This window comes from Alosa pseudoharengus, unplaced genomic scaffold, assembly GCF_046254945.1.
Source record: "Alosa pseudoharengus isolate Yale_2024_CS ecotype anadromous, Long Island Sound unplaced genomic scaffold, YU_APseudo_1.1 YU_APseudo_1.1_scf_4, whole genome shotgun sequence".
Classification (NCBI taxonomy): domain Eukaryota; kingdom Metazoa; phylum Chordata; class Actinopteri; order Clupeiformes; family Clupeidae; genus Alosa; species Alosa pseudoharengus.
The window spans coordinates 18,429,991-18,500,139 of NW_027468774.1; the positions used below are offsets into that span (position 1 = coordinate 18,429,991).

Here is a 70,149-nt window from a genome sequence, read left to right on the forward strand (position 1 = left end):
ACGACCTGTCCTTAACCATATCCCAACCTCTTGTCAACCTTATACAATCTGTTGCTGAAGACAAAAGCGCCGTCTCCAGATTGTCGTTACAAATGCGCAGACCTCCTGCATGAGCACACACAGTATTGCTGCTCATTGGAAAACTGAGTTGTCTGTAAAACTCAAAATTACCATGTTTTCATTAAATGCGGATGAGGCAACAAATGGAAATATGAACAATATCTAGAATGTTCTGATTTGTTACTTTGATGAGGAAATGGGAAGTCTTGCAAACTTGATTTTATAGATTTTACTTGGTGTTGAATTGCATATTAACAAGAAAAAAATCTCCCCTTTAAACACTTTTGGCCTGAAGTAATTAAATAAGAGTGTGTTAAAGCCTTTCTACAATATTGCTGCAGTAGAAAAGAACAGCAATGGCTAATCAGCAATGGTCAGGGATGGTACTAAAATATATTTTTGTTCATCAGGAAAACTCAATCTCAATCAATTACACTCTCAATTCGCCTTATTCACATGGCGGCCATTGGCGGCTAAAACGAGGCTACAGGGTACAAACCATAGGATTGTTATGTTCTATGCATTCACCTGTAGGTGGCATTAATTATATAGTAAGTGTACCCTGTAGCCTCGTTTTGGTTTAAACAATGGCCGCTGTGTGAATAAGGCGAATACTCCCTTTACTTTGCTGTTTGCATCTTTTTGTACATTAAAAACCAATAGGTCGCGACCGCAAAAGGGGTGCTATCTCTATAGGTAGATATGAACAACGTATGACTTATGGCCTGAAAAAAGTTCAGTCAAACGATTTTTTTTCACTTTAATCCCTGCGCGAGGCAGTGGTTCTGTGGCTTTGTTCCAGTGCTCAATGGCGCAGAGGGGAAAATATTCTGATGAAACAGGCATGTCAAACATTACACAGGAAAGCTCCAAAGGACCCTGCGTGTCCTCTGTCTCTCTCTCTCTCTCTCTCTTTCTCTCTCTCTCTCTCTCTCGCCCTCTCTCTCTCTCTCTCATAGTTAGTGTGAAATCATGCTTTGTTAAAGTCCATGAACACTGTTCATTTTAAACATGCTTGACATTTCCAGGCCCTCCGTTAGAGAAGGTCAGGCAAGGAAACAGTGCCATGTATCAGTTTCAGTTGGACAGGTATTCAACAGCCACCTCAAATTACACAGGCCAGAGAGAGGACTTATCAGTGTCAATAACCCTCCCCACAAATATATATGTGCAAACACACACACTCACACACACACACACACACACACACACACACACACATAAACACACTAAAATTTGACTAGCGCCGTCTATCATTAATTATGGATGCAATCATAGCTACAACAGCAATTTGAATTGCAGAAATGCTCTTTTAGAAAAACGTACAGACTCCTCTGAAAACATGTCCTCATGCTTCTGACATCAAAAGCATGCCATTGGCTCTCTGTTTCCCTGCAGTCACTCCACTGATGATATCCTGGAGGAGTCAATGCCTGCCCATGAAAAGAATATGAAATAGCATCTTTACATATGTCAAGTCGAAACTCAGAATGCGAATGAACCATCCACTAACAGGAGCCATTTATCTAATTTGGCCAGCCAGAGTAATATTCTGACATTCACGGAAATGCAGCACTTAGTGTGCAGCCTACCACTCATCTAGTTTATTAGCACCATGTCTCTGTTGCCTTTATCAAGACTAATTATGCACTGCACACAAGTGCTGCATCACTATGAGTGTGAGTGTCCATATTTGACATCTCGCCTCGTGTCCACTCAGCAGTGATTTGTTTCTGCTGAGAGGAAGGAGATAATTGCGCATCGAAAGAGTGGATGCTTTTTCTGCGTGACGACGGGCAGCAAAGACCATTGGAGTGCGTGCTACGCTAAGAGCCCCCCCCCCCACACACACACACACTCTATAGAGGACGCGACATGGGTGCTAGTCAACAGCAGCCTTGCTCAGAACAACATGGTGAAGGTCAAAGCATAGCTGCAAATTGAATTAAATTTTGATGGATTTAGATCTTGATAGGAGTCAGTTTCATATCCATCTAGGGAGGGAGAACCATAACGGGCCTTTAATGTGAGTTTGTTCACTGATGCTCCTGGATATGGCACAGGCACACCTCAGCTACTCTCAGGCTGTAAGTTATTGTAATGTCCCTGTCATGACCTCAGAATGATGGCTATGGATGAGGGAACCCTAGAGGAGCTCTTGTCTCTGTAGCTCAACAGATAGCTACCAAGGCCATTCTCGCTGTAGTGAACATGTCCGGGTCCTATTTTCTGAAAACAATATTTCATTAATAGTAACTATGAGATTTTCTAAAAAGACATTAAAGAACACTTTAGTGACAGAAGTTTTTTTATTAGCATTTTAACACAATTTCATAGCATCGAAAAATCACAGTGAATTCTATTGTGCTACAACAAGTTCCTCATTACCGTAATGCGACTTTACCTGCCTACTGTATAAAAACTACACTGTTCCTTTAAATTAACTGATATGCTGCGGTATTTCGGTAATGAGAGTTAATTCATTCAAAATGGAATAAAAAATATATAAAACATTTATTTCGATGCACTGCATTGTTCATTTAAAAATTCTGCATTTGTTTTATTTGTTATTTCCCGTATCGGTAATGAGAATTATTCTGGATCATGCTACCATAACATTGAAATAAAGTTATATTAAATTATTTCACTGTAATACTTTTATCAGAAAATAAAAGTTCACATTCTATTTAGTCACAAAAATAAAATAAAAAATCTATTAAATGAGGTAGATAATATTTTGATGTCAGTTTGATTTTTGAGTACCTGTACTTTATTTGAGTATTAATATTTTTGAAACTTGTGACTTTTACTCCACTACATTTGAAGGACAAATACTGTACTTTTTGACTCCACAACATTTGAAATATGAGCATGAAGTACTCGTTACTTTTAACCACATTTGATTCTTTAAATGCATTATTGTGATAGACCATCTTGAAGTACATTTTTTCATTAGTTAAATTTGAACTTGGCTGAATTGGCTGTGGTAGCCTAATGATGGTGACAGCAGATTCTTCATCAGAACATCCTCCATGTAGCCTGGGAGAACCCAAATGAACCTGTTAGCAATTGAGATTTGAAAAGTGGTCTGGTGCTAACCAGGCTATCCTCTGATCATTGTGAAATTGGAATGAAATTATCACCTGATATTCACCACATAGCTAGATCTTTAGCCTACATCATTAAATGATAAATAATCTACTCATAATTGAGTTATCTGTTATTGTATTCGGCAGTGAACATGTTTTAGATTTGTGAACCGAGAATGAATAATGATTAAATGTTATCATTGCATCGATTTGAACAGTTGCAAAGTTATGCAAATAGGTAAAATGTTTTTGTTAGATGTAAAGAACTAAAGGTCTGTTCAAGTCCTATGACCGACCAAAGGATGTATACCCTATTGACCAAATAAACATTACATTACAATACATTAAAAAGGCAAAATACTTCTGAATACTTAAGTCTTAAGTATTTTTAAAAACAAGTAAGTAGGCTACTTCTTTACTACAATTTAAGTTAAAATCTGACTTAGCAACTTTCTCTTGAATTGGAGTAATATTTGACAAGGTGTATCTATACTTTTACTTAAGTAAAGGAATTGTGTACTTTGTCCACCTCTGCTGATACTGTGTGTCATTACGAGGGCAATTACTGTCCCACTGTCATTACGTTGTAATTATGCACTACCTGTTCTACAATTAGTTCTGCATAATGCTGTCATCACAGACAAGCCTCTGATAGCACAATACCTGCACTAACTATGTCCTACATGTATTAAATCATACTGCTTGACCAATGACCAAGTTGCATTAAGTCAAAACTAACTGCAAACTGCCTGTTATAATTACACTGTATTTACAGTAGACAATAAACCATACAAATACCTGTGGATAGGCACAGATCGGGCCGGTGTTTTCTCTCTACCAGTACAGTCATGGTTTTCTCTGCCTCTGCCTGAGCTACTTAAAACAAAACCAATGTCAACCCTATCTCTCTGAATGCGATAACCGCCCTTTATCTGTTGTGGAAAGGAAGAGTAGAGCTTACTCCTGAACACGTTTCACCATGCATTTACTGTGCACACCTACTGTATATAATCTATTCTTTATGTTCAGTTTAATACCAGCTCCATTTGAATACATATTTTTTAAGTACAGATTAATCTTTATTCATATTCTATGCATTGCAATGCTAATGCCATCTGTATTGTGTGGCTATTGGTCAGTGCATTCTGCAGTGGTAGAAATGAGTACAATTCTTTTGGAGTCCTCTTCCTATTGTCATTCATCAGTCTGTCTCAAAGAGAGAAACAACTGCAGAGAGGGAAAAAACACAGTCTTTCTCTATCTCCGTCTCGCTCATAAACTACACACACAGAAACATACACCATGCCTACGACGCACACACTCTTACTATTTCCTCACACACACCCCCACACACACACACACACACACACACACACACATGAGCGCACAGTCTCAGTGCACATCGGTAACAAAGTGACAGAGACGGAGTAAAAAGCCACTGCTCACGGCGGTGCCCTTTTAAACTGTCAGGCCGTGATTTAGGATTAGTCTGAGGTGCAGGTCGCCTCTCCTTAAAGCCCGGCAACATTAGTTCACTATGGTTCACTCCAGCGCAAGCCGGTGGCAGGCATAGCAGAGGGGTGGAGGGAGTGAGGGAGCGAAGGAGCCAGTCAGTGGTGAGGGCTGGAGGTAGAGAAATCCATAAGTGAACTTGAGCTCGCATCTGGTCCGTCAACCCGCATTCCTTCACGGCGCGAGGGGAAAATGTCACACTTTGATCCGGAGGTGCCGCTCAGGGACACCCAGGGTCCCCGGCCCCTGGAGTCAGGGCCAAAGGGGTGGGGGAGGCGTGGTGGTGGTGGTGGAGGTGGGGCTGTCTGGCTGGGAAGAGGGTGGCGCTTGCTTTGAGTTCAATGGAATTGATTAATCTCTCTAATGAATGCACTTGCACAGAGACCGTCATAGCGTGCTTAACACAAACCGAACATTGCCAGTTAGTATTGCCAGTGCCTCACTCTCTCCCTCACTTTTCTCAAGCAGACAAGCATATGGTTATATATAGAGTATAATGTAGGTTCTATGAAGGGGAACATGAGACATATGTCACAGATACTTTTTTCATAATTCTTGGTGACACACACATGGTATACGTGTTCCTGGTGGTGACACACACACACATGGTATACATTACTGTAGTTAACGTCAAATGAACTCAACTGAAAGAGAACGTATGGTCTTATGTATATAAGGACAGCATGATATATGTCTGAAAGAGGAGGAATATTTTCGCAAAGCAATCAAAAATACTACCCTAGACGGGTGATTGGAGAAAGGTTCAGTGGTGAAAGGTTCAGATCAGTGACGTCACCGGAATTGGACTTCGAATTGGTTTACATTGAGTGAACTTGACTGAAAGAGAACAAATGCAAAAGTGAACATGCACACCCATGGGCGCGTGCACATGTAACAGAGGTCGTAATTCGTCCGCCGCTCACAGCCCTCGAACCCGCCGCCTCGACACACACCGGCATGGGAGTCGAACGCTCTAACCACTGAGCTAAAAGCCCAGGCTTCCAATTCAGCGGTTAGAAGCGTTCTTAAGGTTAGGGGTGTGAGGATTTACACGCGCAACTAGCATGCTAGCTCAGTTCGCCTCCGTTACACACACACACACACACACACACACACACACACACACACACACACACACACACACATTTGCACATGCACATACTCAATCTCTCTCTCTCTCTGTCCACACACACACAGACTTGCCATACAGTACACAGATCTCAACATCCCCATCACTCTCTCCCAGAGTCTACCCAATCCTGGCTTTTCAGTTTCAGCCAGCATGGCTCTCTCTAGGGCCACTATTGAGCATGAGTCTGTTTACAGAAAAACACTTCCCATTGGATTCTAGATCAATACTCATTTTTCTCATGGGAATACAGGAAGGCTGCCACATGTCTCTGCACTGTGTGTGTGTGTGTGTGTTTGTATGTGTGTGTGTGGGCAGAGGTCTAGAGCATACAGAGCCAGGCAGACATCGGACAGTGGGGTAAGAGCAAATCGATTCTTGCTGTTGTACCCTTAGATGGACACATCTACTCATCACCCAAGGCACCGTGGCCATGTATGAGTGAGTGTGTGTGTGTTTGCCTGTGTGTGTGTGTGTGTGTGTGTGTGTGTGTGTGTGTGTGTGTGTGTGTGTGTGTGTGTGTGTGTATGCATGCATTAATGTGTGTTGTGTGCATGTATGTAGGTACATGTATGTGTGTGTGTGTGTGTAGCCGTGTGTGTATGTGTGTGTTTATGTGATTGACAGTTTCAGTTGTGTGTTGTTTGTGCGTATGTTTGTGCGGTGAAGTTCGAAGGATGTGGCAGATCTATCACAAACAAGATTACCATCAGCACATCCAGGCTGGGCAGACTGGCTACACGATGGAGCTGTCCAGGGGAGCCAGTGACAGGCCTACTGCAGAGGGAGGGATGACCAGGACCCAGAGAAGGATAACTGCCTCCATATGAAAGGAAGGACTTGTCTATTGTAGATGCTGCTGTAATTTCACAAGACACATAAACAGTCAACAGCTGGAGAGAAAGAGAGAGAAGAGACGAGAAGAGAAATGTGAGAAAAAACATGGATGCGAGATAAGAAAGTGTTGGTATGAGAGAGTATTGTGTGTGTGTGTGTGTGTGTGTGTGTGTGTGTGTGTGTGTGTGTGTGTGTGTGTGTGTGCGCGCGTGTGTGTGTGTGTGTGAGTGTGTGTGTGCTGTGTGTGTGTGTGTGTGTGTGTGTGTGTGTGTGTGTGTGTGTGTGCGCGCGTGTGTGTGTGTGTGAGTGTGTGTGTGCTGTGTGTGTGTGAGTGTGAGTGTGTGTGTGTGTGTGTGTGTGTGTGTGTGTGTGTGTGTGTGTGTGTGTGTGTGTGTGTGTGTGTGTGTGTGTGTGTGAGAGAGAATGGAGAGAGTAGTCCATAGGGATCAGGGAGTTGAATGGATGGCAAGACACACTAAAGAGCGGGGGAGAGCATGGTGGAGAGGAAAAGGGTTTGTCCTAAATATGACAACGCAACAACACAAGCCCACAAAGCAAACGCGGAATGCGAGAGGATGTTTCTGTCAGTCCCCTACCACTGGGCCCTCCCCATGGACTGTTTTGATGTGTTCTGGTGAGTGTAAGGATGGAGAAATAATATTTTTGTGCTCATGTGTAGCTACTTGCTATGGCTGCCCTACATTGCAGAGATACGTTGATTGTGTGATAATGATGGTGTGTTCAGTGATTATAATTTAGCTGAATCACATCCAACTGTGCATGGGTCCACTTAATAAAATATACACGTTTCTTCATTGAAGGAAATATGAAGCAAAAGAAAAGTAAGTATAGTCATGGTTTATTGGCACTGTTAGAGAAATACTTACTCTTATCACAACGGAAATGCATGTCTCCTGATTATTATTGCTCATCTGTAGAAGGGATGTGTAGACTTTCTTTCTTCTGCACCGGGACATAAATGTTACATCTTTATTTTTGGCGTGGCAAGAAGGGCACTGATTATTACACTGTAGGCCATCTAAAATCTTTCAAATGGTCAAGATGTTCTTTCACTGTTGTAGCTCTGCTCCCTCAGATCTCTTTACCTACCTACCAGGGGAGGAAGTAAGGGTGGACGAGGTGTGACCCGAGTGAAGGACTAGCGTGTAGGGCCAACATGATGGCTGCTCCTTAAGGTCACACAAAGAGAGAGCCTGGACCTTTTCTGCTTATGGATACATGGCCAATCAGAGAGGGCGTAGAGTTTATGGACACACAACCAAACACAGACGGCATGCAGCTGATAAATGGTGGTCTGCCAGTCACTCACCAGGGCTCCCCTCCGTGCCTTCCGATTAAAAACTAGCATCCTTTACTGCAGGTGTTTTTTGTTCATAAAGCAGCCAGGTAGTGTTTATTGGTAAGTACTGGTAACCAGGCTTAGCGGCGACTTAAGCTCAATTCTATTCTTATCTCACAATTGTGATAAGTGGTTGAGGTGATCATGAGAATCTCCCTTTGGAAATGAGTACTTTTTGAACTCATCTCTAAGTTAATCTCAAGAGAAGCATTACAACCGGGAACGTGACAACTCACAGTGAAGTAACAGAGCTAGGGGCCAACAGGTGGGCCACAGCTTCCATCTGAAACTGGCCTCCACTGACAAACACAAGGGTGGATTCTTACATCAAATCCATTGGAGAGTAGGCCTACACCCGCTATATATATCAGCGAACCATGGTGCTGTGAAGTACACAAAGATGATGATTCATCTGTTCTTTCTCAAATGCCTTTTGATTAATTTCCACCCAGTATACAGTAATTAAAGCACGCTGGCTACTGGATGATATGAAATGGCGTTGTGACAGCTCTGTGCCATATGTTCAGACTGAGTGCTTATGTGATAATAACCAGAGAGACTGGAGAAAGTTCACAACAGCTACATACTGTGTACTCTGCTGAGTGGGATGTGTAAGAGGCTGCTTTTCTTTCTGAATAGTCTAGAAGCTTCAAAAAAGGTTTCATGAACTCAGCTAGTCAAAAATCTCCCTCCCTCCCTCTCTCCCTCTCTTTTTCTCTCTCTCTCTCTCTCTCTCTCACACACACACACACACACACACACACACACACACACACACACACATACACATACACATGCACATACAGTATATACAAAAACCTGCTCAAGAATGTGATTAGTGTCAAGGATTTACATCATATGGGGAATAAATGAAAGGAAGAGAAAAATATTTCCAGTGGGAGACGCAAACTCAAAGAGCCTGCTTGCTTTTTTACACTCTCCTCTATTTCACTGTCCCCCTCCCCATCCCACCTGGCCCACTGAGGATAGCGATGGGTGTAATCCCCCATAATGGACGTTTAATATTTACACATACTGCGTAATCCTTCAGTTCTCTTGGGGAGATGGTACGGTTTTAAACGGTGTGTGTGTATGTGTGTGTGTGTGTGTGTGTGTGTGTGTGTGTGTGTGTGTGTGTGTGTATGTGCGTGCGCGTGTGAGTGTGTGTGGCTTATTTGGGTTGTTCGCTGGGTGGCTGACAGCCTATTCATCACAAAGTGAGAGTGTGGAACCTCGTACCAACCACGGCAATCAATCACCACCACCCTAGCACCACCAACATCCCCCTACCACCCCCCCCTCCCCACACACACACACACACCGCCACCACCATCACACACACCCAGTTGAAACCCCTCCTACCGTACGTGTGTCACTGTGGCTGGAAGGCCCATCTCGGTATTCAAAGTGTTCAGTTAGCTTCACCCTCCCCACCCCACTGTCCCACTCCATCCCCATCTCCACCCCCCATTCCAAATTCATCCTCCATTTTCACCTATTAGCCTATGAGACCAGCTCGTTGCCACAGGAGATTAATGATGACCCAGCCCAAACACATACTGCCTCTATGCATTTAGACAGAGTCCATTTCCCCAGCTAATAGGATAGGCAGGGGAGGTGAGTTTAAATATATCTAATGTTAATGTCCTATTTTCATTCAGGCTATTAGCATTCAGATGTTTGCTGCTTCACTTTTTTTCTCAAGCAGGACAGTATGTGACAGGTTAATGAAATGGCTCTCAGGGGAGTAAAAGAGCAATATTTCTCCTAACAGGGAAAGTTTCTTTTCTGCAACATGTGGTATACGTAGGCCCATGAAAAGTCTCAGAATTATAATGGAAATAATAATCCTTGTCAAGGTGAAATATGCCTGACCACTGTCACATGCCTTTGTGGAGCTCAGCATGTGCTGCCTGTGGCACATGTTCTTCAACACTTCCCTGTCAAGAACAGAGCACGCATTCACACGCATGAGAAACTAATCCAGGGACTGGAACATACAGTTGCTGTCACTCAAGATATAGGTCCTCCCAAGAGAACACTTTAGTGCTAGGAAAGTCCCTGTGCACCTAAACATTCCAGAAATGTCCATTTTGTAACATGATTTTTCTTGTAGCATCCTTTGATTAACTGTGAAATGTGAAAGAAATGTGAAAGGTGTGCAAGATTTTACCCACCCCAATACTATCTTATGTAGGGAATTTGAGATAATATACTGTGCAGATGAATGAGCTGTCTAAAATGAAATGTAATGTTTGTAGTGGATTTGAGTTTGGAGTTTTATTTCATGCAGTGCAAGTTATTTGGTCATGTGCATCCACATAAACTATGAGACATCATAGATGGCTGTAATCAAAGTAGGAGGCTCAGTGCAAACCTTATCACCATATAAACTGTCTGCTGAAATGCTGTAATCAGGCCACAAGAGGGTGAAATTAGGAATTTGTTTAGAATTTAGAAATGCGAAATTACTTTAGAATTTAGAAATTGTTCTAATGCTATTTGATGTTCCCGCAGTGTTTTGGCTGATCCTGTCCCCTACTGGTCATGTACAGCTGTGTTTGTGTGTAGCATTTTCTCTCTGTGTCCCAGGTGGTGTTGACTGCACTTTGTGTTCTCTCTCTCTCTCTCTCTCTCTCTCTCTCTCTCTCTCTCTCTCTCTCTCTCTCTCTCTCTAATTCTCTATTGACTTACAGTAACAGCCTTTCTTGCCTGCGTCCTCCCACTGCATTGGTAAGTGCCTTTGACTCACAGAATGAAGAAGACAGAAATATAGCTCCTGTAATAGTGTTAAGACATTTGCTTTTCAAGGCACTGGCATATGATTGTAGAAAATACTGTCAGGTACTCCCCAATCAACAGAACATCAAATCAATAGCAATAACTTCTAAATGTTTTCAAAATAGCTTAAATTACGTGCTGTTCTATGCAACCATTTTTGTCATGTTAAGATATTGATCTCAAAAGTTTTGATTTACAACATTCAGCACTTTTCTATTGTTCTTCACATCTTTTTGCACTTTTAAGTAATGTTTTGTTGTACACCCAATTGCCTTTAAATAACGTACTGTATATACAATACTGAGTCATTCTTGTCAAAAAAATAAATAGAAGTGAGGTCTCAATAAAGTGGGCATCTCTTCGTGTTCTGTGTTTTTTTTATTTTACTCCGCAGTTGATACTCTAGCCTGGTAAACACCGGTGGTTAGTGTCCAAGCACAAGTGGGACTTTCTGCAGTGCAGTGACACAGCAATTTCCAGAGACATTAGGAAGGCTGTCTTACAGTATTAGTGGACAGCTTTGACCTTTAAACCAGTGTTTCCTTCATCAATATCCAAATGTGCCTCTGCCTACAGTATATGCCACAGTAGAGTTCTCAGTCTGGTCATCTCCAAAGGTCGCTGAAGAGACTGCTTTGTTTGCAAGAGGTGGCTACAACAACAGTGTGTGAGTGTGCTTGCATGGGTGTGGCATATTCATGTTTGAGCATGATGAGTGTTTGTTTTATTGCTTTGAGTGTTTATAGCAGTTTGGCTGGCTGTGTATTTGTCCAGGAATGTGACTGTGACTGTGTCAGGGTGTGGGTGTATGATGTGCTGTGTGTCTGTGTGTGTCTGTGTGTGTGTGTGTGTGCGTGTGTGTGTGTGTGTGTGTGTGTGTATGATGTGCTATGTGTGTGTGTGTGCGTATGATGTGCTCTGTGTGTGTGTGTGTGTGTATGATGTGCTGTGTGTGTGTGTGTGTGTGTGTGTGTGTGTTTGTGTGTGTGCGTGCGTACGTGTGTGTATGCATGTGTGTGTGTGTGTGTGTATGATGTGCTATGTGTGTGTGTGTGTGTATGATGTGCTATGTGTGTGTGTGTGTGTGTGTGTGCGTGCGTGCGTGCATGTGTGTGTGTGTGTGTATGATGTGCTATGTGTGTGTGTGTGTGTGTGTGTGTGTGTGTGTGTGTGTGTGTGTGTGTGTGTATGATGTGCTATGTGTGTGTGTGTGTGTGTGTGTGTGTGTGTGTGTGTGCATGTGTGTGTGTGTGTGTGTGTGTGTGTGTGTGTGTGTGTGTGTGTATGTGTGTGTGCATTGTAAGAGGGTACAGAGCTGGGGTGGGGATCGGCAGGTTGGTTCTTGCAAAGCTGCAATGCTGCAGAGCTGAGCCCACTCTCTCTCTGTCTCTGCCTGTCTCTCGCTCTCTGTCTGCTGCCCCTCTGGAACCTGCTGTCACCAGTGTGGCGGCTGTCATGGCAGCGTAAGAAGTAAAGAATAAACTCCTGCTGAAACTCATCCCAGATCCACTATCCCTAGCCTCCCCCAACACACACACACACACACACACACCAGCACTGCAGTAAGATTTCTACTTATTTACTTTTCTATTTCATCACAAAACTCTTTTTGACCAAGGTACATCATGAATGCAAGTCCAAACAAAGTTAATGATAGATAAAGTTACTTCCATGTTTCAGGAAAAAGGCTACTGTACCATCCCATCCCATCAGGTTGGTTCTCTATTCCTATTCCAATCACATGTAGAAATATAAATGTATAGGTTTGTAGGCCAAATTTACTTGCGTATACAAGGAATTTGGTCTCTGCATTTATCTCATCTGTGAATTAGTGAGACATACAGAGCACACAGTGAACATGCAGTGAGGTGAAGCACACAATGAGCACACAGTGAGGTGAAGCACACACTAACCCAGAGCAGTGAGCTGCCTTGCAACAGTGGTGCTCGGGGAACAGTGAGGGGTTAGGTGCCTTGCTCATGGGCACTTCATGTTCATAGTTCATATTTTGTTCAACAACTAAGTCTTTCAAATACCTTAAGTGAAATATAAATCAGGTAAGTCAATTTTTCAAGCAATACCAAGTATGAGAAGGAAGGGACCCACCCATTTGTTGGATTTGGCACCTGCGAGCTGACAGGACGGAAAGAAGGGAGGGTCATATGGAGCGGGGAAGAGAGAAAGGAACTTTTATCCACCCCTCTCTTGTTGCAAACTGGATTCCTGTGGATTCCCTTCTCACAGCATTGAACACACTGAGGTACGTTTTTGACAGTGATTCTTTGACTTTACGTCAATATGAAATAATTACTTTTAAAAGAAGTGTCTTAAAAGAGTCTTTTTTTAACCAACATGTCAATTTACATATATATTTACAGTATATATCATTTTGTCTGGCACAAAAAAGTTGAATGCTTGCAGTTGCAGTTTCTTCATCTGTTGCTTTTAAAAGCTTTTGCAGCTTGCAGCTCTGCAGAATGTGTCGATATCTCAAGGTGTAAATTTGATATAAAAATTGTGTTTTTCTAAAATGGTGTTATCATATGCAGTTAGGAAAAAAATGTGTGCTAACTGAAAAGTTCAAGCTGTTAAAAACACATCTGTTCCAAGAACATATATTATCCCTCAATGTTGTGTGATGGTGTATGCAAGTGCTGGGAGTTAAATATTTCAGCTGCTACATAATGCTATTTATATACGTTCCCAGTCAGCTTCCAAAAAAACTGTACTCTGGACTGAATTTAATGCCTTTCCTCACTTAGGAAAGTTAAATTTCCACCCTCTCTTTTTCATATCCTATTTTCAAAAAATGCTTATCATTTAGTCCTTCAGCTATGTCCTGCTGCTATTTTTGGCCGCTGTTTAATTTGGTTCTGCTCCCCTGGTTAGTCCTTTTTTCGCAGCGGCCCTTGTCCTCGGAGACCCACCGCCAGCCAGCATGCCTGAGACAGCCGAGGCCGTGTCGGCCACCCTGACCACCAACAGGAACTGTACCGTGGAGATCACCAACGTCAGCAGCTTCTACTGCCTCATCAACCCCAAGTACGGCGACATCATAGCCACAGCCTCCACACCCGGCTCACGGGAACCGCTGTAGCGAGGGGAGGGAGAGCGGGGTAGACAGCTCAGAGCTATCCAGCCAACGGATTCTGTCCCCTGTTGGGCTTGAAAAAAAAGAATGGGACTTGCTCACTTCCATTATTTCTAAGTTAGTGGAACAAGCTTTTATTAGATGTGTGAATACACTGTGCCAAATATAAAATGTTCACTATAACGATAGCTCTTGAATCTATGGACAGGATAAAATAATTTTCTAGCTCAAGTTACAGTGAGAGTAGGAGGAAAATCTCATTTGTGCTATTCAAACACTATCTATAGGCTTACTGGTGTTAAAAGATAGACTTCGCTTTCTCTGTTTTTCAACTCTGGTCCATCTCCCTTCGCTGCTCTCTTCTCCACTTCCCACCTTCCTCTCCACAGAGTCCACATGGCAAGCGGCTTCTGCTTCCACCCGCCCCAGCCCACCGTCCGCACCACAAAGACCGAGGTCTGCTCCTTCACCAAGGACGACAACACGGCCACAGGGGCTGTGGGGGTCCTGACCTACGACCTCTTCCACATGCAGAACCGGCTGTGCACCGAGCGCGTGGCCATCATGTTCTCCGTTCCCTTCGACAAGAACATCTACAAGAACTGGATGGGAGTCGGGGCCTTCGAGGCGGAGCGTGCCTGTGACAAGCACCTGTACAACCACATGTACGAGGGCAAGGACTTCACCCTGTTCACCCGCGTGGAGGCTGGGGGCTCGGGACTGGTGCACAGAGGGGCCCACGTAGACCTGAGGGCCACCATGTCCAACATGGGCCAGGCCATACTGAAGCTGGAGCTGTATGATAAGATGGGGCATTGAGAGAGTGAGAGCTGTATGATAAGATGGGGCATTGAGAGAGTGAGAGTTGTATGATAAGATGCATGGGGCATTGAGAGAGCTATATGATAAGATGGGGCATTGAGTGAGGGAGAGCAGGTGGTGCAGAGATTCACAGCATATGAAATGACATCATCATTGAAGACAGCAGTTTTTGTTTTTTTTTAAACATGAACCAGATGGAATTGTCTTAGAGTTTAGATGCAATAAAACATGTATGCACACTCATTACTGTGAATGTCTTTCATTTCTACATAAACCATCATAGCTGCTTTGAGAATGTCAATCATAATCACTGTGTTCATTTAAAAAATTATATCTGATGATATGAGCAAAACATTGTGTGCTGGCATCCAAAACACAAGCATATCTGTTTTCCTTGGCAACAGAGATAAAGGGCTTCTCATTGTTATCACAACGAGAAAGAAAGGAAGACAAAAAAGAGAAAATTATGTGTTTGGTTTCCAACCTTGCACAATGCTATCTGAGCCCCACCTTAAAAGCCCACTGCATGAATCCCAGCGGTTCCCGTCTCCACTGGTCCTGTTTCAACCCGAATCCCTGTTGAGCAACACAGACACCTGAGATGGACGAGAGCCAGAATCAGTCATGCATCCAGACAGAAGCAATCTATCAGGGTTGAGCAACATGGGCCCCAGAGTGCCTCTCCGTGCTTGTGTAATGGGCCGGTGCCAGGAACTCCATTGTTCTGGTCTGTTGGGCTGTACTCACTCATCAGGGCGGGGATCTGTGGGGCTGCATGACACACGCTGCACACCTTTCAAAGTCTCTGTAGATGTGTGTGTGTGTGTGTGTGTGTGTGTGTGTGTGTGTGTGTGTGTGTGTGTGAGAGAGAGCGAGAGAGAGAGAGAGAGAGAGAAACGGGGTGGAGAGGAGGGGAGAGATTTCCTGTGTGTGTGCGTGTGTGCATGTGTGTGTTGAGTTTGTGAAGAGGGTGTGTGCTTGAAAAAGTGAAAAGGAGTTGAAGAAACCTCTGAGGAACTTTACACCCAAGAGCTAGGCTGCTAACGGGAGTCTCAGGTATGTCCTCTCAACTAAATATGCTCAATGTAACAGAACAGAATCTCTGAGACTTGTTTTAGAATTAATATAGAGGTCATACAAGGAATTTAGGCTTGATAAAGATTTACTTGTATCAAAATACACCTTCATACTCACATTATGTGCTAGCACTGGAATGAGATAAGCACTATTATCACGCTGGCTTGTCTTGTTTATTTGTTTGCTTGGAGTATGTCTGTATTATTGGGCTGTATTGAAGTATGGACTGAAGGAATGGATTTTCCTCCCTTGCTCAGAATGATCTGGCTCTCTGGGCGGTAATTAAGAGGACTGAGCAGATGCTGATCATGCACCACAAAGTTACAGCCGCTACAGGTCAAGGGTCAAGGTCAGAGATGAGTTTGGGGTTAGGGTGCGAGGTGAGGGCTCAAGCTACAGTCAGGTGTGAAGGTTCAGGGGTTAGAAACTCACAAGTCAAGTTGTTGCGTCAAATGGTATGACCCCAGATGCATGCTTGCATCTAATTTATTTGTTTATTACTGTTTTCTTTACGTGTTCGTTTATCACCAGAAGACTTGCAGCGGCTCATGACTGATGGATTTTAGTGCAGATTGCAGAATGGTGCTGAATTAAGTCAGCCAATAAATTAGCTATTTAATTGTACAGTACTATACGGGGGGAAGTAGTGATGGGCCTCCAGATGGGAACGTGTGAGTCGTGGCAGGGTGCAGATGTTTGGTATAACACAGTTGTGAGTGCGGTTTTAGAAGAAGTATAGCACTATATAATAATGGTGTGATAATGTGGGAGTGGGAGGGGTGCCTGACAGCTGCATGCTATTTCTTCCCCTCCATCACCCTTCATTCCACCTCTCTTTCTCTCATACTCACTTTGTACATCAACATCTGTTGTCTTTCTCCTAGGACACATAGGAAACCAGACATTCACAGAGATACAAAGGCACACGTTTGCACACACGGAAAAAAAACATGTCTGAATCTGCAGAGGCCGTGGCAGCCAACGTAGGCACCCGTCGGAATGCGACCATTGAGATATCCAACCTCACCAATAACTACTGCTTGCTCAACCCCAGGTGAGTGCACATTGTTGGGCTCCATCAGTAAATTACACCAGTCAAGACATAGTGGAACAAAGAGTGTCTCAAAAGCACAAGGCAGAAAACCGCAGTGATTCTTACAACTGTCTCCTGGACTCTTCCAGCCCATTCATTTCACTGCCACAATCTATACCTCAGAATGTAAACCACAATTAATACGCCAGTATTTGTATTTGCATTTGCAGTCTGTGTGGTCACTTCTGCTGCAGCCATGTTTGGCCACTTGGGAGTTTGCTCATTGCTCATTTACATAGATTTGCAAGAGACCCTTATTTATATACCAGAAACGGAGTTTGTTTGGGAGAAATCACACATGCAGAAAAATATAAGGCAATTGAAGTAACCTCAGTCTAGATTTCCATTACTCATTGGTCGTTTATCCAAATGAACTCTCTTAGACTTCTCTTGATCTCCTGCAAAAAACGTATGTTACAAATGCATTTTTGTTATAACTGTATATAACCAGGTTAAATTGTGTTTTATTTGACTTGAACAGTGGTAAGACTGCCCCCCACCCATATTTTTACATAAGACCTTAGGCCTTACACTTTGTACTCTTTCTACCATTGTACAATTTTGTGCTATCAGAAGAACCTGTTGTCTGCAATTGCACTAAGTAGTGCATTCTATATGTAAAGTGTGATGTTGTGGGGAACAGGGTCTTCCTGGAGAATGGGGAGACGTTTAACCCCCCTCAACCCACCGTGCGCCCCCTGAAGACCGAGGTGTGCACCTTCAGCAAGACCAGCGCTAAAGCGAAGGGCAGTGTGGGGGTCATGACCTATGACCTCTTCGAGAGGAGCCGCAATGACCACATCGAAACTCTGGCCATCATGTGGTCTGTGCCCTGGGACTACAACCTCTACAAGAACTGGTTCGCCGTGGGGGTCTACCCCAAGAGCCGAGCCTGTGACGAGTCCCTGTACAAGGAGATGTACTACGAAAAGAACCAGCAGGGCTTTGTGAGGGAGGAGGCCAACGGCTCGGGCATTAATTATGTGGGAAGCTACCTGGACATCAAGGCCACCATGTCCCCCTTGGGTAAAGCCATCATGAAGGTGGAGGTGTGGGACAAGCTGTTCACCCCTGCCGGCCAGCAAGCGTACTGATGAAGAAGTAATGGCTGCTAGAGAGACAAAGCGTTATGCCACATTTGCTCACTGTTGTCACATGGTCAAGGAAATTAAACAATAAACAACAATATGTGTGCTGTGTGTTGCTACATCATCGCCTCCACTCACTGAGCAGGTCCCAGCTCAACAAAGTGAAGTCTGAAACTTTTAGGAATTCGTTATGCATCCATGACCAAAACTAATCTAGCATTAGAGCGTTCATCCCTCTCTTCATAGCATTTTAGTCTTTTATACATAGGATATTTCAAACAGCATCTGTTATTAAACCTACTTTAGATAATCTTTATAGTCTGTTTATGAATTCAACTGCTAATATTCAGCCTTTCATCTCACAGTCTAGCAGGTGTACTGTTTCCATTCACTGGAAGCATCTTTATATGGGAATGCATATTTTTTTCTTGAATGGATCAAAGGCTGGCTAAGCTCAGGAAAGCTCCTGAGCCAAACCCACTGTCTGCTCTGACTCATACTGTGTGGGCATTGTGAAATAAATATGGATTCAATAGAAGATGTGCCTTGCCTCTTTCATCCCAAGAGCAAACAATCAGGAGAGTTCTCCAAACAGGTGAGACCAGTTTCCAAGGTAGGTTTCTCATATCACCCGCCCCCCCCCCAAAAAAAAAACACACACACACACACACACACACACACACCACCACCACCACCCTCCTCGTCTACCTCCCACAGAACACACAAAATCCATGGAGAGTATTAAAAAAAAAAGCTGTATGAATATCCTGGCTATTGTGTTGCTAATCGTCACGAAGCATGGGCCCTTGGGCTGTCAGTTTCTCACTTGTGCGCACCTTATCAGCGCACTCGGCCGGCTCTACAGCCACCTTATCTGTAGCCTTCTCCTCCGGAACGCTCTGGACTTGTGTGCCGCCATGTGTGTCTCAAAGAGGGGGGTCCTTGACATCTCATCAAACTCACCCAACACCACCGTCTCATCGCTGGCTAACACAGTGACTCACTCCCAAAAGTATGGTTTACACAAGACGAAAGGCATCGTTAAAATAGAGAGAGGGAGAGAAAAACAGGGAAAGAGAAAAGAGCTGAAAAACAGAGGTGAAGTGAGAGACACAGAGTGCAAAATGAGGGTGTGAATAAACTGAACACATTTTCTAATAGAATCTCTCCGCCAGTCCCCACGGTGTAGTCATTACACCCGAGCACTGTTCGCCTGTTAGTGCCACAAAGAGGAGCTGATCAAAGGTTTCTGTCAATGCTGTGGCATTTGCATGAGAGACCATGCATAATACAACAGCATTCAGTTACGCTATTTAGGTCCAATCTCTGAAGCATTGTTGTGCAGAGCATCCAAAATGCTCCACCCAGTCTCTAACAGTTGCCAGCTTCTCTCTCACACCCCACTGCAAACGACTGTAGTTTGCGGCTTGTTAATCGATCGCAACATCTCACATTGTTCTATCAAATGTGTGTGTGTGCGTGTGTGTGTGTGTGTGTGTGTGTGTGTGTGTGTGTGTGTGTGTGTGTGTGTGTGTGTGTGTGTGTGTGTGTGTGTGTGTGAATATGTCCTTCCGTGTATCTTTCACAACCACTCTAACAAACCTGTTAAGTCGGCAAACATGCCCTGACACTGGATCAGGACAAACAGTACCATTTCAAAATATTGTCACCTAAACTGAAGTTCTCTTACCACTTGATCTGGCATTTGTTTGTCTACCTGTGCTGACTAAACTGTTTCTTGTTTGATTTGGAGGCCCTGTCACTGGCTGAAGTCCTAGTTATTCAGTTATGAGGAGATAGACAGGCAAAACTTAAGGCTTCATCTCAAACTTCAGATGCATATTCCTCCTGCCATCTACTGTATGCATGGATAGTCCTGTTAATCTTTATTCATTAGGAGGGCGCAGAAAGGTGCTAGCTCCCATTTTCCCTTGTTAAAGATGGCGTCCTAATTCTGGTGGCCAGCTGTTACAGAGGGAAACACAACACTCTCTATCACAAATGATCCAATTTAAAAACATGGGTAATAAAGTTATTTGATAAAGACAATACATGTTTTATGTCAAGTATTACCTGACATGGAAAAGCTACACAGTGAGCTGTAGATTCCATAAACCATATTCATTTTCGAATTGTCCATTTCAAAAATCCATTTTCATGTTGTATACATGTTTTGCAATGTATATCGGTATAGGAGGGGCAATTTCACTTAGTATCATAACTTTACCACCCCATGTCTTGGGCTCTGAAGATAACTTGGAGATAAGACTCAAGCATTTAGCATTGGCTACCCTGAAGGTTTTGGTTCCCAAACTGCCTTTTTATTTACTTTGTTTGTTTGTTTTTCCTCAGGTGTTTCTTCAGGAGACTCAGGCCCTTACCACATCCAGTCTAGTCATCTGTCACAGCATTTTTCAAACAGTGTCCTGGGGTGGAGGGATTGAAATGCTTTAGTGAAAGTGAAAAGATCACTTTAAAATATCATGATTGATGTTAGAAGAAGACTACCTGGCCATAACTTCCATTTACTCTGATTTGGACAGGTTTACCATAGAACCAGGGTCAATATTTATCTGAGCCTTTCATTGGGAACATGAAGGTAGCTAAGTAAAAACAAGGGTGTCTTATATAGCACACACAGATCTTATGATGAAGCATGTATAGTGCGTGATGCAGAACAGTCTATAAAATAATGAATGGTTTTCGGGAGTTGACTGTTATGGTACAGTGTGATTTGTGTGAGATGTACATAATTTCAGACAGTCACATTTTCAAGTAAAGCTTAATCTCAAATTATCCTTATTTAATTTAAATACAGCCATTGACCAATACCTCTGATATGGAATATAATGCAGAGTGTCCACCTATGCCTCCAACTGTACCAACTATAAAATACCTCCTTTTGAGGAAAGAAAGTGTCACATATTTTTACAGAGCTCCCTGCATGAACAGAAACCATTTATCTGCAACTTTCTGCTGTTTCTGTGAGAGAAGTGTGCCCCCTGTTGACAGTGAGAGGCAACACTAGTCAGGCGGGCACCTTGTGTGAAACCATCTGATGTGAGGCATCAGTTCTGCTCTCCTGTGCACACAGAGCACATATGTGACTGGCCAACCCCATTCCCAGTGCCCGCGGTTGCCGAGGAGGGAGCCTGGAACCACTGACAAGGAGAGAGGGGCTCCAGGTCTGTGAGTCTTTGATAGCACGCTCCGAGTGCTGGAGTATGTCGCTCACACACATATCCAGAGCCACAAGCATGTGTGTGTGTGTGTCTTGCAGACTTCAGATCCGCCATCCAGAACCGCCTGTGGACAGAGCAGTTTGTTTCTTTTGTGTCTTCCAAAAAGTTTTTCGGCTAGCGGAAGGCTCAGTCAAAGTAGGGGACCAGAGACAATAGGATTCATGCCGTGCAAGTTGTGGGACAAAAACAAAGCCTTTCATTCTTAATTGCTTGGGAGAATCTAATGTTGATCATGTCAATATTATAGACAACAGGCTGCGAGTGTGGGGATGCTGGGTAACAAAGGCTTGCCTAGGAGGGCATGCTGCTTTAGATCCATACAAGATCCTGTGGAAGGAGTGCAGACTGTTGATTGAAACCGATTGAGGACAGAGGAAGTTCTCCCATGTGTCTTACAGGGGCTGCCAAGTAGTTCAATGCAACAGAACCAGTAGCACATTTGAATTAGAGTTGTTCTTACTTCTCTTCTTTCCATGGGTGAGACATTTTTAAGAAAAAACAACAGAGATATGTTCCAGGCTGCATGCAGACAATTGTAATTTTCCAGTCAAAACCCCCTTATACCCCCCCCCCCCCCCCCTTACACTGAAGCAGTATAAAATGCATGAAAAGTGTTAGTAATAGGAGACTTGTATTTCTTCATATTCAAAGATTGCCATCTTCTGGTGAACTGAAGTGATAGCCATAAGATATAAAGCTTTGGTTTGTCAATTAGTCCCTCCAAAGTGAAGTCTTGTGAAATTCAAGGATATCAAAGTATTTCCCAAAAAGCAATAAAAAAGCAATACAAATACGCATTAATTTATGCATCATCAACCATCATCAACCGTTTTTTATTCAGGGAGAAATTGACTGAGCATCAAGCTCTTTTACAGCAATGCCCTGAGTTACAAAACAACAACAATAATCAAAACAACAAAACAAGAACAATAAAAGATACAAAAAGCAAATAATAATAATAATAATAATAATAATAATAATAATAAATCAAATAAAAATAATAATAATAAATAGAAAGAAAAGAAGGGGAATGTATAAATAATAATAATGATATAAAATGTCTAAAATATCAGTCAAAGCAAGAACATCGTGCAACAGCCATATCATCAATCATACCCTTGAATTGGTCTAGTGACACAAACCTATCTAATTTCAATAACTCTTGCAATTTGTTCCATTTATTTGATGCAAAAAATGTAAAAGCTAATTTACCAAATTCAGATTTAATTTGAGGAGTTTGAAGAGAAATAAAACCCTGTGAGCGTGTATTGTGGCAGATTGATTTTATGTTCAGAAGAGAAGGTAACTTTCCCAGTAATGCCTTATAAACAAAAAGGAGGCAGTGCCTTTCCCTCCTATCATAGAGGGAAGACCATCCTACATTTTGGTATAATTTACAGTGATGAGTTTTAAACCCATCTCCAGTTATAAAACGTAGTGAACTGTAATAAACTGCATCAAGTGATTTCAGAGTGGAAGGGGCTGCATGCATATACACAATGTCACCATAGTCTAGGACTGACATTATAGTTGCTTGAATAATGGTCATTCTGCTTTCTAAAGAGAAGCAAGACCTAATCCTGTAAAGTGCACCTAATGTTTATTATTATTTACTATTATTACTATTATTGTTATTATTTGGGGGGGGGGGCATGAGGGGATAAGGGAGCGATAAGGCACATAAATCAGAACAATCTGCAAAATAATGTTTTCAAGAAAATAATTGTTCACGGTTCTGATGAACCTTGAATGCAACAAGTGAACATCCTGCTGAAAAAGGAACGTTTGCGAGTCCTCTGGCCAGAAGAGAACACGGATGGAGTATGATGGGCAGGGGTCTCTACACTTACACCTGCTGAAGAGGGGAGAAGAAAGGTGAACAACAACAACAATAATAATAATAACAATACTAATAATCATAATAATAATAATAATAATAATACTTACTAAAGTCTGAAAAGACCTTAGTGGGAGACACCTTCTTGCTGCCTAGTTTTGGCATCTGATTGAAAAGATAAACATCTCTTAAAACAATGTGAAACATTGTCATTGTGTGAAAACAGGATATTTGTGGGAAATGTAAATAATAAATCAAACTACATTTAGTCAGTGTTTTGTAGTACCTTTATATTGAGTCTCCTTTTGGGCTTCTCCCTGGCAGTTTGCCCATTTGCTGCTCCCGGCACAGGCTCAAAGGAGGGTGCAGCACTTGAGGCACTTGGGACAGAAGTGGCTTCAGCATCACCCTGGGGCAGCAGTTCCCTCCTCAGTGCTGTGAGCAAGATGTTATCAAAGGACACATCCTGTGTCTCCACCGCTCTCTGCAGGACAGCCTCAGGTCCAAACTCCTTCAGGAGGAACTTATCCATGGTTTGGTACATTGCCTGAATCTTTACGTTGCCCGGATAAGTGTAGAAGTTTAGACTTCCTGAATGGCTGCTGAACTCAGAGAGGATTTTCTCAATCAACTCCCTGGAGGAGTCCATCACGTCAGCAGAAGCAGTTGGTTGATCTCTGAGTTTGGCCAACAGTCTTAGCATTAGAACAGTGACCAAGCAGCCATTGTCACTGCTGCCCGAACCAACCACAGGGGAAGAACACGCAGTTATGTCTCCATCAGTGATGGCATCTGAGTGCAAACTGGTGAGCTGATCAGAGAATTTAGAGCTTGATGGTCTGCTTGCTGAGCTATGAGGCTGCTCCAGTTCCACTGTCGACTCCACCTGAACGATATCCATTACTTGGCTAACCATCAGCCTGGTGAACAGCCCTAACATGTTTTTAAGTTTTTGTGAGGCAGACTTTGACTCACAGCTTGCAGTGCCAGATCGTGTGCTCTGGCTCCTGGGGGATGACGGTGTGCCTCTGACATTGTCCTCTGCATTAGAGGGAGCAGATTCAGAATAGCTCAATTCTGACAGGAACCTCTTGATCAATCCAGAAAACAGCCCGCCATAGTGACCTGGGACTGCATCAACCAGATGGGGAACGTCTCCCTCAGTGACACTTTTCTCTTTGTCAGGGGATGACAACCTAACCTGGGCATGTCTCTTTAGCTCGGAATCAACCATGTCCATTACTTGGAAAGTCATGACTCGAGTGAAGAGATCTGCAACTTCACTAAATGCACGTGAAGGGGACGTGGTGTCTCGATCCCAAGTTGCAGTATTAGGTCTGGATGGATCCAGAGAGCTACGTGGGCGGCTGCTGGCATAAGAGCTGGAGGACATTTTGGACGAGGCCATATCTTCACCTGCTTTCCATGTCACAAGGGGGAGAAAGTATGGCTGCAGCAAATTCTTGATGGCCTCCTCAGCATACGTGTAAACTAAACGAGAGGCGCTTAATGTCCGCTTCGGAGCTCTCTTTACCGTTGCAGAAAGGACGGAATCTGAAACGCTTTTGCCGGCAGCCACAGGAATTGAGGTTGGACTACTGTCTTGAAGAACACCCTGAACCTGACTGACAAGGTTTCTGGCGATCTGGTGAATGCTTCCACTGGATACCAGCTGTTCCAGGATTGTAGTGATGCACGTCAGATCATGAGATGTATCTCCATGCTGTGCCACCGTAGTAGCTTCAGTGCAGGCAGAGCGTTCGGACACAGAGCAGGCAGCATCTGTATCAACAGCAGAGTCATAGACCGATTTACGCAAGGTTGCCAGGGCACCTTTCATCCTGCGCACCAACTCACTCACAGGTCCACCAGCCACTTCAGGTGAAGAGGAGGAGGCACTACTCTCATTCGTCAGATCAGTCACCAGCGAGTTGGGAGATGTGGCTTGTGAACTACGGTACAGCGCTGATGATGGAGACCTTGAGTGAAGATACAATTATTGAGAAATGTTCTTAATATTTCATAACAATAAAATCTATGTGCATGTGACCTGACTTCTGGAATATTACTGACTTCATGTGAATTTGGTCCTTGCTTATATGCAAACCCTTTAAGCTACACAAGCTTTAGTTTAATTTGAACTCTCTTTCTTTCCTTCTAATCGAATTGCATAGCCACAAATGGAATGTTTCTGCTTGATTCTACCTTTCTGTCGAGGTCATGACTGAGAAGGTTGTGGGCGTTGAGGATCTGCTGGCCAAAGCTTCTACGTCCTTCGCCACACAGACATATGCTGGCAGAATAACAGTAATGGAGCTCAGGCTCACAATCTTCATGACGGCCATGCACAGTTCAGTAAACTGCATCCTTGTCATCTGTGGTCAACAAAAGAAATCATATTGTGCACATACAGCAACAAAAACAGATAATGGAACGACATGTTGGTACAAAAGGTAATTTAGGAGGATTGAAAAGTTTAACTTAGTTGCCACACTGTATTGTAGGGACAGCCGTACTCACAGGAGTATGCAGCATGCTGCTGAAAACCATCCAATCCCTAAGAAAAATATGAAGAGGACGTTTAAAGAGGACCCTTTGTAATCTGCAAACACCTATTATTTAAGTGCATCATCGTTTGACTAGCTAGTAAGAAATAGGACTCACTCCTCAGTGAGGTTTAGAATGTATTCCTGTAAAGCATAGAGGCCCGTCTTCTCCTGAGGGGAGCCTTGGGCAGATCCTGAGCTTGAGCCATCAGAGAGTCCTGAAGAACCAGGCTCACACTGAGAAGGATCTCCTGTACGTGAAAATATACCAAAATATTTCAGGGTCACTAAATGCAACCACCTTATCCTTAAAACTCAAACCCAGGTCTACGGAGGTCAAAAGAAACTACAGTCATGTTGAAAATGGCACTTACCTTCCATGGTGAGATTCTCACAAAATGTTTTCTTCACTGTCTGGAGGAAAATTACCTTATTAATAATGAAACTAATCTGTTCACTATTGAAGAGATAACATTTTTCAATCAAAATGGCAAGGGGTTCAAGAAGGAACTGTCATACTGTACAATAACTGAACTACAAGGTATGCTACATTATGTCATTGCCTGCATCACAATGGTACACTATGTCATAAACAGAGCTGGGCCATAAGTGCATTCACCAAATTCACTACAAATGAGCCACTGTAGTGAATTCACTAAAGTTTGCAAACAGTTTTCTATATGCTATTAAATTCATATTCCGGTCTTACTCAAAACTGTACCAATTCACATATTTTTGGTCCCCAATGAAAGTTTACTCTTATCATCCTGAAATAGACCCTAGGTCAGGAATGTGAAACTCATATTATCCAGTGGGCCAGATTTGTTGGAATGAGACCTCGAGGGGGGCTCACTGCATTGGTCATTGGTCAATTAAGTATAAGTAGTATAAGTATATACTCTTTTGATCCCGTGAGGGAAATTTGGTCTCTGCATTTATCCCAAGCCGTGAATTAGTGAAACACACTCAGCACACAGTGAACACACAGTGAGGTGAAGTACACACTAATCCCGGCGCAGTGAGCTGCCTGCAACAACAGCAGCGCTCGGGAAGCAGTGAGGGGTTAGGTGCCTTGCTCAAGGGCACTTCAACCGTGCCTACTGGTCGGGGTTCGAACCGGCAACCTACAAGTCCGAAGCGCTAACCAGTAGGCCATGGCTGCCCTAGTCCTAATTCTGTATGGGTACCAGAGTGTTGTTTGATGATATACTCACTTTATATGATATACTTTGCTATACCCACTTATGAGCTAACAAATACAAAGTATGTACTGCTGTCATATACTGCTCTTTCACCCTTGAAATACTTCCATTTCAGTTTATTTTTGGCCTCTTCCTTCCTGAGGATGGTTTGTAGTGCTAGTACTAATTTATCATATCATAGAGATAATGCTTATTGCACATTAAGCCCCCTCCCCTCATTTGCTGGCAGGCCTGATCTGGCCTGGGCCATATGTTTGACACCCCTATCCTAGGTAGTTCTTGTCCTTTCAGTGCTCTAAACTATAGGCCTTTGCAACATAGAGGATTAGGATAATGGCCAGTGTTTAAACCTAGGCCTCTTTCCAATTGCAATTCCTCATTGCCTGACTGCTCTCCCAAGGGGGTCAGATCTTCATGTACACTTGATAGTCAGCAACCATAGAGTAGATGCACTGGTTGGGTACTCAAAGTCACGGGGTCGAATGTCAAGATGTAAGGTCCTACATGTGTTGGCCTGTCTGCAATTAGAGTCGGTGTATTTACGAGTAATTCCCTCTGTTTCCTGTCCGAGTCCCTGAACCTACCCTGAAACTATAGACCAATTTGGAGTAGACGTCATAATTACATACTAATTTACATCACTGTTGTGCATGCAAACTGGTTGCAGAAAATGACTAGAAAAGCATAAGGGTTATGTGTGAGTGAGGCTAGGTTAGGCTATTTGGGCCTGTATGAGTCTAATAAACCACCACTTTGACTAAGCAAATTAACTCAACTCATAGCCTTGTTGTCTCCCCGGCAACATGCACATACTTTTTAATAATTGTAGGGGTTCACAAAAGGGTCAATGAAGTCATTTTAATGGATAGGCCTACAACTATTTTACCATCTTGTAATAAGAACCTGATTGATTAGATAGAAGACAATTAGATATTAATCAGACATACAGTACACTACATTTGCCTGTCACCCTTTGCCTATGCTTCTTTTTTAATTATTTTATTTGATGCCAAATTGATGCCGATGGGCTCTAGGTCTCTTACTACCACCTATTTCGCCAATTTAACCGTTAATATTAATTGATAGCCTATTACTAATAAATGTATCACTGCATCTCATATGGCATAGCCTAATTCTGTACCTAATTGTTATTTATATATACATGCATTTAGCCCAAATTCATACATTGTAAGCTACTAAATGACTGGGAGACTTATCTAGTAATATAGATAGATAGATAGATAGATAGATAGATAGATAGATAGATACATACATACTTTATTGATCCCCACGGGGATATAGGCCTAGCTCTAATTTCAGGGAGAAAATGCATCCTTAAAAAAGGTTACAGTAGCCTACTATATTAAGCACGTTGTGCTCTGTGCTTGAAAAGTGCTATATAAATCAATTGTATTATTATTATAGCCTATATTAACACAGATGATGACCCAAAAGATCTCTCCAGGACGTTAGATCTTACCTGTCCTGAATGAAGTTTTCTATCTTCCTATTTAGTTAAATATAGTCTGAAGAATTTCTGACCATGTCTAAGGCCTAGCCATCATGTGGAACGAAGACTGTAAAAATATCTGAACCATTAGGCTGTGTAATTTGAGCCTACATTACGTTGGCTATAGAAGCATTATGACGTAGGCCTATGGTTGTGGGCAGGTGTAGTGTAGTAGCCTAGTCTACAGACCAGACTAGACAACTAGGCTACAGTAGTCTGAAAGGTGATTCAACATGTTTTGCGCCACTGCCCCAGTGTTCAATAAAATTACCACAAACTAGCCTACATGCCTAGCCTGTCCAAGATTATCTAGTATGAAATAGCGCAATGAATGTACACTGAAAGTTTTTTGTAGGTAACTTTACTTAACAGGCCCAAAGTAGGCTTATGGTAGGTTACTGCTTTGCCTAAACGGACCTCGGACCTCTAAAAGCTCTGCCATTGCAATCTGGCGGCTTCCCGCTGGGTGACGCATGTTGTTGCAGCGGAAGTCTCTCGACGTTATTGTTACAATCGGCCAAGATGTCGGTCTCTGGCGTAGGTGTTGCACTGGCTAACGCGCGCCATTCAATTCGAGAAAATGCTTATGATAATTGTGGTACCGACGATCGAATGGATGTTGATTTAGACTCTGGTCACTCTGTAACCGATCGGGGAGACCTGGAATCTGGAAATCGTGCCACTTGTTCCTCAAACGGCAGTGGCGGAGAGGACGATGACGGAGAGGCCATTGATAGGGAAAGGGAAGCCGGGGGCTCGAGTACACCGCGCTCGGGCGATGGAGCAATGTTGGGCGGTGGAAGGGAGCAAGAGGTCACGGTAGAAATTGGGGAGACATACCTCTGTCAGCGCGCGGACAAAACATGGCGTGAGTTGCAGACTATTTAAAACCATGAAATGAATTACGATAACAGTCTATTTTATCGAAGGAATCAATTCGCAGTTAATGTTTATAATATTAAGGGTATGGGTGAAAGGATGTTTCTCCTTGGAATGCTATCCAGATAGTGTTAACTAGAAACAGTACGTTAAACAAATGGCTGTTATTCATAATGGTAAGAGGACCCATACCAGTCAGCTATTTAGTTAGCTTCTAGTAATTTTACATCTCTCTGGACAGCTGCAGAAAGAGATTACTAGCCTATAAATCTTAGACGAGGTTTCTGTCTGCGAGCTTTTATTGCCGTATTCGGCTTCAATAACGTTAATGGCTAAAGTCAGTAGGCTAAATAATCTTAAATATCTTTGAAACCAATAGGTTTCTTATCTCCAACTTGTGCTCTTTCACTGCCCAGCTGGTATTATGTCTGGCCATACAGACTTAAACTGGCCTAAAACAGTGAAGTTCCTATTAAAAGCATACTCGTTTTCTAGCGGTGCCTTTTTGTGAGTGGGCCAGTCCCTTGCTTGCAGATCATTAACATGTTCATTTCTGTTTTCGCCCCAAGATTCTGCCGAGGTCATCCAGTCTAGATTGAATGAGCAGGAGGGCAGAGAGGAGTTCTACGTCCACTATGTAGGATGTAAGTACTCTCGGTACGAACTGGAAAGAAACACTTACACGCATGCAATATCACCAGCAATAGTGGTTCTACATACAAGCTCGTTACCTCTCTCAGCTTAAAGATCTGTATTTTTTTTCACTCTGTGCTTACATGTCTTCCCTCTCCTCTAACCCTGTCCTCCTCAGTCAACCGGCGGCTGGACGAGTGGGTGGGCAAGTCTCGTCTGGCGCTCACAAAGACGGTGAAGGACGCGGTGAGGAAGAGTGTGGAGGAGGGCGGGGAGCTGGGGGATCAGCCCGAGAGGAAGATCACCCGCAACCAGAAACGTAAACATGATGAGATCAACCATGTCCAGAAGGTACTTCTACCCCACCTGCTGCTTGATCAACCCCTTTGGAATAAATCACAAGTGTTACTTTTTGTCATTGAGCCCCAGCTGTAGTTACAATAAGTAAGTACAGCTCTTGCTTATTCTCTAATGTACATTAGAGGTCCATCAGACAGTGTAATGTAGCAATGTTTGGTAGGTTATTTCAGAAGTCTGTTCGTTCCATCCACAAAAAAAGGATACTTTATTATGTCCTATTTTGTAGTCACTGTATACTGTACACTGTAAACCACAATTGGAAACTGGTGTATCGCTAATTGCTGTGTTTTGTTTGTTTACCTGTTCTAATGTTATATGTGATGTTCCCCAGACGTACGCAGAGATGGACCCCACCACAGCAGCCCTAGAGAAGGAGCATGAGGCGGTAAGAGTCTGAGTAGCCACTTAGTTTTAACTCAGGACTGTAGTTGTGCTCTGCCTGTTGCAGTAAAGGCCCAAAGAGGCTATACTTATGTGGACTTTCACCATTCTTCGCACCTAGATCACCAAAGTGAAGTATGTGGACAAGATCCAGATCGGGAACTTTGAGATCGATGCCTGGTACTTCTCGCCGTTCCCCGAGGACTATGGAAAGCAGCCCAAGCTGTGGATCTGCGAGTACTGTCTGAAGTATATGAAGTACGAGAAGACATTCCGCTACCACCTGGTGAGAGCATTAATCTCAGTCATTTTAATAATTTCATGCTTTATATAACAGTGTGGTTTCCTACTCATGAAATTGATACATGTTCATTTGAACACTTTCCTTTTCCCTAATTCTCTTCTGCTCGCCATCTTCTTATGCAGACTCAGTGCCAGTGGCGGCAGCCCCCAGGAAAGGAGATCTATCGCAGAAACAACATCTCTGTGTATGAGGTGGACGGTCGAGACCATAAGGTAAGAAAGTGACCATCATATAAGCTGGCATTGTTCTCTGCAGCAGTGTGTGAAATAGATGCCAGAGTACAACAACCCCAGAGCATGCCTTAAAAGCAACAAAAGAAAACAAGTTTAATATTCCGGTAAAACACTAAGCCATCGGATATACAGATTCAGATGTTGGTCCACCCTTCGGTCAGACAATAACCAATTTAACCTGCCAGTAATACTGTGAAGTTCAAATACTAAATTCAAAATAAAAGGTGTTAGTTTGGTGATCCTGATCTCCCATATGTGCTCCATTCTCTTCCATTTCTACAGATCTACTGCCAGAACCTCTGTTTGCTGGCCAAACTGTTCCTAGACCACAAAACATTATACTTTGATGTGGAGCCATTCATCTTTTACATTCTGACAGAGGTCAACAGACAAGGGGCACACATAGTGGGATATTTCTCCAAGGTATCGCTTTGTTGCTATTGCATTGTATTGCATGTGTATCATAAACATTGTTATGCTCATGTGGTTTGTTTGCATTGTGATGACTTATACAGTCACACTGTCACTCTATGATCCATGATCCACTCTAAGGCCAAAAAAAGATTTACATAAAATCACTGACTCTGATGATGTTGCACAAACAAGAAGACTGCCTTATTTATTAATAACACTTTGACATAATAGAGTGTAATAATGGCTGACAGTCTGATTTTCTGTGTGCAGGAGAAAGAGTCACCCGACGGCAATAATGTAGCCTGTATCCTCACACTTCCTCCATACCAGCGGAGAGGATATGGAAAATTCCTAATAGCTTTCAGTGAGTAATATGAACTGTTATCTCTGATTCTGCCTCAACGAGCAGCTTTTCTCACTGCAGAGAATTGTATTCCTGCTGGAGAAAGTGGGTTTGACTGTTTTGACAGAGCTAGTAATGACAATGATTGGCCTCTGGGTGGCAGGAAGTATACATTTGCTTCTCCTGGCTTGTCCTGTAGTGGGATATGCGCTGAAGGAAAAGAAGAAGTTGCACTTGCCCATCTCCCTGAGGTGACTGCGTAGTGCCATTGACTTTCTGATCTGTTCTTCACCATTCTAGGTTATGAGTTGTCAAAGTTGGAGAACACCGTGGGCTCGCCGGAGAAGCCGCTGTCAGATTTGGGGAAGCTGAGCTACCGGAGCTACTGGTCCTGGGTGCTTTTGGAGATCTTACGAGATTTCAGGGGAACGCTGTCCATCAAAGACCTGAGGTAAACGCTCAAGAATCTCACATCAGCGTGAAACATCTTTCATATTGACTTAACTGCGCTTGTTTGAAGAGACATCACTTCTTTGATCCCTGAGTAGTTTTCTGTAGTCAACTCTACTGTGTTAACACATCCATTTTGAGTAATTACCAAATGCCACATGCTGACTCGTGTGAAGTCGTCTGGACCTGAGATGTATTGAAGAGACACTCCCCATTCTGACCTCATTGCACATTCTCTGCTTTGCAGTCAGATGACGAGCATCACACAGAGTGACATCATCAGCACCCTGCAGTCGCTGAACATGGTGAAGTACTGGAAGGGCCAGCATGTCATCTGTGTCACCCCCAAACTGGTGGAGGAGCACCTGAAGAGTGCTCAGTACAAAAAACCCCCGATCACAGGTGGGTTTGTGTGCATTCGTGTGTGCTTGCACTTATTTGTGTCCTATAATACATGTGCTCAGTACAAGAAACCCCAAATCACAGGCGTGTGTGTATGTTTGTTTGTCTGTGTCCTATAATATGTATGTGTGTGTGTGTTTTAATATGTGTGATGTGGTTATGACTGCACTTGGGTCTCTTTGTCTCTTAATGGGTCTGTTTGTCTCTCGGCAGTGGACACAGTGTGTCTGAAATGGGCCCCACCCAAACACAAGCAGGCCAAGTTCTCCAAGAAATGAGGCCCATCCAGAGGCACCCTGGCTATCCTCTCATACTTGCCATGCATCAGAGGTCTCTCCTATGGTCCACCGTTCATATTCTTAGTGATAAGAGCATATATTGTTGCACATTGCGATCTGTTGTTTTGTATTTTTTTTTTGTTTGTTTGGATTTTTAAGTAAATGGTTCTATTGTACCCACTGCTGTGTTGTCTTTGTTCATTGTTACAGAGTTACTGAAATTGTGTGTGTGTGTGTGTGTGTGTGTGTGTGTGTGTGTGAATTGAATTTCTATTCAGAACTGTATGCACCTCTGAAATTAAAGGTGTAGTTCTATAACATACACCAGCAATAAATCAATACAAAGTAAATCCAAGAGCAACATTCCATGAAATAAAAGGTGTAGTTTTATAATAACCATACTTACACCAGCAATACATTAATACAAAGTAAATCCAAGAGCAATATTCCATGATATTGTATTATGTGCATATTGTGAAGCTGTTCTAAGGATGTCCGCTCAACCTGCGCACGTCACGTTTGTGTGGCGCAGTGCTGTCAGTTCTCTGCAAGCTTTGTAGACATCAGCTGTTTGCATCCAGATAAGGCAGCAGCCGAGGATATGGCGTCTAGTGGTACGTGTAACTTATATGTTGCCTAACAGCTCGATGTAGTTCAAACTGTTCTCTGTTTTTTTATATTGCAGTGACTGTCAGCAATAGGTTATTATCGAATGTAAAAACGTAAACCGATGCAAATTATCGCTTGTTCCGATGCTAGGACTGCAGAAGGTTGTTAGCTATCGTTAGCATTTACTAGCATCTAGCCGTGTGACCTGAGTGCTTAGTTAACGTTAATGCTGTAATCATGTCTTCATGAAAGTGTGTTGTTGCACGAATATCAGTGTGACATTATTTAAAGGATGTGAATTACAATAAAGTTAGAGTCGGGAGATTTAGGTCATCCTGAAGAACATGTCGGATCCCACCATTTTGTTCGCTAAGTCTCGTCTGTGCTTAATGATAAGCGTCACTCTGCCTAGCTACTTTCCCGTGACCTACATTTAATATATCCATGCAGACCCGCTAAACAGAATTATTTGTACGACGCATGTGTCGTGATAGTAATGTGTTACTAATAATTGCAGTAACGCATGACAAAATTGACTCAATAATGTGATAGTAGTTAGCTAGGCTAGTTTGCTATAACGTTAGTCAACGCTAAATGCCGTTTGGTTGCTATGGAGCAGGGGATATAGAATTTCTATTTATGGTGTAGTCTATGGTTCTAGCACAGCTGCTATTACCCTCTGCTGCAATATTGTGACATTGCGCTTTTTACACTTTTTTTCTAAAAATGAACAGCAACTTAAATTGAACAGTGAATTACACTGCTGTAAAATAATAAACGGCTAATTATGAATCAATGTTAACCTCCAAAATGAATGTGCTAGACAGCCTAGCCAGCCAAAACCAAGCCACTTGATAATCTCACTGAATTGAGCCGGAAACCTAAATGTATTTGATTGGTCTAGTTGGAACATTGTTTGCCAGATTTTTTGACAGATTTTCTCTTTTCCCAGATTATTCCCAGAGTTCATCCCATGGGTAAGTGGACATTTTACTGAGGCTGTAGTCTGTTGTGGATGGATAGCTTACTTACAAAAGCTTAGAAAAACAAGACAGAATTGCAATGCACATAACTTGAAATTTAGATGAAATGTAATTGCATTTTGATAATATATTGATAGAAGTGTTTTGTGTGGCTTACTGTTATGTGTTGTCTTGGGTCAACAGATATGGGGCTTATGGTGGACAGTCGGGTGGTGGTGGTGGCAGCTTTAACCAACCCCAGGGCCAGAGCTACGGCCAGCAGCCCTACAGTGGCTACACCCAGAGCCCTGAACAGTCCTCAGCCTCTTACAACCAGGGCAGCTACAACTCCAGCTACGGGCAGTCTCAGTCAGGTGCCTGATTCTACATGCAGGGGCGCTGCTAGAAATTTTGGGCCCTATGACAGATTAATTCTGGGGCTCCCTGTCATTGCGGGGCCCATAGAATCGTCCTAACTAACCCCCCCCCAGCGGCGCCCCTGTCTACATGTCCTAATGTGACCTTGGACTGCCTGTGACCAACTTCTCCTCCTGCTTGATTCCCCTCAGGTGGATATGGCTCTCCGCCTCCGTCCCAGGGCTATAATCAGTCCAGTCAAGCCTACAACCAGCCTCCCCAGAGTGGCTACTCCCAGCAGTCCTCCTACCCCAGCTATGGCCAGCAGCAGTCTGCTTCTCCTCCCTCTGCCCCTAGGTCAGTAATGAGGAACACGTCATGATGGAAGAGAATCCACTCTGTAGTATTATTAAAGTCATGTAGGATGTGATAGCCTGCCACATAGCTGTCATTTACAGACATACATGTAACAACTGAACAATGTCTATCCATCCGTATCTATATAGTGGTAAAACCAGGTCTGTTGTCAGAGTTTGACCTTGTTGTTTGTTGCTCTGTATATGCATGTAACTGCATTTGTTTTCTGGTTCTGGATTGTTTTCTCAGCTATGGCAGCAGCTCCCAGTCATCCAGTTATGGATCCCAGAGTGGCGGTTACGGGAGTAGCGGTGGACAGGGTGGAGGTTACAGCGGTGGCAGTGGTGGACAGGGTGGAGGATACAGCAGCGGTCCTCAGGGAGGCAGCTACGGCAGCAGCGGGCCTCAGAGCGGAGGCTATGGTGGGAGCAGCGGCGGCCAGGGTGGAAGTTACGGGGGCAGCGGGGGACCGACGCCATCACAGCACGGGGGTTCGGCCTACAGCCAGACGCCAAACTACAGCTCGCCCCCACCACAGAGCTACGGACAGCAGAGCCAGTACGGTCAGGGAGGAGGTAAAATGCTGATCTTTTTGTTGTGTGTAGGTGCTGTTTCATTTGGCTGCAAAGCCTGCATTGTGCTTTTTACATTTACACTGCTCCTTGGATAAGTTGGACTCCCCCTAAATATATATATACAGGGTCGGACTGGGAACAAAATTCGGCCCTGGCAATTTTCTCCTGGATCGGCCCACCACTGGACCGACGACCCCCCCCCCCCCCAAAAAAAAAAAAAAAAATCCCCCCACTGATTCCCCCCATAAATAACAAACACCCCGTATTATGCTGTAGCAACACTTCATAAACTGAACCCAAACATTAAACATTTATATTTGAGATCTAATCACAATAACATGGGGGTCCGGGGATGTCCGGGGATGTTTTTTTTTAAATTCTGGTTGCTAATCACACCATTTTAAAGTGATTTGAGAGGGACAGGATTCAGGGATAGGCAAGACAGATTCTGTCTGTCTCACGTCATGTTACCCCATGCGTTAAACCACATGTCACTGCTTGACTAAATGAAAAATATAGGCTACTGAACAGGACATTGTCCTAGTTGACAGAAATTACATTTTGTGCCAACATGTTGTAGAAACACAACCACAGCCTTAATTTGGTGCAAATCTCCTTTACTTTGGTTATACACTTTCCAAGTTTCACTTTCACTGTCGTTGTGAGCTAAAAGGCTAGGCCTACTACAGTATGGGAAATACTTTGAGTAGGATCAGCTCCAAAAATGAATGGATTTTCTTTAACCTGTGCTATACTTTTCCACCAAGTTGTGCGGAAATTGTAGACTACCTGTAGTTTTTTTATGTTGACAGAACCGCACTACAGTAGCCTACATGGTGCAGTAAATGGAAGCTCTTGGTAGCGTGTGCAACTAACGTCTATAAAAACAATATATATATGGAATAAAACTAGACCTCTGGTTGCTGTTTACGGTTAAACTGTGATGATGTGAACACCAGCCAGCGGAGGGCACCACCTACTAGGCTACCATGCACTCGTAGTGGGGCTATTCCCCACAAACCTAGCGGCTGCTTGGACAAATCAACTTGAGGGGTGGGGCAGGGGGGCGCGGTTGTACAGATTACCAGTCTGAGCCTGTATATATATAATAAATAATAATAATAATAATAATAGTTGTTCAGCTAATAGGCCATGGTAACATCAAAATGTATTTGAGAATCAGGATGGATATATATAAAAAATATTTTAAAAAAGTGTTAAAGACCTACAAATCTGCTTACGTGTTTACTAGCATATGATGCAAAATAAGTTGCCCATGGGTTTCCTTTGATGTATCCTTTCCCTAGGCTATGATGCCCCGGATTCCCCCACAGGAGACAGTGGGGCAGGAGGCTTCAGGGGTTTGGACGGCGGGTTCGGTGGCCGAGGCCGCGGGGGCGGCCGGGGCTTTGGAGGCCGTGGAGGAGATGGGGGGTTTGAGAGGGGAGGCCGTGGAGGACCCAGAGGACCAGGAGTCATAGGGTAAGCATCAAGCCATGCTCTCTCTCCCCTCATTGCACAGTCCCACAGGCAGCTCATGTCAAGGTGCATGGATTAATCTAATACTCCAGATGTTGGAGGGTACCTGACTCAGCAAATGAAAGTATAGAAGTGCTAAAAAATGCCTATTCCTAATTGTCCAGCCTTCTCAAAAACTAATTTACTTGAGATGGTATGTGTGAAGTGTGAGCTGTGGTCACCTAAGTTCTGGTAACCTAATGGATGTACACTACCTGGACCTTCATATGATGGTAAGAATGGCCAACAAATCAGGTGGCATGAAGCTGTAACATGGTTTTATTGTGTTCACAATGTTTGAAAAGAAAAAACATCTCTAATACTATTGCTACCAAAGAGACTTCTTACTGTTTGGGGTTGTCCTCACTTCAACTGGTAACAAGCGTTACATGAGGTCTAAACACTAGAGGGTAAATTGCTTCTGGAAAGACTGAGGTAACACAGATCATATAACGGATTTTGGGTTTATTGTCTCTACCACACCATTGTGATCCAGTCTTGCTGTGCTTTAAATATCTCTAACTCGCACATCTCAACAAGTACAAAGCACAAGTTCTGGCTTATCTTTGTTATATTTGAATCTTGTTGGCATCATCTCAGTGGATGATGAAGGTATCTGTGACCTTTAACCTTTGAGATGGTAATCCTCTGAGCTTTGTGGACTGCCATCCCAGTCTCCACCAAGTATTCTCACCGCTCAGTGTTGTCTGACCGTAGCTAGGAAAGTCTGTGGTTCACAATGCTTAATGGGGGACTCCATCCAGAAAATATCGATCACTAGAGCCCTAAACTAAACTAAACCATGTGGCTCCTCGGGGAGTCTTCAGCATTGATCACAGCAGCTTTGAACTGAGACATCTGACCGTGACAAGGAACACTGACTTTATATGTGATTCAGTGCAATGGTGTGTTACATATGTGAGCAATCCTGGCAAGAGCTTAAGTAAAATACAGCAGGAAACATTTTGTCCTTTCAGAAAGTAACTCGGCACTCACCAAAGGGTTAGGGCCCTGTAATCCAATGTCAGACCAGGTGCTTATAACCACAGCATGCAAACTCCAAAACAGTGTCACGCATTACACTTGAATCCTTAAGTTACATTTGGATGCACTCTTTTCTTCAAAACCTATGTAAAGGCACTGCTGCAGACTTTCTACACTGGAGGTAGAGGTAAAAAGTACACACGTTAGACATACCGCTCAGGTTGGATGTTTTTGTAGCTCATTATTACCGAAACAAAAAACTGCTCTGTAGTCCTAAATGCTGATAACTGTACTAAATTGAGAATGGTATTAATATTAACCTATTTACTGGTTGTAACACATAAGTGTTCGTGGCATTGGCTCACATTTGTCATGGTCCTTGATCCCTTACCTCTCCTCCCTCCTCCTGCAGGGTGACAGCCATATGTGATGAATGTTTTAATTATTCTACCAATCTCCTCCTAGGGTCTCACGTCCATCAGGGCGTGTTGTGCTTGGCTTTGCTTTAAAAGTAGGAGGGGCAGGGCACAAGGGGCTAGCCTGCAAATATCCTAATGGGGCTCTGACAGGGTAGCCACAGTTGTAGGGAAAGGGTTTTTAGAAGAAATCTATGTGAAAATGGGACTTGATATGGTATTGAAGAAGAGTTAACAGCTCAAACACAACAACTCAAAACCAGCAAGTCATGCAAAGTGATCAAAGGAAAGAGAGCAAAGAAATGAATTCATAATAGATGTGATTGATAACGTTTGGTTGTTGTATTGAGTGGTGACTCAATGAACTTGGTAAAAAGGGCAATTAAAGTCTCACCAAAAAGAAAAGTCCGTCAGAATGCCAAAGCATCTTTCAGACATCTCCTCAGTGGGATAAGCAGTTGCTAAGAGATGTGATCCTGAAAGATAATCATTTGCTACTGCTGCTGCTGTTAAATCTAAGGGTTAGAGACATTTGAAATATTGACACGAGGGTCGGGAAAGGAGCAGGCGAGGAGAAAAAGGAAAAGAGGGAAGAGGGGTGGAAATGGAGTCACTGAAGGGTGGTCCTGACCCCCTCAAAGCCACATTGTGTGGGGGAGCAGGGAAGGTCGGGCTCACACACACCAGAGGCCCAATCGTCTTGCTTCTCTCTCCCTCTCCATCAGCACGGCCGATCGAGGAGGATTCAATAAGTTTGGTGGTAAGTGACAAAATCTTTAAATGAGACTCTAGAAGGGTTTACAAAAAAGAGGGCTTTCTCCAGCATGTCTGATCCACACATGGGAGGTTACTCTACTTAACAGTGGGGGAAATCAACTATTCAGTTCATGCTTTTCATATTATGCGATTGACTAAAAGACAAAAGGACTATAAAGAATGGCTTCTATCAGTCAATAATACCTGTATGGTTGGACGTAAAATGTAGATATGTCAAATGACAATCTCTAAATTGATAAATTCGTCTGTATCATGTTTGTTGTGCGTGTTCGTTGTGGTTGTGTTTGCACATGGGCTTTGGGTGTGTCTTAGGTGTATGTGTATGGGGGGCCTGGCTTTCATGTGCATCAAGAACACATGCTGCTTGATACTGCCATACACAATAATATGTTCATAACAAAATGCGATCAGATGGTTAGCTAATGTTATATATATATTGATGATTCTTTCCACTTGGTTGGTTTTGTTACCAGTAGATATGTTGTGATATTTAATAGATCTGGGTCAATGGTCATGGTAAATTAGATCAAACTCGCAAGTTTTTTTGTTTTTTGTTTGTTTTCCAAACTTGTCGACTTTGACTTCATATTTGACTACCATCCTGGATGTCCAATCTGTGACTGAGTTTGTCTGAGGTTTGAGTGGAGGAATGCGAAGATTTTAAGATTACCTTCAGACGAGAAAGTCTCAGGCTAATCAAGATGTCTTGCATACAGAAACCCTTGGGAATACCTTTTCACATCATATGCTATTGCATAAATAAAAACACGACAAATACCAAGCCTTGGCATGCCTCACTTAAGTGTTTGCCTTCAAACACTGATGTGGCGTCTTGTCCAGATGTATCAAGTGTACCAGCAATATTTGGTACTGTCACAGAAGCAAAATGTACCAAAGTTGAGTTGATTTCAGTCATGGATGTGTCCTGCACACATGCAATACTGGTCCATTGGTTGATCTTGTGAACTGCTGCCCACACACACTGAAGAAACAAAAGAAATCTGTCTTTGTACGTTGGGGAATGATTCATTTACTTGTCATCACATTTTGTTATTGGAAGCCCAACACTACCAGAGGTATTGTGCAAGTCCACTGGGTGTTTGCTGGATTAGCTTTGGGTTGCACTGCAATGCATTCTGATTAGTGCTTTGTTTCCTTGGTAAGAGTCATTTTCAATGCACATGTTTCTCAGAGGAGCTAGGAGTTGACGTGTGTTTCCATTATGCTGGTAGAATTGTTCTGTTGTATCCAGTTGAACTTGCAACATTTACATTTATTTATTTATGCGTTTATGTACAGTACAAATGTACATTGGTATGCGTGGCCCTTTGGACCGAGAGTTTTTAGCACCTTTCTCCACAACCTCAGAAACATAAAAACCTAGAGGTACTCAACCCTAAACCTCAGCAGATGTTAAGTACTCAACCCTAACCCTCAGCAGATGTTATGTACAGTGCGTTGGAAATGCTATCTTTACTACATGTATTTGCTTAGTTCAGTTGGTCTGCAAAACTGAGTTCCCAAATGTTCAAACCAAACAAGCTGTCATTTCCGAATTGATTCTGCAAGGCAGCTTAATAATCCTTGAAGGACAAGACCCAGAGGTCCTTTACTTGAAAACTCATGGAAGTCCAGAAATGCAAATTCAGAGTGCTTTGTTGACATGCCAAAAGACAATTTAGAGCATTTTGTAGGAGTGTCGAAATATGGGTTTGGTGAAGGTGGGATAAACCTTCACAGACACAGACAAAATCTCTGGATCTGAGTGAATGTGAAAGCCTCTTGAGCTGATGAACTGTATGCACAATGTAACATCAAGGAAATAAGCTGGTGATGAAAGATTTATTGCTGTTTCACAACATCTCTCCCATGATTGTTACTTTTTTTTTATTTTTTATTTTTTATGTGATGTGGCATTAATCAAAATGCAATATAAACACCTTATGGGACTTGGGGAGAGATCAGCCGAGGTTTGCAAAGCATGGTTGACCTCTGTCTACCTGTTCACAAAATGATGAAATAGTTTTCAAAAATCACAAGGATGTGTAAAATGAATGTTGCCCTCTCCAACTGTGACAAAAAATGCTTCCATCTACACAAGGAAAATGCAAATATGGTTTTGGATATGGTACCTTTTTTGGTGATAATACCTCTAATAGCACTGTGAGAACTGTAGGAGTGTGTTGGTAAATCAACTCATGAGTCTGACAACTTCTGAGATCAGTCATGAATCAGCAGTTTAGCCATGTGTGTGCTTGTATCGGTGTACACATACATTTGTAAGTGTGTGAGGCGGTCGGTGTTGATGTGTGTGTGGTTCTGCGTGTGGTCAATGTGAAGCCTTAAGGGATTGGGTGGACTACAGTTAGAACTGCGGTCTAAAAGGCCAACCCTGTTCTACAGTTTCCCAGAAGGAAATGCGAGGCATGCTCAGAAGTGAGGGAGATACTTTTTAAGGGTTTATCTATTTGAGTTGTGTTGGTGTATCTATTTGGGTGTTTCCTGCAAACGGCTAATGTTCCTCCCTCTGTCTTGTCAGGCCCCAGACCTGGAGGAGCTGGAGGGCCAAACTCAAGTAAGTAGCTTATAGTCACCCAAACCAGCACTACCTATAGTTACCACTCCAAATATGTTAAAGGACAATTCCGGCGCAAAATGAACCTAGGGGTTAATAACACATGTGTACCGAGTTCAACCGTTCGCTGGGATTTGTTTTTATGCTAGTCGAATGTGACCAGTTTTATTGCAAACCGCTTATTAGCGTTTAACGCTAGCCTTCGGGGCACACGTACAGTAGAAAGAAATCGCTATTTCTATACCACTAACAAGGCTCAAAATAGCACCACACTTACACAGTAGCATAATGAGGGTCTCTACATGTAAACCGAAGCATTGAGAACTTTGTAAGTGTACAGGCAGTTTATTAAAAAGAAACACATTACCGTTCACGTCTGGTTCACATATACAGGCAGGCGATATAAACTAAAATCAAACGTAATTTGCTCAATATAGGCCTATCAGAAATAATAGCTCCGATGTAACTTAACTTGTATAGTGTACTTACTTAGTGGATTCATCTGGTCCCTCTGGTATGGATCGCCGCCGCATGTGTGGTATTGACTAGCCTACAGGTAGCTTCTAGCTCTCTCTCTCATAGCCCTTTCACGGAGCTCCCGCAGCTCTTCGTTGGTATTCCGACTCGAAAAGATAAGGAAGTCCAATAAGGGTTCATCCTCGATGTCTTCAAATTCGTTCAAATAACCTGCCATCTCTTATGTCTCCTGTTGCGTTCAGTGCTTCTCTTTTGCACAGTCCTTCTGCAACAACGTTTCACCCGAGATTCACTTCACATCCCAGAGTTCTGTTTAACCAAGGCGCCTGCCTGTATGTGAACCAGACGTCAACGGTAATGTGTTTCTTTTTAATAAACTGCCTGTACACTTACAAAGTTCTCAATGCTTCGGTTAAACGTTAATAAGCCGTTTGCAATAAACCTGGTCACATTCGACTAGCATGAAAACAAATCCCAGCGAACGGTTGAACTCGGTACACATGTGTTATTAACAGGGTTGGGTCAGATTACTTTGAAATGTAATCCATTACTGACTACAAATTACATGGCAATTTTTGTAATCAGTAACGTAGTCAGGATTACCAAAAACATGTAACGTAATCTGATTACTTTAGGATTACTTTTAGATTACTTCAATAAATATGTCCCTTAAGTAAAAGACACTACCACTGAATTGATGAAAGAATTCTCATTCTATTTTTCTGTTTATTATTTTATTACATCTAAGAAATCTCTTTGCTCTGAGTAAAGCATTCCTGTGTGAATTAACTGATCTTTTCCTCCAAAATTCTTAATGTAGCCCCTTGTTTTAGTGTTACCATTTACTTTGAGGTCACCAGGTCCCATTGTCTGAAAAACACCCAAAACTAATACATTTCTATAGCTATTCTTCACTTTGGGGGTGGTATTTTGGTGGTTGAAATTTCCCCCAAAATTGATCACTTAGTCATCATGGATGTGATCATGGATCACTATTCTCCAAACATGCACAACTCATCTTAACCTTTATAAGGGCACACCTGGACAATGAATTTAGCTTTCGCTGGATTTTTTTGACCCAGGGACATGGCCTGAGATTGAATGACACCATGTCCATTTCAATTGTGTGTGTGGGGGGGTATTATTCCTTTGGGATGTTTTTCAACCAGGGGGACCTGGTGACTTTCTCAAAGTAAACAGTAACACTAAAACAAGAGGCTACATTAAGATTAGGAGGAAAAGATCAGGCAGTGTGCCGAGAGACCTGCCCCAATAGTAAATAAGTTAGTAAGTAAGTATAGATACTTTTTTGATCCCGTGAGGGAAATTTGGTCTCCCAATCCGCGAATTAGTGAAGCACAGTGAACACACAGTGAGGTGAAGCACACAATGAGCACACAGTGAGGTGAAGCACACACCAACCCGGAGCAGTGAGCTGTCTGCTACAACGGCGCTCGGGGATCAATGAGGGGTTAGGTGCCTTACTCAAGGGCACTTCAGTCGTGGATGTGGGCATGGGAGAGCAGTGCTCAACCACTTCCCCCGCTCACATTTTTTCTACTGGTCGGGGATCGAACCGGCAAGCCCGAAGCTTGTCGAATTAAAAGATAACTAGGCTACCATTAAAAAGTTGCATTGCTTGCATGATAAAATGTAATCAGGTAATCCCGAACAATGTAACTGTAATCTGATTACACAATTTTTTTATTGTAATCTGGGCTGATTATAGTTACTTGATTTTTGTAATCTGATTACGTAATCCAGATTACATGTAATCCGTTACTACCCAACCCTGGTTATTAACCCCTAGGTTCATTTTGCGCCGGAATTGTCCTTTAATGCTTAGAGACCTGGCCCTACCACCAGACGTTTCTGTGCCTTGTTGCTTATATCCGTTTTCAGTTTTTGTAGGTGTGGATCACAATGTATATCTGTGTATTAATGTATGCCTTTCTCTCTCTTTTCCACAGTGCAAGATCAGGATAACTCTGACAACAACACCATCTTCGTCCAGGGTCTGGGTGATACCTACACCGTGGACGCAGTGGCTGACTACTTCAAGCAGATTGGCATCATCAAGGTACACTCTGCCTTTTCTCTTTGGTCATTTCAATTATGTTTAGCCAAGTATCACATGCACAGGTGTTTGACTTGGGGGCAGCCGTGGCCTACTGGTTAGGGCTTCTGGCTTGGAACCGGAAGGTTGCCGGTTTGATCCCCGACCAGTAGGAAAGGCTGAAGTGCCCTTGAGCAAGGCACCTAACCCCTTACTGCTCCCCGAGCGCCAAATGTCCCAAAGACCAAATGTCCCTCACGGGATCAAAAGAGTATATATACTTATACTTATACTTATACTTACTTGACTCACAAATGTTCAGCTTGTTAGCAACTGTTTTGGCTGCAAACCTTGGCCTCCACCTCTCCACAGTGCTAGCATTAAAATGTCTCTTCAAACATTTTTCTCATTTCATGCAGGCAATTTTGGAATGTATGTTTCCTGAAGTATACTTCCTAATCATTACTATTATTGTTTTTTTATTGCAAAAGAAATGTGCCTCTATCAAGGTCATTTTTCCAGGTCAACATTGGTGTTAGTGCTCACTTCATTCTCTCCCTTCGCATCTCAGATCAATAAGAAGACAGGCTTGCCCATGATAAACCTCTACACAGACCGCGACAGCGGCAAGCTGAAAGGAGAAGCCACCGTCTCCTTCGATGACCCGCCCTCAGCCAAGGCAGCCATTGACTGGTTTGATGGTAAGTTGGATTCATTGGTCAGTTCTCCTATAGCGATAGATTGGGCCTTATCTGGCATGTCTGATTGGCAAGGTGGCTAGTTGGCAGGTTTTGTATTGCTGTTGTGTTCATCAGAATCGTCTGGCCCACAGTGTGTTCTGATGTCTTCGCTTTCCAACTTGAATTGAATAGGGAAAGACTTTAACGGGAACCGCATAAAGGTGTCCTTTGCCACCCGGCGGTCAGAGTTTGGACGCGGTGGAGGAGGAAGCCTGAGAGGTGGTCGAGGCAGAGGGGGTGAGTTGTTGTGTGCGCGTGTGTGGGTGTGTGTGGTTGTGTGATTAAAAAGGCGTGTGTCATTAAAAGGTGACTTGATTTGATTAGTCCTTGTGCAGCACGATATTGGGGGTCAGTCCCCGCAGAGTGCGGAGTCCCGTGCAGAGCGTGTGCTGTCCCCTCCTGCAGGGCCCATGGGCCGGGGAGGATTTGGAGGTGGTCGAGGAGGAGGATTCCCAGGCAACAATGGAGGAGGAGGAGGAGGAGGAGGAGGAGGCGGCGGTGGTGGTGGTGGTGGGCAGCAGAGAGCTGGAGACTGGAAGTGCTCCAATCCGTGAGTTTGCGGCCATTTACTGTTGATTGGTCTTGCAGGTCCAGGTTTAGAAGTGCATGTCACTTCTATTGGTAATGTGGTCATATATTGATGCAGGACTTGTGGGAACCTGAACTTCTCCTGGAGGAATGAGTGCAACCAGTGCAAAGGCCCTAAACCAGAGGGAGCTGGAGGGATGTCACCCTTGGGAGGTGAGAGAGGAATTGATGGATGGATGGATGGATGGATGGGCAAGCAAAATAATGGGTTTTAAGTTGGGGAGTTTTCTACATAGGTGTTAGAGTTTTTTTAAACTTATAACAATCTTTCACAACTTTAGAGCTTGTAATGAGTTTAACAGTAGCAGCTTATCAAAGTTTGTAAAAGCAATACAATGTTAATGCAGCCAAGAGAAAGACAGTCTTTTTTTATAGATAGATAGATAGATAAATAGATAGATACTTTATTGATCCCCAAGGGGAAATTCAAGGTCTCAGTAGCATACGGACATCACACACAACATGCACTTACAGCAGAAAGGGTAAATATAAGTATATACATATAACAAAATTCCACTGTACAATAGAGACAGTAGAAGATAAGAAAAACTAACAAAACTAAATACTAAATATACTATATAAATTAAATTAAAAAAATCCACAGTGTGCTTGAGAATGATCAAGCATGAGACGCTTGCAGTGACAGGGCCAGGACTGGCCTGCAGTTCTGTGTGCATGGTAAGGTGCTCAAGAGAGTGAGTGTCATGGTGAAGGTGCAAAAAGTAGTCCAACAGTAGTCCAACAGTGCAATAGTGCAAGAATATGGTCTAGAGACCAGCATAAATAATATGGACAAATAAGAGAGTAATGTATAATGTGGACAAGGTAATATAAAACTATGTCAGTGCAAGAATAGGTTGAGGTAATAGGGTTACAGCCATTGGTCATTTTTCAGTATTGTAGCAGAAGCCATTGGTCATGTGTGCTAATATAGCAAGAAAAACAGTGTAGCAGTAAAACAGTAGTACAACATTAGGCTGTGGACAGTGGTAAGACAGTAGTAAAACAGTAGTCTCTCTGTTTGCAGCAGGAGGAGGAGGAGGAGGGGGCTTCGGGGGAGACCGGGGGGGCAGAGGTGGCTTTGATCGCGGAGGATTCCGAGGTCGTGGGGGAGACCGCGGGGGATTCAGAGGGCGCGGTGGGGACCGTGGAGGCTTCGGCCCAGGAAAAATGGATGGAAGGTGAGCAGTCTTTTCCTTGCTGTGAAATAAAAATCATACTGATACTGGTAACTCTCATGTGTCTGACAACCACTGTGACTACACTGCTATCAGGATTACACTGATTATGAGGGTGGGTGAGGATAATGAGAGTGCTGCTTTTGGTGCGCTCGCAGGTCAGACCACCGGCACGACCGCAGGGACCGTCCCTACTAAACTGGAACCTGGATCCGAACCTTCACTCCTGCCGCCACTCCTCAACCTCATCTTGGGACCAGCAATGACTCTTCCTCCCCTTTTATATACAGTGTTTTCAAGTTCTTGCTTTGAATGTGTTCATGTCCTGTGTGGAGAATCAGGATCTACTTTTTGGATCATGTGACACATACAGACACACACACACACACACACACACACACCAATTTACTCACATATTCTTCTATTTATCTCCGAGGATAGTGTTACTTTGACCTGCATCCATGTGTTCAAGTGTTTGTGTTACTTTAATCTCTCTTGTTAGTGTTTGTTGGGTTTAATATTTTGGTATACAGAATGTGTTACAGAACTAAAAGAAACTACACTAATTGTATGACTCTACTTTCCTTTTTATAGCAACAATAGAGTGAGTGGTTGCTGACTGGGTGTACATATGGAGAAACAATTTTGAAGATGTTTTTATATGATTTTATATGGCTCATGATTCTTATGACAACAGCTATTCCCTAGTGAGTTTGATATCACAATTCTTCTTTGCACTTTGTTTAAAGGTACAATTGAAGACTGGAGAATGACATTATGGTCTTTAGCCTCAGGAGGGCAGTCTTTCAACTACTTTCCACTGCTTTGGAATTCCAAATTTACACATTTTAGTTCTCAGAGCCAATTCTGCCAGTCAACAGCTGGTAATGAAGCCTGTGAGAGGCATAAGTTAGGATAGCAGCCGTATTCCGGGCCTACCACAGAGAATGCCTGTGTCTCTGGCATCCGCACCAACACAAAAACTGAAGCTTTTCTTTGAGAAGTTGCCTTTTGCAGGTGTGGTTGTGTCACCATAAAGTCAAAGGGAATGTTGCATCCAGTTGCATCCCACCAGCAGGAGTGTGGGAACACAGTGAGTCTGGATGAACACCAGGAGTAACAGAGGACTGAGTTGGAATCTAATGTGTATACAATATAGTGTGATGAAAGGGCATATTCAACGGGAACAGTATGATGACCTAATGTACATAGCTCCCCAAATCTCTCCCCAATGACCAGTTCACAAAACACAGATGTCCAAGATCCTCTGCGGGTGTTCAGGGTCAAGAATGAAAGCACTTTTGTATGTAGAACAGATTATATTGTACTTTTGGTCTAATCTCCATCCTGTCTCTGTGTAGATTATAACTTGATTAACCAGCACTTCACATTGATAAGAGGTGAAATGTGTATCGTTACATCATTTTTACCACTCATATCAATCAGTCATTTTTTAATCCAATAGAGAAATTTACAGTATTTAAGTGCTGACTCCAAGGTGTTGTTATTCCAAGAGAATTGTTTTGCTACATTACAGGTTTACAAATGCAATCAACAAACGCTGAAGCCATTGAGGAAGGGAAGCACAATGACCAGTTTACAAACTCTTAATTTATCCTGAACAATACATGACACACTTCATGTTACAAAGTACATCAACAGCATGAGTACACAAAGAGTAAATATTTATTTGGTCATTCAAACTGAAAGACTCTCATTGGCTTTCATTGTCATACAAAAACAGCATATTGCCATTACATTGTTATTGCATTATTATGTTATCTAAAAATATATCTACGGCATGGACAAATATACCAAACCGGGTGCCAGAGATGAGAAGAATCCTGAGGGTACTGCCAGGCGCAAGCCTTGCAACCCTCATTAGGGGACAATGCCCGGAAAACATGTCTTGCCATTGTGCTGCTGAGGCTTGTCCTCAACCCTGACCCCCCACTTCCTCTGCTAATCGGAGCAGTCCATTCGGGCCATCCTCAATGCGACTGGCCTATCGTTGGAGAGCACACCCTGATTTTCCTATCAGATGATGCTGGCCACTATTCTTATCCCTGCTACATTCATCAGTTAGGTAAGCAGTCAGCTAATGGAGACTAGAAAAACTTCTTTTTTCCCAGTTATTACCATTTCAAAATACATATTATTTATTATTATTATTTATAATACTATCATTGGCTGCAATGCCCTCGTCTTGTGTTTTTTTTTTCTTCCTGTAGGTATCTCAGTTGGGACAAACAATGGCCCTGTCACTTTCTCAGCAAGCCTTTGGGGCCTTTGTCATCAAAGTGATGCCAAAATTACTTAAGTGCTTTGAAAATAATGTTTATATGAATATATAATTGACTGACAACCTCTATCCTGTACATTAGTTTAAAATATGTAAGTGGCAGATTCTTAAATGTGTAGTTCCCGTTCTGAAATACTCATAATCTAGAAAAAACATTATAAAGCCAGCCAAGTATTGGAGACCGTTTTCATCTCCTGTCCACTTCAACAATGTGCAATTCACCCTGAATGACATCACTGAAGACATCATTTCTAGTCAAAACTAGATTCCAGAGTTAACTTTAAGTTGGGCCACTTCTGATTGGTGAGCATGCCTGGTGCATGAGAAGCACATTACTCCAGTGAGGTAAGCTTCACTATCTATCACACAAAGAGGATGATATAAATATAAAAATCATGTGACATTAACCATTGGGGAAAAGTGCTGGGCTGCACAATTAGTTGCAGCTTTTGCTAATTGCATTAGTTCAAATTGTTATTACAACTGAAAATCAAATAATTGTGCAGCCTTATGTCCAAGGCATTGTGTTAAAAAGAAAAAAAAAACATAATTTGGCATCACTCCAATCTGAATGGATGGAGACAGCAGAGCATGAGATGAGCTGCTTGAGATGATGTTGGAGAAGTGTGTGTATGTGTGTGTCCAAAGCAGCATGGGCAGCAGCGTGAGCAACAGTGACCACACGTCAGGACCTGCCGTCTCCATTCTTGGTCTTGAGCACAACTAGGATGACCATGGCAGGGATGAGGCAGATGGGCGTCATGACCAGGGCAAACACGATGCTGGGAGGTGGGTCCCTCAGCTCCTCCACGGCACAGTCTTGAAAGAATGTGGTGTGAATGTCGACAAAAACCTTCTCCACATCAGGATTAGGCCATGGAATCAGCAGACAGTCAGCGATCTCCTCTGTGCACTCTGTGAAGGTGTTGTAAGGCCTATGGCATTTAAAGGAGAGTTATTAGTTGTAAGTTTCCTTCCACACTGGATTAATATTAAATAAATATCAGATAGCCTACTTACTCTTGCACCATATGCCACTGACAAAGGTTTGTGTTGTTAAACTGATTCATGGCACTTATAAAAGGGTGGTAACAAACGTGGTCATGTAGAGCTTTGTAGCATTCACTCCTTGCTAGGCCAAATTCCTCACAGACAGAACAGTAGAACTCCCGACAATGAGTGGTTTTATTACCACAATCTGTAAGATAACGGTTAAAAATCAGCTTATTTCATATAAATTGCTTAGGCAAGTAGGCTTACGAGTTTGGCGCCTTCATCTAACCAGTTAATAATTTAAATGCTTATTAATGCCCTTTCTGAGACCTAATGATGAGGACAAGATAAAAAAAATCAGATTTTTTTCTTATCTTACCGTATGTCGTTCTGTCGGAATTCACCATTCCGTTGGTATCTAAAGAAAAGAGAACATTCCTTTTGAATGAAGGGGAGACATGTTCTAGTAGGCTATTCACCTTTAAAATACAAGCCTGCATCGCGATCTCCAGCCAGAACTAGTGACTCCGTGCAATATTTTGACAGAATTCATGAAGGAAGAGCATGAAGTACGTTTACAGTCCAGTTTAATCACACTTACGGAAAAAAACAGAGAGGAACACTCCTAAAAAAGTCAGGGTTCCCCTCATGACAGAGAAATCGAAATCGAGGCGGGACTTGCTGACCGTCTGCAGAGGCTTCCAAGCGTGCCGAACAGCACAGGGCATAACAGGAAATGCAAGAGGGTGGGAATGCAACGCGCTGTAACCTCCGGTTACCAGATGTTGGGGTCTTACCAGCGGTTACCAGAGGATCCTGACGGCGCCGGGACTGCCCACTTTTTGACCGCTCCTATCGCTCTCCTTTGCTCTTCCTTTCCATCTCCTCTCACGTCTCAGTTTTCATGTGGAGAGGTGGGTGGGTAATATTGTAGTTTGCCCTGTCCACGTTTCTTTTCCAAACGTAGGCAACCCAAGACCAGGTGCAAAACTTTCGAAGAAATAGCCTAATCTTTTTATTATTTTTCTTAGGCTACCTCCACTCGTCAATTGCAATTTCATACATCTGGTGCTTTTCTGAGTTTAAGAGGACAATTATTTCCTTGTCTGGCATGGCTGGGCCACAACATGCACCTTCTTAGACTTAGAACGTTTTGGACCAGTCACAGTTTCAGAGCTTTAGTTCAAAAGAAGTGAGGGAGGCTGTCCAGAGTCCTCAGTGAGCCAGGCGCTTTGTGTAACATTTGCAGGCTGTTTGCCATGTGAGTGCAAGTCTTGGTAAGACTTCAGACAACAAACAGTCTTTTCTGGACATATAAACTACAACTTGTTAGAAATGTTCAGATCAAATTTTACCCTTTTGACTTATGTATGCATTGGCAGCCGGTGCCTTTAGATTGCTGACTTGTTACAATGTGCTTTGGCTCAGTGTTATAAAGTGGTGTTGCTGTCCCTTGCCTGTCATATTGGGTTGGGTTGTTGTTGTGTTTTGTAGGTTCGTTGTTAATGAGATTTTAACATGATCTGGTTGAAGGAGACGGACGTGGATATTGCTGACAATAAGGTTTTGATTAACCTTTGACACAGTCCATGTGTGGGCCATGTGGCCAGTCTCACTGGTGCTGCGCTGGCCGGCAAGCCTGCCCTGTGTGTTTGCTGGCCTGAAAAAGATCCCCCATGGCTGTTGCTCTTGGCAGTTAACTCAATATCTGTTGTGCATTTTCTCAGCAAGAGGCCCCTCCACAAGTATGTTTGTTCTATCTTGACTGACTTGATCTCCTGTGGACTTATGCTCACATCACATCTCTCACACATGATCACAGAAACCCATCTTGTGGAACACGGTCAAAAACACTGCTGCTTGCTTTAACCATAATTTCCCAAAGAGGTTGGAGAATCTTTCGTATTGTCAAGTTGATTGGTATCGACCTTTAGATACAGGAGAGGCGAGTGGAGAAGGTCCATTCCTTTGTTATTTGTCACATTTTCCCTTGCATGCTTTCATCACTTGAGTCTTCATCTCGATGATGGTTTGATGTTGGAGGTACACTGGTGCTGAGTTCCATGACACCACTAAAGCTATAGGACCTGCCTGATTGACGAGGGATGTGTTTTGTCGTGTGTGTGTGTGTGTGTGTGTGTTAAATTACGAGTAAACTATGTGTCTTCTCTGTCTGTCAGTCTTGTATTAAAGGCATTACAGTATTTACTGGGCCTGGCCTTCTTTGACGACCTGATAGGGTTCAGCTTTCTGTGCATGCATAGAGTAGAAAAAGGTTCTTACTCGGCTTGTGTGTTTCATGTGTAGGCACTGGAGAAGAGGGGCGGACAGTCTCGGTCTAAAAGTCAAGGAGGAGTTTTATGTCAAAATTCATTTCAAACTTACATTTGTGCTTTGTTTTGTGAAAATCAAGGTGGTTATCAAATCAAATGTAACTGAGTAAGGTTAGAAGTCACTAATGTGTCCCTTGTCTGTGTCTCGTCTTGCTGCAATCTATGAGAGGCCAGGCTGCTTGGTAAATATACACAATGATGGTTAGATAGAAGATTTGAAATAACAGGTAAAAGTCTCACTACATTTTGATACACTCTCTTTCCACTCAATATGAGAGATCCTTGCTCCTGTGTTGTTGTAAAATGGGCTAATGATGTCTTATTCATAAGGCCCTAATACAATACCTGCTTTTTCTCACATATTATGGAGCAGTCACTCACATCTTGTCCATAGCATGCTATTGACCTGATAGAGAACGATCATCTCAGTGGATTAGAATATATCCAGTATGGTACAAACATCCATCCCAGCTTCTTCCTCGGCTAACTGAACAAAAATCTGGGCTTGGCTGACTACATTTATCCAAAGAATTTGGAATGTATTGCATCCAACAGATTACAAGTTTAATATTGCAAAGACCCAAATCTTTCATGTAGATTTCTCACCCAGATTTGCTTGGTGCTCTCTGGATCCTTCCTGTCCCCCATGTTCTTGCTCTCATTCACCAGAGCCCTGATGTTTCCCAGCAGCAGGCTGGTGTAGATAACTATGAAGACAACACACACAGTCACACACAGGGCCTCTCAGAAAGAAGTCTTAATATAGCCACTCACAACACAGTGATAGTGTGTAATGTGCTGTTTTCATTTACAGGCATGCGCGCGCACACACACACACACACAGACACACACACACATTTATTTATTTATTTAGCAAGTAGCTTACAAAATAATGGATAACATTCAAGTTACATTGCAAAGGTGACCTTAACAAAGGAGTACTCCAGAGGATAAGAATGCAGAGGTTTAAGTCATTTGGTCGAACAAGATAGTGGTTGAAGGAAAAGGTGGTGCATACATGATAAGTGCATGCAGCACACACACACACACACACACACACACACTACATAAATATAGCAAGGCAGTGAAATCTATGAGATGTTAGACATATTTCTCTTCTAATTGAGATTGACTATTCAGTACCAAGTGAGTCAAAGAGTTGCTGAGTCTGTGGGGGACAGGGCGGGAAAGGATGCTCTCCTCCCATTCTTCCTGTGCAAAGGGTCTCGGGTGGTCATTTCCTGTACTCCTCACTGTGGTACACAGCAGTAAACACTGCCTCGCTAAGCCTAGCTATGGAAATTAATATTTCTCTCTCAAATTCATTGACATTACTGTAATATTTATCCACCCATATTAATTTGACTGTTTTACCATATAACCCCGGTGACCATTTAAACAGCACTATTATGTAACAGGTAATGTGAACATGTAGGGGAAACAGCTTTTCTTAGCAACAACAAATACTAATGTTGACTTCAGTTGTCAGTGTGTGTTCATTGTGTGTGTGTGTGTGTCTGTGTGTGTGTATGTTCACTAGACTCATTTATTACCTCTACATCTGTTCCCCAACACACTCCCTCTGGCACTCTAAAACTGCCTGTGAGAATTCTCAACTCTCCAGTCAGCTTAGCACGGCTACGCAAAAACCCAGTGGTCTGTCAAGCTCTGTTTCTCCCTCTTTCTCTCTCTCTCCCCCTGTCTCTCTGTTCCCCCTTTTTCATCTACATTTATTTCACCAGTAACAGTCGAGTAAGAATAACACAGCTTACCCCAGACGAGAGGAGAAGGAGCGGGGACCCAGGCTGAGGTTCTCATGGTGTCGGCTCGCCTCTGTCTCTCCTCGGCCAACTCTGAGCGCATGTGAGAGAGAGAAAGAGACACTCGCCTGCGGCAGGAAAGCGCTATAAAAACAACAGGAAGTGTTAATTTCCTCAGATGGGTGGCGAACACTCACAATGGGACTCCAGCACCAGCAGCCTCTTATGCTCTCTCTCTCTCCCGTCCCACCACTCCCAAATCCTTTTTTTTCTTTCCATTTTCTGGTGTGAGCCCCTCTCTCTGCCCCTCTCTCTCTCTCTCTCTCTCTCTCTCTCTCTCTCTGCCGCTCAATCTTTCTCTCTCCCTCTCTCTCTCTCTCTCAGCCTTAGAATAAATATAATCTTCCATGCAGATTCCTCTATCTGCATCTCAGTATAAGACACAGTCTGAACATTGAAGCCTTCCCTTGTTCAGATTTTTTTCCGCAACTTCAGGCATCAAACACATACACACATGCCACCACCCCTCCAGAGTGATACACTCAGCTAATGTAAAGCACAATAAAAAAAAAATAATAATAAACCAGAGAAACATCCCAAATGCTCCTTGGGAACGCTCAAGACCTGCTGGGTTTCCATATCTAACCCTGACTGAGAGAGACTCCATTAGGTCAATGTAAGCCATAGCAGTGTACCAAAGATCAGGACTTTCAGGCTAACATGTTCTCTTGGGAGAACATTGACACAATTGTCCTACCACTGCTGGCAGCCTCTGAGGGACACCTGTCACTCTGGGCTATAGTGTACATGTACCATACTGACCCCGCAAAGCTGTGGCACTGTTTCTGGACCTGGCAGGGGTGGAACAGTGGAACTAAATGAATTTGAGCAATCTCTCTTAAACCTTTGGATTCAATTACTCTGTCAAGAGTCAGCGTGACAATTGATGTGTTAAGCTGCATATGAGTTCAAATGACCACCTCACCATTATAATTTTGCCAGATGTTGATGAAAGCCTTCTGAATGAAAACAGGTTTATGCCATTTTACCACAAAGTTGTCTCAGCCCATTCAATATATCACCCACGTTGCACAAACACAGTGACAGTTGGTTTGGCCTTTTTCTGTGTTTGTGTGTGTGTGTGCATATGCGTGTACATGTCTGTGTGAGTGTGTGTGTGTGCGTAGGCATATCTGTGTGAGTGTGTGTGAGAGAGAGAGAGTGTGTGTGTGTGTCATTGCCTTTGCGTATTTAAGTATATATACTTTTTTGATCCCATGAGGGAAATTTGGTCTCTGCATTTAAGCCAATCGGTGAATTAGTGAAACACAAACAGCACACAGTGAGCACACAGTGAGGTGAAGCACACACTAATCCCGGCGCAGTGAGCTGCCTGCTACAACGGCGGCGCTCGGGGAGCAGTGAGGGGTTAGGTGCCTTGCTCAAGGGCACTTCAGCCGCGGCCCACTGCTCGAACCGGCAACCCTCCGGTTACAAGTCCAGAGTGCTAACCAGTGGGCCACGGCTGCCCTTCGATTTCATTTCCAATGTCTGTGTCTGAGTGTCTGTTTACTGCCTCAATACTGACTCACGGCTATCTCTGCATTCCACCCCTACCACGCGTTTATCTCATTCACAAATACCTCCCTGTGGTCTGTGAACAGGGACATCCAGTCAGGCTTGGGAAGGGTTTATGAGAAGGCAAGCCTCTGCTTCGCTGATGTCCAGCACAGCACTACCGCATGATGTTAGATAAATAACCACTGTGCCTCACTGAAGCTTAAGATCGTTGCCATGTGAACAGACATCGAATAGACTCGAAGCACCACATGTGCCTGAGTGCAAAACTCCAAGAGTGACCTGCTGTCTTCTCTTCCTCTTCCAGGTAACTCCTTTCAGAAGTGTTTAGTTTTTTCTCCACAGATTTCAGGGACTACTGGTGGAAATTAAGCAATTGTTGTTATAACCTGGTCCAAGACATTTTCTCTTGTATTACAAGATTAATGTTTATATGTGCATTGTCCCTGTTTCAAATAAATACATTTCCATTCCATTTGTTGGGTGTTAGATCAACTCTGACAGTTTTCAGTCTGACAAGTATGGTTGTGTGTGTGTGTGTGTGTGTGTGTGTACAGTCTACTTTAAATCTGACACTACGTTTTTGTAAAACACGTTGATGGTATCCACTATGTGTTAAAAAGACAGTGTTTTCAAATGTTTCTCCGTCATCACAGACGTAGATGACATAGGTGTAGTCTGATTGCTACACCCTGAGCACTGCTGGAGAGAATCCAGTGAACCACTTGGGTCTCTCTCTCTCTTAGACTGCTGGGTCCGAACCAAAGACTCGGAGCTCCATATAATGTGTTTTTGCTGTGTTAAAGATAAAGCCTGATGACAAACACTCCCCCACCCCCCACCCAGCGCTGGCCCTAAGGAATGGCTTCCCCTGCTGCTGACGCACGCGTGGCCCAGACGCTCTCGGTGACGCACAGCGCAACACACCATGCTGCACAATCAAACATGCTGCATTGTGTTTACCGTTAACACAGCTCTGGGACTGGGCAGTGTTTTAGCTAAAGTGCACACACATACACACACACACATATAATCACAAACAAACACACACACACACACACACACACACTAACTCAGCTGTTCCCTTCCCTCTTTCCCTCTCAGCTGGGCTTGGACCAGGGCCTTGTGAGTTCAGAGAGGCAAAATTGTTTCCACATTTTCGTCCTAATCAGAGTTGAGTGTTTCTTCTTTTGCACGCTGGCTCTCCGTTGATCGCACACTGTAACTGATTTAATGACCGAGGAACCGTGGTGTAAGAGCTGGCTAGAACACTTACTACAGGACAGGGGCCTAAGGAGGAGCTAAGGGTAACTAAAGGTCACTCTGCACCACAGACACATCCGATGTGGAACAACGCGCATGGGAGCACAACGCCATCGAGGATGACAATGTGTTTTATGGAGAATGATTTTTCGCTCACCAAAGACCCATGTTGTCTTACGCAAACATGACCAATCATCTCAACAAATGTTGTCTCAGTATCAGCCAGATGTAGGCAGGGCCTGTATTACAAAACCAGATGATTGTGATGATCACTACTTTGAAGCTTTCTGCAGATGTTTTCCTTCTTGAGTTGGTGGACATAAAGCCAATGTATGTGCACATAAAGCTTTACATAGAAAGGCCTAGGGATGTGATAGCCCAACAAGTTTGTCTTTGTTTGCCTTTTACCAGTGTTTTTTTGGTTACACTTTACTTGACAGTGTCGACATAAGAGTGACATGACACTGTCATGAACGTGTCATAAACAAGTCATAAACGTTTATGACATAACGCTTCTGTTATTAAACGACATTCGGTTTTTGTCATAACAAGTTAGGGTTAGGGTTAGGTTTAGAGTTAGGGTTAGGGATAGGGTTAGGGTTGGGGTTAGAGGTTAGGATCAGGGTTAGGGTTAGGTTTCATGTGTCATGACAGTGTCATGTGTTCATGACAGTGTCATGTCACTCTTATGTCGATACTGTCAAGTAAAAGTGTTACCGTTTCTTTCAATTCAGTCAGAGCTATAATATTACATGCTTGGGCCACCTTGCAGTAGCCTTGTGATGGTTTATCATATCCTTGAGATCTCTTGAAATCATTGTGTAACTTGTCACAATAAACTCCAGGCATCTCTCAATTCTCTCTCAATTATTACTTTTTATATGAGTTTGTTCTGCAGGAATGTTTTGGTTCTGTCTCCACCCTGGGGGCAGTATGTTCTACCATGAACCTATACTTAGAAAACTTCATGTCCACTGAGGAGGTAGATGCAGAAACAAATACTGTTTCATACACATTCCTGGTGTACTTCAAGTCCAAATGATGGTGTTTGCGATCTGAATAGCATGTTTGGGTGATTGTTAATTTAGATAAACATATAGGCCTAATTACCATACATGTCAATTAAGAGAACAGAAAATAATTAACAGGGTGTTGAAATCTATTCTATTTGTCTGTCAGTCAATCAAAAACTCCGGTTTTATCTGCCCATGACAATACCATGTCTTGAGTCTGAGTAACAATCTGATAACATGCTTATGTTTCTATTTGGCAAACACTTTTAAGCAGTGACTAAGGCTAGGACTCCAGTTTCTGTCAACCAAATGAATGCCATACAAATGTATGGAAATATCCTAAACTGACACTAGTTCATTAAAATCACCATTGTTGACTTTCTTGTTAAAATGACACAAACCAGCTCAAGATGTTTGCCTAATAGTTCATAATACAGAGATCACAGGATCCCCTCACACGGTTTTGAAGATATTGATTCCTGTTCAGAGCGCCAAAGCCAACAGAAAAAGGGTAAACTATTCAACAAAATAGTTTCCGCAGATAAGAAAACAGGCTTTCCCCTCCGGCCGGAGTTGGCTTTGGCTCTAAGGTCCAGGATAAACAGCTGGTCAGCAGGGGGGGCCCTCGGCCAAGGAGTGGGATGACTCAGGACTCCAGTGAGGGGAGTGGGAGAGAGCGATGAGGGGGGTGAGAGGGCTGATAAGGGTTGGGATAAGGGATGAGGAGGAGGACCACTGAGGGATAAGCGATGAGGTGACCGATGAGAAAGATAACCAGTGATGAGCTGGGGCAGATAAGGAAAAGATGAGATGAGATGAGATGAGAGTGATGAGAGCCAGGACATTTCATCAGTGATGAGAGCCAGGATATTATATGATGAAGGAGTAATTAGAGTGAAGTGATGGGAGAGAGGTATCAGTGGCAAGGAAAGTAATGGAGAAACCAATGATAACGAACGTAGCCTGATCAGTGATTAACAGTGATAAAGAAAACAAAAGGAGGAATGTTTCACAACTAATTAAGGTAATTGGCAACATGATTGGGTATGAAAAAGAGCATCCCAGAGAGGCAGAGTCTCTTAGTAAAGATGTAGGGGTATTCATCACTCTGTGTAAACCTGTGTGGAAAAATTATGAAACAATTTGTAATGCTTTTTAACATTAAATTGTGAAGTATTTGGGGAGTTCATCATCTACAGTACATAATAGAATTAAGATATTTAGGGAATCCAAAGAAGTCCAAACAAGGACTAGAGCTGAAAAACAATATTGGATGGCCGTGGTCTTTTGGACCTTAGATGGCACTGCATCAAAACCTGTTTCTGTAAAGAAAAGTATTGTATGGGCTCAGGAAAACCTCTGATAAAAAGTTTATGAGCACAGTTGGATACTCAATTCAGAAATGCTAGTAAACTTTACCATGCAACAGCCACAATTGTATTTAGACATGATACAGAAATGCCACCGGGCCTGAGCTTGTTTAAAATGGACTGAGGTAAAGTGAGAAAAGGTCCTGTGGTTAGACCAATCAAAATTTGCAATTCTTTTTAGAAATCATGGACTCATCTGGGCTAAAGAGGAGAGGGCTTATCCAAGTATCCAATCTATCCAACTTGTTTTAGTGCTCAGTTTGAAACCCAACATCTATGACATGCACATCTGGCAAGGCACAATCAATTCTGAATGATGTATACAGGTTTTCAGCTACATATACTGCCATCTAGGCAATGCCTTTTCCAGGGAAGACCTTACATTTTTCAGGAAAACAATGCCAAAATAAATTCTGCACAAAATGAAACAGTGTTTCTCCATAGAGGAGGAGTAAAGGTGCTAAAATGGCCTATCTGCAGTCCAGACCTGTCAAATTTGGTGCATCATGGAATGAAAAACATGATTAAGAATACCCAATACTGTTGAGCAACTGAAATCCTATATCGGGCAGGAATAGGATAACATTTAATTATAAAAATCTTCAAATATATGATTTGAATAGTGACTGATAATAATCTGACTGCTTATTTTACTAATTATTTAAGTCAATATTGAATAAAGTGATGGAAAGACATAGATAAACAAAAATGATATAAAAAGACAGGAAGCTATGACTGAGTATTTCAAAGTGTAAACTCAAAGTGACAGTCAAGCGACTTGAGGCAAGTGACTTCAGGCAAGCAGGCGCTCTCCCTTTGAAACACCAGAGGTCACCATAACACTCTGTCCACTCAAAGCAGTCCTACATGAAGAAGCATTATGGCGCCACCATGAGTCCGGGTTGCTGCAGTGAAATTAAGTGAGGGAGATTTGTAGGCTACCAGAGTGGACAGACACATCTGACAAAAGAAATCACCAACCAAACACACTAAACCACTGACCCCTCAAATAAATCACAAACAAACAAGAGACCTGTTTTTAAGCTCTGCTTGTTTTACCACTAATTTGTATGTTTCATGATAGGCTATTATTGCTAGGCTCTTGTTGTTATTAGGCTATTATACACAATAACTACAATTATAAGTAGGCCTATCGTAAACTATTATAGCACTGTTTATATTGTTGAATTGTCGAAATAGATTGGACTAAACAGTGGACAAAAACAAAGCATTTGCTCAAGCCATATTTATGGATGTGAAATCTGTCTGTGTAAACAAAACAGACACTGTCAACTCATATAATTCATGGCTTGTCGGTCAAATATCCTTGATTAGCAGGCTATGGCAAAATTAAGAGAATGCTTGGTGGAAGAACTTTTACAGGTCTGATAACAACGCCATGTTTCCACGTGTGATGGGTGAGTGGAGGATGCTATGAGAACAAAGTAAGAGATACGAAGGTGAAAGAGTTTTTTTTTTAACTATACAAGCAATTGCTCCGCTTCAACCCTCTCTGGGTCGGTTCACAACAGGGTTTCTGTGATCGTGTTGTGTGATGGTCCAGTAAAAGTAGTCGTGTCCCTGCCTGCACCCAGGGATGGATTACTGCACGGGCCTACTGGGCCCAGGGGCCCAAGGGGTCAGGGGGCCCTGAAGCCCAAGCTTTTGCATGGAATCATTGCCTCAGTATCAACAAATCAGGATGTAGGCTATGAATCTGATTGAATTTAGTATTGGCCATCCCCAAAATGCACCAGAATACAGGAAATCACATCAAAACAATTAAAAATGTTTTGGGGGAGGACCCCCAAACCCCCCCTCCCACATATACGACAATAAGTGGGGGGCCCTTAATACATCTGGGCCCAGAGGCCCGAAAGTTCATAATCCGCCCATGCCTGCACCGCCCTCTTATGCCAATGTCCAGAATGCCAATAAGACCAGAATTCACCTGCTGAATGAGTGGTCCAGTCAGTAGGTTAAAATGTTTTTATCAGCGCCAACAGGGCTGCTGGTGATGTTTTGACTTTTTCCATATTTTCAGGCCTAGGCCTAGTTTTACAACAAATCTCCACAATGCTACTTAAAGTTCTGGTTAGGCTACTTAAACTAAACGAAGTCCCGCTATCTAAAACTAACTTTATTCAGTAACTTTATTTATTTTTATCACAGTACTGAATCTCGTGTTTCTCCGCCATGTTCTTGGTGTCTTCCACTGTTTTCCCCTTCTTAGTTTTCTTCTTAAATTTAAGTTCATTTAATTCAGTGAGAGCACCCGCTGAACGGAGATTCATTACTTACGTTACTATTCCAAAAGATCATCTCTTACTTTAGGTGTGTTTAACCGGGCATCTATAATTTTTTTCGGGGATTGGTGAGGGAGCGTAATTCAAGCTGGCGCCATGTCACCGGAACCGAGTGTGCAGACACTCTTGATGTTGTTGTAACATTGGTGTTTATCTCTAGCCTGGCTAGCGCATGGAGGTATTATATATAACTGGAGAGAGTGACTAAGTCCCGCTCCCATTCATTTCAATGGCCCATGCTAGGCTAACTACTTCAGCCAAAAAAGTATGAAATTGACCGCAGCCATCTTTACGAAAATGGCGTTTCATGGGTGTTCGTTTCGGCACCAGCTAGAATTAGCCTATTAGATTCCACGTTACAGACGAAGACAACGTAAGGTACAACGGTATGTCGTTGATGAAGATTGGCCATTCCCTCAGAGGAAAAGAAGTTGTTCGGGAACCGCTTCACCTTGTTATAAGCGCAAATTCATTTAATTGGTTGGGAACATTTTGGGAATGGTGGTAAAGTTTGCCCTGTCTCTGAAGTCCTAGGTTATTTAATGTGATGTTCATATGTGATAATAAACTATGCGAATCAATATTGTGTCACTTTTGGCTTCACAAATAATGATCCCTAAATACTATATTTGGAGGCATATTACGCAATAGGCTATCCAACGAAAATGACTATTAATTAAGTAGACATGAAACGTGTGGATAGCTGGGATTTTTGCTGCACCCAGTGTGAATTTGCAGCTTGTTAAGCCTAGGCTACATTTGCAGGCAGACGGAATGAAGCCAATGCAAGTTAAACTTCCGATAGAAGCGCACATCCCTCGGGTATTGTGGTTCGAGCAGGCATAGAGTCTGCAACTGTTGTTGGACATTTGGCTTTTTCCTCGACTGGCAGCCTGAACATTTAAATCAAATGCATAGCCTAATCATGTCAATGTTGCAAGAAAGCAAACGAAATAAGTCATTGACATTTGTTTCGTTTTAAAACACGTGGGGAGACATAGGTTACATGATCCAGACGTTGCGTTCTACAGAACTACAGCCTGTGCGTTTTAAAATAGTCTTCATACACAACGCAATAAGTAGGCTAATAATTGGATATAGGTCATTGCTATGCATCTGCCAAAGTGTATGGTCAGTCAGTTACTTTAAGGTAATTGGTACCCCGCATATAGGCTACGGCAAATAATAGCCTAATATGACAACATTAACATTTTTCTTTTATTTACCACAAAGTCCGGTAATACAGCCTACACCATGTAGGCATTAAGTCAAGTATCAGTAGCTTAATCCAAGTAGTTAGTTGTTTTATTTGTCGTCTTCCAGAAATGCAAACCAACATGGACGCTCGTGCCCAACACTAAAAACTCGTGCATGAGCTGTCATCTACCAATCAGCATGTAAAAACTGGTGCCGGAAGTTGCAACCATGTAACGCCATGTTTTCAAAAATGTCGGCGGCCAAATGCCATGCTAAGTGGCTGAAGCTAACCCTTCAAATCCTGACCCCCTGTCTCCAGGCTGCCTTAGCAGCGTGAATCAAATCGCGCGCATGGCAGCATGGGAACACCCAGGCTAGTTTATCTCCCAAAGGGGAGGAGCATATGGTCTACTGTTTGCACAAAGGATAACAAGAGTTCAGTGTAGCTCAGAGACTAAGCAAGAGAACAGCCATGGGCTTGATTCTGCCAGTTTTGCTTGCTCTGCTACTCTCTGTTCTAGGTGGATTATACATCCTGGGAGCTTTCCGCCGACATCGTCCCGGTGAGCCTCCCCTCGATAAAGGCCCTCTGCCATGGCTGGGACATGTTCTTGAATTCAGGAGAGATACTGCAAAGTTTTTAGAGCGCATGAAAGGAAAACATGGAGATATCTTTACAGTGCTGCTTGGTGGGTTTTATTTCACATTCATCATGGACCCTTTGTCATTTGGATCAGTGGTGAAGGAGGCCAGAGCCAAACTGGATTTCAATAAGTTTGCCAAACATCTTGTCCAAAGAGTTTTTGGATATTATTCCCTTGAAGGTGATCACAAGTTCCTTCAAATGTACAGCAACAAGCATCTTATGGGTGACGGGCTAGTTGTGATGACCCAGGCCATGATGAGCAACCTTCAGAATCTCATGCTGCACAGTTTTGGTTCAGGAGACGATCAAAATGGCTGGCAGGATGATGGACTTTTCCAATACAGTTATAACATTGTTTTTCGAGCTGGATATCTGGCATTGTTTGGTAATAAGACACCCACACAGCCAGAGGGGCTAGAGAAAGCCAAGGAGGCAGATCGTCTTGAATCAGATGAACTGTTCTATGAGTTCCGTAAGTATGACCAACTGTTCCCTAATCTGGCATATGGCGTCCTTGGCCCAAATGAGAAGTTGGAGGCAGAACGTTTGAAGAGACTATTCTGGAATATGCTGTCAGTACAGAAAGTGAGTACCAGAGACAATATCAGTGGTTGGGTCCTGGACCAGCAGCAAGTAAGAGCTGAACGTGGAATGGAAGAAAGCATGCAAGACCGATTTATGTTCCTGCTCCTTTGGGCGTCACAGGGAAACACTGGCCCCTCTGCCTTCTGGCTGCTCCTTTTTCTCATGAAGCATCCTGAAGCCATGAAGGCGGTGCGAGCTGAGGTGGAGCAGGTACTGCGGGAGACAGGACAGGAAGTGAAGCGTGGAGGACCCCTCATTGACCTGACCAGGGACATGCTCCTGAAGACGCCGGTCCTAGACAGTACTGTGGAGGAGACCTTGCGTTTAACAGCTGCACCTGTCCTCACCCGCGCCGTACTGCAAGACATGGCCTTGAAGATGGCTGATGGTTGTGAGTATAGCGTCCGGGAGGGAGACAGAGTGGCTCTTTTCCCCTATACTGCTGTGCATATGGATCCAGAGGTTCACCCTGATCCAACTACTTTCAAATATGACCGTTTCCTTACTTCAGATGGTGTGAGAAAGACAGACTTCTACAAAAATGGCAGAAAGGTGAAATACTACACCATGCCCTGGGGAGCTGGTGTCACCATGTGTCCAGGGCGCTTTTTTGCCACCAATGAGCTGAAGCAGTTTATCTTCCTCATGCTCTCATATTTTGACTTTGAGCTGAAGGACCCTGATGAGAAGATGCCTGATATTGATGTAAGGCGCTGGGGCTTTGGATCAATGCAGCCCACCCGAGACATTCCCTTCAGATACAGGCTGAAATTCTGAGTTGTGCTTCTTATAATCAGTTGTTGTCAGAAACCTTGTAACACAATAATATTAATTTTGTCTCTTTTAAGATCTGAATCCAACAAATTGTATATTATATATCTTTGTCTGAATGAATCTTTCTGTTTTTTGTTTTTCATGAATTACTGTAATACATAAACATGTAGGGGGAGGGGGGGGGGTTTGTGTACAGTATGTATTAATAGGCCTATAGACCCTTTCAACTGCAGAAACAAACAATTCTACAGTAAGCGTTCCTCAGGCATTTCTGGAGGCACAGAAAAATGTATTGAGCTAATGGTACTGTAAAATGGGGACAAACAAAAATAGAGTAAAAAGACAAATTTTACATAAAGTCAACTTTTTGTAGAACATTACTGTAAGCTAAAGTCCGATTACTGTATTTTCTCTATTTTCAAAGTATCTGCATTGGTTCTGAATATTTCAACCGGAAATCCTCTAGGAGCAGATTGAAAGGGTCTATACCTATATATATCTATTCATAGGCCTATACTAAGCCAATGATTGGATGGTGTTCAGTAAAGTAAAGAGTGTTTGCACATGTGAAGAGAAAGAGTGAAGCACTGGTGATTTAGTGTGGCATTTTGATGGGTTTTGTTTGAAGAGCGAAATCAAGTTACTTCCTGTTAGATTTTTGTGTGTTAGGTAGAAAATTGTGTGTGGTGTTTTGCAAAATGTGTTTTAGTCAATTGAAAACTGAGTCAAACATTGAGAATTAGTGTATGGTTTTGCAGATTTGGTGTCGGGTTATGATGTTTGGAGGACATGTTTAGAAAATTGTGTGACAAGCAAAGATTTAGTGTGTAAGCAGTTGAAAAAAACTGTAAAGCAAACATTCGCCTCACATTACAAACACTTTTGTCATAATATGACATTTTGGATACATCATGTACACACTGTTGCTCAAAACCTAAAGCTCTTCTGTCTTAGGCTTTCTATATGTATTTCCATACAAGAGTGAAAGTTGCGGTATCAACAAAGAGAAGTTGAAATACACAGTAAAAATGCAAGCAATATTAAAACCAAAAATAGTGATTTTTCCCAAATAATTTGCTGTTGTGAATACAGTATTTTACAGCAAACAAGAAAAAAAGCAAAGAAGAATACAGTGACCACCAGATGTACATGGAGTCTTGAAAACACTGATTTTGTGTTTGTGTGTGTGTGTGTGTGTGTGGGAGGGGGGGGGGGTCGTGTACAGTATGTATTCATAGGCCTATAGACCCTTTCAACTGCAGAAACAAACAATTCTACAGTAAGCGTTCCTAAGGCATTTCTGGAGGCACAGAAAAATGTATTGAGCTAATGGTACTGTAACATGGGGACAAACAAAAATAGAGTAAAAAGACAAATTTTACATAAAGTCAACTTTTTGTAGAACATTACTGTAAGCTAAAGTCCGATTACTGTATTTTCTCTATTTTCAAAGTATCTGCATTGGTTCTGAATATTTCAACCGGAAATCCTCTAGGAGCAGATTGAAAGGGTCTATACCTATATATATCTATTCATAGGCCTATACTAAGCCAATGATTGGATGGTGTTCAGTAAAGTAAAGAGTGTTTGCACATGTGAAGAGAAAGAGTGAAGCACTGGTGATTTAGTGTGGCATTTTGATGGGTTGTGTTTGAAGAACGAAATCAAGTTACTTCCTGTTAGATTTTTGTGTGTTAGGTAGAAAATTGTGTGTGGTGTTTTGCAAAATGTGTTTTAGTCAATTGAAAACTGAGTCAAACACTGAGAATTAGTGTATGGTTTTGCAGATTTGGTGTGGGGTTATGATGTTTGGAAGACATGTTTAGAAAATTGTATGACAAGAAAAGATTTAGTGTGTAAGCAGTTGAAAAAAACTGTAAATTCACAACCTATGATGCAATTTCTGGACATTTCTGGTAATTCAGTAACTGAAAAAGGCTGTCAGAAAGAAAATGAAAATTAAAAAGGGAGTTTATTTTTAATTGAGTGACAAGAGTGATATGCTTGCTTATTGTAATTACAGTTTTTTCTGAATGCTTAAACACAACTGTGATTCTTATAGCACAATTTCTAAAACTATAATACTTATAGCAAAACCACTCACTGAGTTCGCAAAACTAAAAGCACAAACACTGCTTTGCACTCAGTTTGCAATTTTGTAACACACACTTTGCACAACTGTAGGCACAATTCACTGCACTTACACTATTTTGCCAACTCTCTGGCACACTTTCTCATGTGAAAACTGTTTTAGATAATTAGTTCACTTTGCAATCAGCCTAAGCACTATAAATAAGCCACAGGTAATGTACAATGGGTACAATGGAGGGAACAGGAAGAGTGAGAAGAGAAAGAAATAGCCCTTTTACAGCCAAAAAAAAAACAGTCTACATGTGGGGATATTGTCATGTCAGGCCTGGATACGTCATTCCAGAATATATTTTTCCCGGTGCCTTGGACTAGGACATTGCATGTTGTGATGTAGACAGAATTTTGAGAGAGACGACCGATGTAGACTGATTTGTTTTGTCTCAGTAAAATTGCTATTTTGTGTTTTGACTTGGAAAAACACACTTGTGTTTGTTTTGATGTGTGTAAATAAACACCAATACTTGAAGCTTGGATCCCTGTATGTTTACAGAACTATGACAAAAGTATGACCTCAAACTGACATAGTCTACCTTGTGCACAGAGAAAGCAAAAGCAGGCACGTGCAGAGAAGGGGGGCTACAGGGGCTCTAGCACCTGCCCTTTTGCCCCTTTGATGTCCAAGTGCCCTTTTGACAAGACCCGTTTTTTACTTTTTAAAATTTGTAATACTTCCGCTAGTTCCAACGTGAATATTCGCTAAAATGTCTCATTAATAGTTTGTGAAATTAGAAATTTACAAAAATAACAATTTTGTGTGTTACAGTTTTTTTCAACTGCTTACACACTAAATATTTTCTTGTCACACAATTTTCTAAACATGTCTTCCAAACATCATAACCCCACACCAAATCTGCAAAACCATACACTAATTCTCAGTGTTTGACTCAGTTTTCAATTGACTAAAACACATTTTGCAAAACACCACACACAATTTTCTACACACAAAAATCGAACAGGAATTAACTTGATTTCATTTTTCAAACACAACCCATCAAAATGCCACACTAAATTACCAGTGCTTCACTCTCTCTCTTCACATGTGTAAACACTCATTACTTTACGGAACACCATCCAGTCATTGCCTTAGTATAGGCCTATAAATAGATATACTCTATATGTATGGAACCTTTCAATCTGGCCCTAGAGGATTTCAGAACCAATGCAGATACTTTGAAAGGAATGTTCGACTTTATGTACAGTAAAACTTGTCTTTACTATATTTTTGTGTCTCCCCAAGTTACATATGTACCATTAGCTCAATTCATTTTTCTATAGACCTATATGAATACATACACCCCCCCCACACACACACACAGACACACACACACACACACACACACACACATACACATAAACACACACACACACTTTTCTTTGGAAAAAGCAAAGTAATTTGATAGTAGTCAGTCATTTCCATAGGCAAAATCAGCTTTTTCAGAACTCAATTGGCAGTTAACGAATAGCTGATGAGGATGTATGGTCCTTGCATTAGGCTACATGCCGCCCCTAGCGTGTTCTTGCGCCACCGAGGCCACGTGACAATGAAGTGCCAGCGTGAACGCGCGGCCGCGGTCGCGGCGAATGCAGTTCTCGCGCAGATCATTCTCAAAGGAGACCAAGAAGGAAAACAACCATCGCGTGCTCACGCTCATCTTCTAAACAGTACAGCTAAAGTCCGACTGCTGCACACAACACCCGGAGTTAAAACGCCGAATGATTCACTTATTTTGGCTTGCCATAAACTTGCTTTCTTGTTTCTTTCTTGTTAACCGGAATTGTAGCCTCTCCTAAAAGGCAGAAATAGTAAACTAAACCAAACTCATCACTTCGTTTATTAGGTTAGCCTACTTGGTTAAGCTAGCCTATTTGTAGCCTATAGGCTACTATAAAGCCTATTTGACCTGTCAATATCGATCCAATCAATGTGTTAATTTGTATTCCCCTCATTAAAAGCATGCTATTAAATTATTTAATTGCTTAAACATATTGACCACATTGGATTATTCTTATTATTGTTGTTGTTATTCTCCTTGTTCTTATTAGTATTAGGTTGTTATTATTATTATTATTATTATTATTATTATTATTATTATTTTATTACATGGAATGACCTCCATTGGTTAATATATATATATATATATATATATATATATATATATGTGTGTGTGTGTGTGTGTGTGTGTGTGTGTTTTTTAATTGACACATGTGAGTCGTCCTGCTGCAGCCAAACAACCGCGAAGTGGGAGCATTATAAAGACGTCACCCCATGCTCCGACCGTGCCAGCGAAGTGCGCAGTTCTTAACTACACAACTCCAATCTCCGAATGCCTACAGACGTTACAGTTTGTCACATCGATCCTGGATGTAAGCATTCTGACACCACAATCTGCGGTGGGTCCACAGTGGGAACATATTTGCGTTGGCACAGGACATTTCTGAATCGCTCTGGGACTCGAAGTCCTGAACGGAACGTTTCAACAGCGCTCGCACGTTTTTAACAAGAGGTAGGACACGGGGCTTCTGGAGGTATTTCTAACTGCGACAGTGTATCTCTATGGCTTATGAAGAGTTTGTGCGAGTGCGCGTTAAAAGAGTGAATTATACGGTGTCCAATGTAGGCTACAGTTAGCGGTTTGCTCAACTAGGCTACGAACATCCAAAATTGGTCCTTTAAACATGTCAGAATGAGATGTTGATGAAGCGAGAATAAGTGCCTTATTACACAGCACTCCTGCCCACTCGATTACGCTGGGGAC

The 70,149-nt window shown here is 42.7% G+C and overlaps 7 protein-coding genes across 12 annotated transcripts in view; 6 read left to right on the forward strand and 1 right to left on the reverse strand.

Annotated features, from left to right (window-relative positions):
• The first annotated feature begins 12,783 nt into the window (after nt 1–12,783).
• On the forward strand, nt 12,784–14,924 carry LOC143101852 (uncharacterized). Its single transcript, XM_076265109.1, has 3 exons — nt 12,784–13,028; nt 13,658–13,810; nt 14,249–14,924. The coding sequence occupies exons 1-3, from the start codon at nt 12,931–12,933 to the stop codon at nt 14,676–14,678; spliced, it is 681 nt and encodes a 226-aa protein (XP_076121224.1). The 5' UTR covers nt 12,784–12,930; the 3' UTR covers nt 14,679–14,924.
• Nucleotides 14,925–15,570: 646 nt separating this feature from the next.
• On the forward strand, nt 15,571–18,477 carry apnl (actinoporin-like protein). Its single transcript, XM_076265111.1, has 3 exons — nt 15,571–15,737; nt 16,643–16,812; nt 17,495–18,477. Exons 2-3 carry the CDS (start codon nt 16,709–16,711, stop codon nt 17,943–17,945), a joined length of 555 nt encoding a protein of 184 aa, XP_076121226.1. The 5' UTR covers nt 15,571–15,737; nt 16,643–16,708; the 3' UTR covers nt 17,946–18,477.
• A 10,295-nt stretch (nt 18,478–28,772) lies between these two features.
• On the forward strand, nt 28,773–33,129 carry kat8 (K(lysine) acetyltransferase 8). Its single transcript, XM_076265112.1, has 11 exons — nt 28,773–29,144; nt 29,725–29,799; nt 29,967–30,139; nt 30,480–30,533; nt 30,651–30,815; nt 30,956–31,045; nt 31,349–31,489; nt 31,751–31,844; nt 32,124–32,274; nt 32,521–32,675; nt 32,889–33,129. The coding sequence occupies exons 1-11, from the start codon at nt 28,799–28,801 to the stop codon at nt 32,951–32,953; spliced, it is 1,509 nt and encodes a 502-aa protein (XP_076121227.1). The 5' UTR covers nt 28,773–28,798; the 3' UTR covers nt 32,954–33,129.
• A 366-nt stretch (nt 33,130–33,495) lies between these two features.
• Nucleotides 33,496–47,688, forward strand: fus (FUS RNA binding protein). 4 transcript variants are annotated; one of them, XM_076265113.1, is made up of 15 exons: nt 33,496–33,567; nt 34,515–34,539; nt 34,729–34,898; nt 35,094–35,238; nt 35,488–35,813; nt 37,121–37,295; nt 39,457–39,491; nt 42,048–42,083; nt 44,531–44,640; nt 45,188–45,317; nt 45,489–45,593; nt 45,681–45,906; nt 46,003–46,097; nt 46,972–47,125; nt 47,281–47,688. In XM_076265113.1, exons 1-15 carry the CDS (start codon nt 33,555–33,557, stop codon nt 47,318–47,320), a joined length of 1,785 nt encoding a protein of 594 aa, XP_076121228.1. In that variant the 5' UTR covers nt 33,496–33,554; the 3' UTR covers nt 47,321–47,688. The 4 variants fall into 4 exon arrangements, with proteins under 4 accessions (XP_076121228.1, XP_076121229.1, XP_076121230.1 ...); XM_076265114.1 differs by having other exon boundaries at nt 46,978–47,125; XM_076265115.1 differs by having other exon boundaries at nt 45,762–45,906.
• Nucleotides 47,689–48,790: 1,102 nt separating this feature from the next.
• Nucleotides 48,791–54,725, reverse strand: ramp2 (receptor (G protein-coupled) activity modifying protein 2). Its single transcript, XM_076265117.1, has 6 exons — nt 54,523–54,725; nt 53,357–53,457; nt 52,701–52,755; nt 50,797–50,835; nt 50,445–50,622; nt 48,791–50,359 (listed from the first exon to the last, which is right to left on the reverse strand). Exons 1-6 carry the CDS (start codon nt 54,611–54,613, stop codon nt 50,110–50,112), a joined length of 714 nt encoding a protein of 237 aa, XP_076121232.1. The 5' UTR covers nt 54,614–54,725; the 3' UTR covers nt 48,791–50,109.
• An 8,982-nt stretch (nt 54,726–63,707) lies between these two features.
• Nucleotides 63,708–65,318, forward strand: LOC143103015 (5-beta-cholestane-3-alpha,7-alpha-diol 12-alpha-hydroxylase-like). The gene has a single exon (XM_076266801.1). It carries the CDS (start codon nt 63,710–63,712, stop codon nt 65,243–65,245), a length of 1,536 nt encoding a protein of 511 aa, XP_076122916.1. The 5' UTR covers nt 63,708–63,709; the 3' UTR covers nt 65,246–65,318.
• A 4,328-nt stretch (nt 65,319–69,646) lies between these two features.
• The window catches only part of ezh1 (enhancer of zeste 1 polycomb repressive complex 2 subunit), a 21,109-nt gene continuing 20,606 nt past the window's right edge, over nt 69,647–70,149 (forward strand). Inside the window, exon 1 of one of the 3 annotated variants that reach the window (XM_076265118.1) lies at nt 69,647–69,897. The gene's annotated coding sequence lies outside the window, so the exon portion shown is untranslated. The remainder of the gene's footprint in view (nt 69,898–70,149) is intronic. The other 2 variants (XM_076265121.1, XM_076265122.1) reach the window with 2 other exon arrangements.

Excerpts from the sequence above, each read along its gene's own strand:
- apnl (XM_076265111.1), top strand. The coding sequence starts at position 16,709 with ATGTCTGAATCTGCAGAGGCCGTGGCAGCCAACGTAGGCACCCGTCGG. Across the intron at positions 16,813-17,494 it reads TACTGCTTGCTCAACCCCAG|GGTCTTCCTGGAGAATGGGG; the intron begins GTGAGTGCACAT and ends TGTGGGGAACAG.
- LOC143101852 (XM_076265109.1), top strand. The coding sequence starts at position 12,931 with ATGGAGCGGGGAAGAGAGAAAGGAACTTTTATCCACCCCTCTCTTGTT. Across the intron at positions 13,029-13,657 it reads ACAGCATTGAACACACTGAG|TCCTTTTTTCGCAGCGGCCC; the intron begins GTACGTTTTTGA and ends TCCCCTGGTTAG. Across the intron at positions 13,811-14,248 it reads TACTGCCTCATCAACCCCAA|AGTCCACATGGCAAGCGGCT; the intron begins GTACGGCGACAT and ends TCCTCTCCACAG.
- ramp2 (XM_076265117.1), bottom strand. The coding sequence starts at position 54,613 with ATGCGCTCAGAGTTGGCCGAGGAGAGACAGAGGCGAGCCGACACCATG. Across the intron at positions 53,458-54,522 it reads TCCTTCTCCTCTCGTCTGGG|TTATCTACACCAGCCTGCTG; the intron begins GTAAGCTGTGTT and ends TTGTCTTCATAG. Across the intron at positions 50,836-52,700 it reads ACATGAAACACACAAGCCGA|ATACCAACGGAATGGTGAAT; the intron begins GTAAGAACCTTT and ends TCTTTTCTTTAG.
- fus (XM_076265113.1), top strand. Across the intron at positions 37,296-39,456 it reads AGAGGACCAGGAGTCATAGG|CACGGCCGATCGAGGAGGAT; the intron begins GTAAGCATCAAG and ends CCTCTCCATCAG. Across the intron at positions 45,907-46,002 it reads GACTGGAAGTGCTCCAATCC|GACTTGTGGGAACCTGAACT; the intron begins GTGAGTTTGCGG and ends ATATTGATGCAG.
- LOC143103015 (XM_076266801.1), top strand. The coding sequence starts at position 63,710 with ATGGGCTTGATTCTGCCAGTTTTGCTTGCTCTGCTACTCTCTGTTCTA.
- kat8 (XM_076265112.1), top strand. The coding sequence starts at position 28,799 with ATGTCGGTCTCTGGCGTAGGTGTTGCACTGGCTAACGCGCGCCATTCA. Across the intron at positions 30,534-30,650 it reads TAGAGAAGGAGCATGAGGCG|ATCACCAAAGTGAAGTATGT; the intron begins GTAAGAGTCTGA and ends CTTCGCACCTAG. Across the intron at positions 31,490-31,750 it reads TAGTGGGATATTTCTCCAAG|GAGAAAGAGTCACCCGACGG; the intron begins GTATCGCTTTGT and ends TTCTGTGTGCAG.